This window comes from Tamandua tetradactyla, chromosome 1 (assembly GCF_023851605.1).
Source record: "Tamandua tetradactyla isolate mTamTet1 chromosome 1, mTamTet1.pri, whole genome shotgun sequence".
NCBI classification, from domain to species: domain Eukaryota; kingdom Metazoa; phylum Chordata; class Mammalia; order Pilosa; family Myrmecophagidae; genus Tamandua; species Tamandua tetradactyla.
The window spans coordinates 66,678,351-66,750,439 of NC_135327.1; the positions used below are offsets into that span (position 1 = coordinate 66,678,351).

Below are 72,089 nucleotides of genomic sequence, written 5' to 3' on the forward strand. Positions count from 1 at the left end.
TTTCTTTTGTTTCTGGCTAATCTCACTCAGCATAATGTCCTCAAGGTCCATCCACGCTGTTACATACTTCATGACTTTATTCTGTCTTACAGCTGTATAATATTCCATCATATGTATATACCACACCTTGTTTAGCCAGTCATCTGTTGATGGACATTTGAGCTGTTTTCATCTCTTGGTAATTGTAAACAATGCTGCTAAAACATTGGTGTGCAAATGTCCATTCGTGTCCTTGTCCTCATGTCCTCTGAGTAGATACCTAGCAATGGTATTGCTGGGTCGTATGGCAATTCTATACTTAGCTTCCTGAGGAAGCACCAAACTGTCTTCAACAGCGGTTATACCATTTTACATTCCTATTAACAGTGGATAAGTGTGCCTCTTTCTCCACATCCTCTCCAGTACTTGTCGTTTTCTGTTTTATTGATAATGGCCATTCTGGTGGGTGTGAGATGATATCTTATTGTGGTTTTGATTTGCATTTTCCTATTAGCCAGGGAAGTTGAACATCTTTTCATGTGCTTTTTAGCCATTTACATTTTCTCTTCTGAGAAGTATCTGTTCATGTTTTTTGCCCATTTTTAAATTGGGTTGTTTGGCTTTTTGTTGTTGAGTTAAACAGTCTCTTTCTATATTCTGGATACTAGACCCTTATTTAATATGTCATTTCTAAATGTTGTCTCCCATTGTGTAGGCTGCCTTTTCACTTTCTTGACAAAGTCTTTGATGCACAGAAGTGTTTAATTTTGAGGAGATTCCATTTATCAATTTTTCTTCAATGCTCGTGCTTTGGGTATAAGATCTAGGAAACCATCTTTTACCACAAGTTTTATAAGATATTTCCCTACATTTTCTTCTAAAAGTTTTATGGCCTTAGATCTAATGTTTAGGTCTTTGAGCCATTTTGAGTTAATTTTTATATAGATTGTGAGATATGGATCCTCTTTCATTCTTTTGCATGTGGATATCCAGTTCTCTAGGCACCATTTATTGAAGAGACTATTCTATCCCAGGTGAGTTGGCTTGACTGCCTTATCAACGATCAATTGTCCATAGATGAGAGAGTCAATATCTGAACAATCTATTCAATCCCATTGGTCAGTATATCTATCTTTATGCCAATACCATGCTGTTTTGACCACTGTAGCTTTGTAATATTCCTTAAAGTCAGGTAGTGTGAGACCTCTGACTTCATTTTTCTTTTCAAGATATTTTTTAGCTGTTTGGGGCACCCTGTCCTTCCACATAAATTTGGTTACTGGTTTTTCTATTTTTACAAAATAAGCTTTTGGGATTTTAATTGGTATTGCATTGAATCTATAAATCAATTTAGGTAGAATTGACATCTTAACTATATTTAGTCTTCCAATCCATGAACACAGTATGCCCTTCCATTTATTTAGGTCTTCTGTGATTTCTCTTAGCAATTTCTTGTAATTTCCTTTGTATAGGTCTTTTGTATCCTTAGTTAAATTTACTCCTAAATGTTTTATTCTTTTGGTCGCAATTGTAAATGGAATTTTTTTCTTGATTTCCCCCTCTGATTGCTCATTACAAGTATATAGAAGCACTACAGATTTTTGAGTGTTGATCTTGTAACCTGCCACTTGGATGTACTCATTTATTAGCTCTAGTAGTTTTGCTGTGGATTTTTCAGGGTTTTCGACATACAGTATCATATCATCTGCAAACAGTGATAGTTCTACTTCTTCTTTTCCAATTTTGATGCCTTATATTTCTTTTTCTTGTCAAATTGCTCTGGCTAGAACTTCCAACACAATGTTGAATAACAATGGTGACAGTGGACGTCCTTGTCTTGTTCCTGATCTTTGGGGGAAAGCTTTCAGTTTTTCCCCATTGAGGATGATGGTAGCTGTGGGTTTTTCATATATATTCCCTTTATCATGTTCAGGAAGTTCCCTTCTTTTCCTATCCTTTGAAGTGTTTTCAAAAAGAAAGGATGTTGAATTTTGTCAGATGTCTTTTCTGCATTAATCAAGATGATCATGTGGTTTTTCTGCTTTGATTTGTTGATATGATGTATTGCATTAATTGATTTTCTTATGTTGAACCAATCTTGCATGCCTTCGATGAATCCAACTTGGTCATGGTGTATAAGTCTTTTAATGTGCTGCTGGATTTGATTTGCAAGAATTTTGTTGGGGATTTTTGCATCTATATTGACTGGAGAGGTTAGTCTGTAATTTTCTTTTCTGATAGTATCTTTATCTGGCTTTGATATGAGGTTGATGTTGGCTTCATAGAATAAGTTAGGTAGCCTTCCCTCCTCTTCAATTTTTTTGAAGAGTTTGATCAGGATTGGTACTAATTCTTTCTTGAATGCTTGGTAGAATTCATATGTGAAGCCATCTGGTCTTGGGCTTTTCTCTTTTGGGAGCTTCTTAATGACTGATTCAATTTCTTTACTTGTGAAGTCACCTATTTCTTTTGACTCATTTTGCGTTGTTCATGCCTTTCTTGGAAATTTTTCATTTCATCTACATTGTCTAGTTTATTAGCATAAAGTTGTTCATAGTATCCTCTCATTACCTCTTTTATATCTGCGGGGTCAGTGGTTATGTCTCCTCTTCCATTCTGATTTTATTTATTTGCATGCTTTCTCTTGTTTTTGTCAACCTTGCTAAGGGTCCAATCAATTTTATTGATTTTCTCCAGAACCAACTTCTGTTTTTGTTAATTTTCTCAATTTCATTTATTTCTGCTCTAATCTTCGTTATTTCTTTCTTTTTGCTTGCTTTGGGGTTAGTTTGATGTTGTTTCTCTAGCTCTTCCAAGTGGACAGGTAATTCCTCAATTTTTGCTCTTTCCTTTTTTTTGACATAGGCATTTAGGGCAATAAATTTCCCTCTTAGCACTGTCTTTGCTACGTTCCAGAAATTTTGATATGTCGTGTTTTCATTTTCATTTGCCTTGAGTTATTTACTGATTTCTCTTTTAATTTCTTCCTTGACCCACTGGTTGTTTAGGGGTGTGTTGTTGAACTTCCATATATTTGCGAATTTTCTGGCTCTCTGCCTGTTATTGATTTCCAACTTCATTCCTTTGTGATCCGAGAAAGTGTTTTGTATAACTTCAATCTTTTTAAATTTATTGAGACTTGCTTTGTGACCCAGCATATGGTCTATCCTTGAAAATGATCCATGAGCACTTGAGAAAAAGGTGTATCCTGCTGTTGTGGGGTGTAATATTCTATAAATGTTTGTTAAGCTTAGTTCATTTATTGTATTATTCAAATTTTCTGTTTCTTTATTGATCCTCTGTCTAGATGTTCTGTCCATTGATGAGAGCAGGGAATTGAAATCTCCAACTATTATGGCAGATGTATCTATTTCTATTTTCAGTGTTTGCCACATGTATTTTGGAGCACTATGGCTTGGTGCGTAAGTATGTATGGCTGTTATGTCTTCTTGTTGAATTGTTCCGTTTATTAATACATAGTATCCTTCTTTTTCTCTTTTAGTTGTTTTACATTTTAAGTCTAATTTGTTGGATATTAGTATAGCTACTGTTGCTCTTTTCTGATTGCTGTTTGCATGAAATATCTTTTCCCAACCTTTCAGTTTCCAGCTATTTTTGTCCTTGGGTCTAAATGCATCTCCTGTAGACAGCATATAGATGGGTCCTACTCCTTAATCCATTCTGCCAGTCTATGTCTTTTGATTGGGGGGTTTAATCCATTAACATTTATTAACATTTATAGTTATTATTGTAAGGGCAGTACTTTCTTCTACCATTTTGCTTTTTGGATTTTATATGTCATATCTATTTTTTTCCTCTTTTTACCTTTCCTGCTAGTCTTCATTTCTACACTTACCTCTCTCTCCTGTCTTTTCCTATCTGTCTCTAGTGCTCCCTTTAATATTTCTTGCAGATCTGGTCTCTTGGTCACAAATTCTCTCAGTGATTTTTTGTCTGAAAATATTTTAATTTCCCCCTCATTTTTGAAGGACAATTTTGCTGGATATAGAATTATTGGTTGGCAGTTTTTCTCTTTTAGAATCTTAAATATGTCATATGACTGTCTTCCTGCCTCCACAATTTCTGCTGAGAAATCTACACATAGTCTTATTGGGCTTCCCTTGTATGTGATGGATTGCTTTTCTCTTGCTGCTTTCAAAATTCTCTCTTTCTCTTCGACATGTGACATTCTGATTAGTAAGTGTCTTGGAGTATGTCTATTTGGATTTACTCTGTTTGGGGTATGCTGCACTTCTTGGATCTGTAATTTTAAGTCTTTCATAAGAGTTGGGAAACTTTCAGTGATAATTCCCTCCATTAGTCTTTCTCCTCCTTTTCCCTTCTCTTCTCATTCTAGGACACCCTCAACATGTAAATTCATGCACTTCATGTTGTCATTCAGTTCCCTGAGTCCCTGCTCATATTTTCCCATTATTTCCCTATATTTTCTTTTGCTTGTCAGATTTCGGATGTCCCATCCTCCAGTACACTAATCCTTACTTCTACCTCTTGAAATCTAACATTGTAAGTTTCCATTGTTTTTTATGTCTCTTCTACTATGCCTTTCATTCCCATAAGTTCTGTGATTTGTTTTTTCAATTTCTTCTTTTTGTTCTCCCATTGCCTTCTTTATATCTCCCCTCAATTCATTGATTTGATTTTTGATGAGGTTTTCCATGTCTGTTTGTATATTCTGAATTAATTGTTTCAATTCCTGTATCTCATTTGAATTGTTGGTTTATCCCTTTGACTGGGCCATATCTTCAATTCTCTTAGTATAAGCCATTATTTTTTGCTGGCATCTAGACATTTAATTTCCTTAATTAGTTTATTCCGGAGATTGTTCTCACTCTTTTACTTAGGATTTTCTTGCTGGATGATTTTGTTGTCTATCTATCCTTTGACATTCAGTTCAGCTTATTCTAGACCTCTAGCATAGGTTTTGTTTAATTGATCAGAATTTTTCAGTTCTTGTTTTCTTGTTTCTTGCCCTGCCTGTAAGGAATCTCTCTCTCTCTCTCTCTTTTTTTTTCCTTAGGAGGTGTGTTAGTTAGATTCAGTTGTCAACTTGGCCAGGTGAGCATACCTAATCTTGTTGCTGCAGACATAAGCCAATGGTAGTGAACCTCATCTGTTGCCAATTACATCTGCAGTCAGCTAGGAGGTGTGTCTGCTGCAATGAGTGACGTTTGACTTAATTGGCTGGTGCTTAAATGAGAGATTGCAATGTAGCACTGCTAAGCAGCTTGGCATTCCTCATCTCAGCACTTGCAGCTCAGTCCAGGCCTTTGGAGATGTGGAAAGAAGTCACCCCAGGGAAAGTTGTTGGAACCCAGGGGCCTGGAGAGAAGACCAGCAGAGACCATCCTGTGCCTTCCACGTAAGAAAGAACCTCAGTGGAAAGTTAGCTGCCTTTCCTCTGAAGAACCAACAAAATAAATCCCCTTTTATTAAAAGCCAATCCGTCTCTGGTGTGTTGCATTCCAGCAGCTAGCAAACTAGAACAGATTTGGTACCAGGAGTGGGGTGCTGCTCTGGTTTGCAAATACCAGATATGTTGGAATACTTTTTGGATGGCTAAAGGGAAGATTTTGGAGGAACCGTGAAGAGAATGATGGAGAAGTCCTGGAGGGCTTGAAGAGACTGTTGGTGTAAATGGAACCACTGCCAATCTTGGCAAAGGAGGACACAAAAGGGAAAAATTGGAGTTTGCAGAGTAAGAACCATGGAAGCTTGGGTCTGAAGCCAAGAAACCTCGGCCAGGAGAGTGGACCCACCCATATACACGGAGAGGGTGAGTTTACCCTGAAGGGTGAGGATGAGTCTCCCCTCTCATTGCAGTGGAAGAGTTGTGTAGCCTCAGACCTTGGAAAAGGTGTAGCATGCTCCTTGGGGGACTGGGAGAGCCTGGCTGCCACCACATGGAGGGGTTGAGCGTGTGCCCCAGAAATGGCAGAGAGTCCAGAGGTGGCCCTGATGCCTGGAGATAGTGGAGCCCAGAGGTGGTCTCCGCAATGTTCCCCAAGGTTGATTTGAAAAGAGGCGGGCCACTGCATAGGCCCTTGGAAGGGGTGGGACTGCCACTTTCTAAAGCCGAAGGATAAATGACTTTCAGACTTTGAGATCCCACGGCGCTTGCCCTGCAGGTTTTACATCTGTGTTCCAATTTATCCCTATGGAAATGACAATCTATATCCTGTGAATATCCTCCTTTGCATCTTGGCACCAGACAACTTGTTTTGAGAGTCACAGGTCCACAGTAAGAGAATTTTTTACATCTGTGTAAGGTGATGCTTGAAGTTGCCAAGTTGACAAGGGGTGGACATGTGTTAGTTAGATTCAGTTGTCAACTTGGCCAGGTGAGCATACCTAGTCTTGTTGCTGCGGACATAAGCCAATGGTAGTGAACCTCATCTGTTGCCAATTACATCTGCAGTCAGCTAGGAGGTGTGTCTGCTGCAATGAGTGACGTTTGACTTAATTGGCTGGTGCTTAAATGAGAGATTGCAATGTAGCACTGCTAAGCAGCTTGGCATTCCTCATCTCAGCACTTGCAGCTCAGTCCAGGCCTTTGGAGATGTGGAAAGAAGTCACCCCAGGGAAAGTTGTTGGAACCCAGGGGCCTGGAGAGAAGACCAGCAGAGACCATCCTGTGCCTTCCACGTAAGAAAGAACCTCAGTGGAAAGTTAGCTGCCTTTCCTCTGAAGAACCAACAAAATAAATCCCCTTTTATTAAAAGCCAATCCGTCTCTGGTGTGTTGCATTCTGGCAGCTAGCAAACTAGAACAGGAGGGTCTACTGATACTATAAGCCCTCGTTAGATTTTCCCAGACCAGACTGGCCTCTTCTCAGGAGGGAAGAGTCATCTGCATCAATTTTTCCTGGGGGTGAGACCCAGTAGGTTGACAGACTTTCCTATGAAGCCTCTAGACTCTGTGTTTTTCCTATCCTGCCCAGTATGTGGCACTTGTCTGCCTGCAGGTCCCACTAGCATAGAGTGATGCAGTACATTTAACTTCAGCAGACTCTCCCTACTGGGGGTGTGGTTGAAACAGAGGAGAGGTTGTAGATTGGCTTTAGTTGCTTTGTTTTACACTCCCTGGGGTCCGAATTCCTTAAGGGAGGGATTCCATGTGAGCTGGGCCCCACCCATCTACTGGGGAAGGTACAGCCTACAGGGAATTACCTCCTTTCACCTGACCAGCATCTTTATCTCTCAGACAAACTTAATTCTGCCCTTGCCTGGGGCAGTTGGAACCTGAGGAGGTATCTATCGGGCAGTTAAGCAGTAGAAACAAAGCGGAAAAAAAGAATCCTTTTCAAAGCAGTGCTCCCAATACTTGGGTTTGTTAATCAAGACTTAAGTTGGTACATGGGTCTATGTATCTCCAGGTCCTATGTGCCCTGTCTTATTTTTTAGGGTCTGGACCTTTTCAAGTATTTTCTTCTATCTAATCCAAACCGCCCCCTGCCCCCTTGTTTTTATTCCTGTCAGCCCTGCTCCCTCTGTGCCAGGGCAAAAACTAGTACCTTTAGCCTTTATTTGAGGTTTATCTGTGCTAGGGGCCTATTTTTAGTAGTTAAAATTTGTTAATTAATTCCATAATTGGAGCTTGGTTGAGCTCAGCCCCCTGCTGTTGGTAAAGTCTCTTTTCTTTCTCCTCTGGGAACCAGCCTATGGGAGAGGGGCGCTTGCCTCCGTGGCTTGGGGGACTCACACTTCTGGGTGGACTGCAGCTGGTCCAGTTTGTCCAGACTGGTGTACACTGTGTGTCCAGTCACTGATGTGGCCCCTGCAGTAGTTCTGTACTGTTCCTGGTTATTTACTAGCTGCTCTGGAGGAGGAACTAAATTCCACACCTCACTAAGCCACCATCTTGGAACCTACTAGAATCTTATATATTGCCCTAGGTGTTCTTTAGGATTGGTTGAAATTGTTTTGGTTGGGGTTTGACAAGTTATGTAGGTAGCAATGTCTAACTGAAGTTTGCAAAAGAGTGACCTCCAGAGTATCTTCTTGACTCTATTTGTACTCTTTCTGCCACTGATACTTTTTTAGTTACACTTCTTTCCCCCCTTTCCGTCAGGCTGGAATTGCTGATCCCCTGGTGCCAGGGCTGGGCTCATCCCTGAGAGTCATTTCCTACACTACCAGGGTGACTTTCACCCCCGGATGCCCTGTCCCACGTTGTGGGGAGGGCAATGATTTCACTTAGATGGTCCTCCTGAGAGTTTTAAGTCCAGTGAAATGACAGAACAATCAAGAGGGCTCTGCCCTCTCCCAGCCCCCCAGGGAGAGTTTTAAACCCAGTAAGTTTTAGGGTCCTGGGCCTGGCAGAGACAGCCCTCCCCTAGAAAGAGTGCCAGAAAAGAGGAACCATTTTTCCTTAGCCTGGGATGATTTGCTGGTGTTAGTGCTGAAGTAGGCAAGTGGGTTTTGTCCCCTTCTATGGAGGTTTCATCTCTGTTCTTGTTCCTGGATTTCAGCACCAAAATGATAGTTTCTCAACCAAGAAGGAGGAGAGGAGACCGAAACTTGATTAAAGGAGCTTTATTGTGAGGTTGTGCACAAGTGGGCTAATGGTTCAGATGGTGACAGCCCTGAGCAGGGGAAGGAGCACAGCTTATATGGAGTGGTTGGTGGAGGCAGGGAAAGGAAAGTGGATTTTCACTGTTTAGCTTGAGAGTGAGAAATTGGCAGGCTAAGTGGAGAGTTATTGCAAGCTTGTAACTGCTGGAGCTGGAGCTGCCAAATTGGGGATGCTGAATATGGAGAGCTGTTGCAAAATTGTAGTTTCCAGGACTGTAACTGCTGGAGGGAGGAGGTTTGGTAGGGGGAACTATCACAGGAATGCAGTTGCCAGAGGGTGGATGCAAGGATAATCATGGAACTGCCACATGAACGGGGGTAAGTTTGGTTTTGGAAGGGGTTTTCTGAAAGTTATGGGTAGAGGATTTGGCTAACATACACTTTGGATGATTATATGGTTTGTGAATATACATCAATAAGATTGCATAAAAAAAAGGCATTTCTTTGGGGTCTTAGAATTGCAATTCAAGGAGCATTGATTCAGGCATTAACCCAAATTGTGTCCCATCTTGATCTTCAGACAAGTTTTTTTTTTTTTAAGAAAAAGATAAATTGCTTGTGGTTGTTGGATATTTGGGGTACTCTAATTATCCTTCAGGGTAGATAGTTTACTGAGTTATTTATCTTTTGGTTTGCTTATGGTGTCCAGATATCTTAGGGGTTTTGAGGAATATTGTTGCTTGAGGTTTTCCATATTTTGGAAGTTTGTGATATCTGGCTGAGACCTGCATGAAAATCACCTTCAGAATGACCTCTCAACTCCATTTTTAAACTCTTGGCCATAGGAACTCTATTTTAGTTCTCCTTATGTTTCTCTCTTTTAGTCAAGATCTTTGTTCAAAAACATCACTGACCAACATTTGGTGTTAATCCCCTGATGCCAGGGAGGCATATCCCTGCAAGTCATGCCCCATGAAGGGTGGAAGATAGTGAGTTTATTTGCAGAGTTTGACTTGGGGGGGTGAGGGGGGGCACATTTGAGCAATAAGGAGGTTTTCAGAGGTGACTCAGGTATTAATTATAATTAGGCTTGATTTCATCATTACAGAAATGTTTCATAAGTGCAAGCTTCAAGAACAAGGATTTGGGAGATCAGTAGTAATGACCCCACAAAAATTTAAAAGGTAATAAGAGGAGGATACTATGAACATTTATATGCCAACAAATTTGACAACTTAAATGAAATGGACAACTTTTAGAAACATACAAACAATCTACACTGTCTATAGAAGAAATAGAAGACCTCAACAGCCAATTACAAGTAAAGAGATTGAATTAGACATCAAAACCTCCGAAGAAAGAAAAGCCCAGGACCAGATGACTTTATAGGTGGATGATACCAATAATTCCAGGAAGAATTAATACTATTCCTGTTCAAACTCTTCCAAAAAATTGATGAGAAGAGGATACTACCTAATTCATTCTAGGAAGCTAACATCATCTTAATACCAAAGCCAGATAAAGATACTACAAGAAAAGAAAATTACAGACCAATCTTGCTGTGCTGGTTCGAAACTGTTGTGTACCACAGAAAAACCATTTTCTTTAATCCTGATTCAGTGCTGTTGGGTGGGATTTTTTTGATTAAGCTGTTTCCATGAAGATATGACCCACCCTATTGTGAGTGGGACCTTTTGATTAGGTGGTTGCCATGGAGATGTGTCTCCACTTATTCAGGGTGGGGTTGCTTACTGGATTCCTTTAAGAAGGAAGCATTTTGGAAAAAGCTTCAGAGCCCACACAGCCAGAGATCTTTGAAGATACAGAAGGAAAACACCCCTGGGAAAGCTTTATGAAGTGAGAATCCAGGAGAGAAAGCTAACAGACATCACCATGTGCTTTCCCAGCTGACAGAAGTATATAGAAGCCATAGACCCCAGCAGATGCCAGACACATGCTTTCCAGCTGACAGAGGTGTTCCAGATGGCATCATCCTTTCTTGATGAAGGTAACCTCTTGTTGATGCCTTAATTAGGATGTTTTCATGGTCTCAGAACTTTAAATTTGTAATGCAATACATTTCCTTTTTAAAAGCTGTTTCATTTCTGGTATTTTGCATTCCAGTGGCTTTAGCAAACCAGAACACTCAGTAATGAATATAAATGCAAAGATTCTCAACAAAATACTTACAAAATGAATCCAACAGCATATTAAAAGAATGATCAAGTGGGTTTTATTCCAGGTATGCAAAAGTGCTTCAACATAAGAAATCAATTAATTTAATACACCACATTAAAAAACATTAAAAAAGAGAAAAAAATCTCATGATCATATCTGTTGACACAGAAAAAGCATTTGACAAAATCCAGCAACCTTTATTAATAAAAACATGCAGTACACTAGGACTAGAAGGAAATTTTCTCAACACAACAAAGGGCATATATGAGAAATCCACAGCTAACATTGTACTCCATGGTAAAAGACGGAAAGATTTCCCTCTAAATCAGGAGCAAGACAATGATGCCCACTGTCACCAATCTTATCCATAATGGTGCTAAAGGTTCTAGCTAGAGCAATTAGGCAAGAAAAAGAAATAAAAGACATCAAAATAGGAAAGGAAGACATAAAACTTTCATTATTTGTAGATGACATGATCCTATATTTAGAAATTCCTGAAAAATCCACAACAAAGCTACTAGAGCTAATAAATGAGTTCAGCAAAGTGTCAGAATAGAAGATCAACATGCAAAAATCCATAGTGTTTCTATACACTGGTAATGAGTGAATTGAGGAGGAAATCAAGAAAAAAATTCCATTTACAATAGCGAGTAAAAGACTCCAGCATCTAGGAATAAATTTAACAAGGGATATAGAGGAATGTGTTCAAAAAATTACAAAATATTGCTAAAAGAAATCAAAGAAGACCTAAATAAAGAGAAGGATATTCCATGTTTGTGGAGTGGAAGATTAAATATAGTTAAGATGCCAAATCTATGCAAACTGATTTACAGATTCAATGCATTCCCAATCAAAATTCCAATGGCCTACTTTAAAGAAATGGAAAAACCAATCATGAAATTTATTTGGAAGGACAAGAGGCATGTCATGGTCAGGTTCATGTGCCAACTTGGCCAAGTGGTGATACCTGTTTGTCTGGTTGGGCAAGTGCTGGCCTGGCTGGTGTGATGAGGAGATTTTATAGAATTAAATCATGATCATGTCAGCTGCATCCACAGCTGACTCCATTTGTAATCAGCCAAGGGGAGTGTCTTCTGCAATGAGTGATGCTTAATCTAATCACTGGAAACATTTTATGGAGGATTCAAAATAGACAGGCTCTCTTCCTGCTTCAGCCGCCGAGCCTTTCCTGTGGAGTTTGTCCAGACCATCCATCGGAATTGTCAACTTCACAGCCTGCCCTGTGGATTTTGGGCTCTGCATTCCCATGGTTATGTGAGACACTTTTATAAATTTTGTAATTGTGAGTGTTTCCTGTTGATTTTGTTTCTCTAGAGAACCCTAACTAATACAACTTGGTAACAGAAGTGGTTCTTAAGAGACAGAATGTTAAAAATGGGTTTTTATGAATGGTTTTCTACTCTGACTGGATTCAAAAGCACTAAGGACTGTAATTCCCATAATCAGAGTGACACTCCCAATCCATGGAGTGAGTTGGCAAAAGATATAGTCAAAATATCACCATTCAATTCTTCTCATAATGCTTTGCTTGTATGAAGCCAAGCTCTGGGGGATAATGTTTTTGACGCCTTTAAGGAGTTTTGTGGAAATAGAAAGTATAGAGATGTTGGCTGGTTGTTGTTAAATACACTAGATACATTAAGGAGTGAAAGGGATAGGCTTAAGGCTTCAAACAAGAAGTGTAAGTGCCATCTGACAGATGTAGAAGTTTCTATGCATATCCTGAAGAAAAATCTTATTTCCTGTAGCCATTGACTTGAGATCTCTGAAAATCAGATTCAGAATCTTATTGTTAGAGTGTCAACTTTACAACATAAACTGAAATCTCAATCTTGCCTGGTGTCTGCCATAAAAGTGGGGGCATTGATTGGAGCAGAGTGGGACCCTGAAAAATGGGATGATGACATATGGATTGATAATGATGTTGGGGGTTAGGTTGAAACCATAGGTCATGCTGAGTTTTCTCTATATAACCCTGTAATAGTCTGCCCTGAGGACATAGCCACCCCACCTCCGGCCTGCCTTGAAGAGTTGGCCACCCAACCTCCTCCTGAAGGGATTAGCCCTAAAGTGATTAATTCTGTTTCATCAGGTGAAGCTGCAAATGAATACCATGAAGCAAATAGCTTGGAAGGTATTTCCAATTCTTTTCATGACTCACCCTCACCACCCCTCATTTCTTCCAGACCTATAACTAGACTAAAGTCCCAACAGATCCTGAAAGGGGAAGTACAAAGTGTCACACATGAGGAGGTACATTATACTCCAAAAGAACTGTGTTAGTTTTCCAATTTATATAGACAGAAATCCGGGAAATATGTGTGGCAATGGATTTTAAAGGTGTGGGATTATGGTGGGTGGAATATAAGGCTGCATCAGGCTGAATTTATTGATATGGGCCCACTAAGCAGAGATTCTGCATTCAATGTTATAGCTCGAGAGATTAGAAGAGGTATTAACAGTTTGTTTAGATGGTTGGTTGAAATATGGATCAAGAGGTGGCTGACATTACCTGAGGTTGAAATGCCAAAACCACCCCGATATAATGTAGATGAGGGTAACCACAGGCTTAGAGAGACTGGAATGTTAGAGTGGATTTATCATGCAAAACCTGGAAGGTGCACCTTTTCCCAGAACAGTGGGGAATAAATTTGTGAGACTAGCGCCATCATCCCTGAAGAGCTCTGTAGTTGCACTTCTCTGTAGGTCAGATATTACTGCGGAAACTGCTGTCACTGAGCTGGAATCCTTAAACACAATGGGGATGACCAGATCCCGAGTTGGCAGAAGCCAGGTGGCAGCAATTAATTGCCAAAGACAGGGTAGACATGGCTATTATAATAGACAGCAAACTCAAAGCAGGAGTTAAAATTATATGACTCGCAGAGATTTGTGGCATTGGCTAGTAAATCGTGGGGGCACCTAGAAGTACAATAGAAGGGCAGTCTACTAAATTCTTTTTTGAGCTATATAAACAAAAGAGTTCTAGGTCAAATGTACAGAAGTCTAACCTGAATTACAAAAACACAGAGTCACGGCCCCTTCATCAATTTCCAGACTTGAGACAGTTTACAGATCCAGAGCCTCTTGAATGAAGGGGAGGCCAGGTCCTTTGGGGGAGAACCCTGTTACACTGACACAAATTTATACTGTTAATCTTCCTCCAAGCCTTTCCCAAGGAGACCAATGGCCTTTTTCTAGGCCATGCATTGAGCAAAAGGAAATGATCAGATATTTTGGGCATTATTAGATATTGGTTCAGAAGTGACATTAATTCCAGGGGACCCAAAATGTCACTCTAGTCCACCAGTCAGAGTGGGGGCTTATGAAGGCCAGGTCATCAATGGAGTTTTAGCTCAGGTCCGTCTCACAGTGGGTCTAGTGGTCCAGCGGCCCACTGTTGTTATGTCCCCAGTTCCAGAATGTATAATTGGAATAGACATACTGAACAACTGGCAGAATCCCCACATTGGCTCTCTAACTCATACAATGAGGGCTATTATGGTGGGAAAGGTCAAGCAGAAGCCATTAGAACTGCCCCTACCTAACAAAATAGTAAATGAGAAGCAATACCGAATTCCTGGAGGGGTTGCAGAGATTACTGCCACTCTTAAGGACTTGAAGGAGGCAGGGGTGGTGATTCCCACCACATCCCCATTCAGCTCTCCTATTTGGCCTGTGCAGAAAACAGATGGGTCTCAGAGGATGACAGTGGATTATCATAAGCTCAACCAGGTGGTAACTCCAATTGCAGCTGCTGTTCCAGATGTGGTATCATTGCTTGAGCAAATTAATACAACCCCGGTACCTGGTATGCAGCTATTGATCTAGCAAATGCTTTTTTTTCTCAATAGTTGTTAATAAAGACCACCAGAAACAGTTTGATTTCAGCTGGCTAGGTCAGAAATATACTTTCACTGTCCTACGTCAGGGCTATATCAGCTCTCCAGCCCTATGTCATAATCTTGTCTGCAGAAACATTGATCGTTTCTGCCTCCCACAAGACATCACACTGGTCCATTATATTGCTGATATCATGTTGATTGGACCTAGTGAGCAAGAAGTAGCAACTACTCTAGACTTACTGATAGGCATTTGCGTGTCAGAGGATGGGAGATAAATCCAACAAAAATACAGGGGCCTTCCACCTCAGTGAAATTTCTAGGTGTCCAGTGGTGTGGGGCATGTCAAGATATCCCTTCTAAGGTGAAAGATAAGTTGCTGCGTCTGGCCCCTCCTACAACCAAAAAAGAGTCACAATGCCTAGTTAGTCTCTGGATTTTGGCAACAAAATATTCCTCATGGCCCATTTATCAAGTGGCCACAAAAGCTGCTAATTTTGAATGGGGACCTGATCAAGAGAAGGCTCTGTGACAGGTCCAGGCTGCTACAAGCTACTCTGCCATTTGGGCTATATGATCCAGCAGATCCAATGCTGCTGGAGGTGTCAGTGGCAAATAGAGATGCTGTCTGGAGCCTTTGGCAGGCCCCTATAGGAGAATCACAACACAGATCCTTAGGATTTTGGATCAAAGCCTTACCATCTGCTGCAGATAACTACTCTCCTTTTGAGAAGCAGATTTTGGCCTGTTACTGGGCCTTAGTAGAGACTGAACACTTAACTGTGGGCCACCAAGTTACCATGAGACCTGAATTACCTATCATGAGCTGGGTGTTGTCTGACCCACTAAGCCATAAAGTTGGGTGTGTGCAGCAGCATTCTATTCTAAAATGGAAATGGTATATATGAGATAGGGCCAGAGCAAGTCCTGAAGGCACAAGTAAGTTACATGAGGAAGTGGCCCAAATGCCCATGGTCTCCACTCCTGCCACATTACCTTCTCTTTCCCAGACCAAAGCTATGGCCTCTTGGGGAGTTCCTTACAGTGAATTGACTGAGGAAGAGAAAACTCAGGGCTGGTTTACAGATGGTTCTGCACGATATGCAGGTACCACCCAAAAGTGGACAGCTGCAGAACTACAACCCCTTTCTAGGGTGTCCTTGAAAGACAGTGGTGAGGGGAAGTCCTCTCAGTGGGCAGAACTTAGAGCAATGCACCCGGTTGTTCATTTTGCTTGGAAGGAGAACTGGTCAGAGGTGCATTTGTATACTGATTCATGGGCTGTTGCTAATGATTTGGCTGGATGGTCAGGGACTTTGAAAGACTGTAATTGGAAAATTGGTGACAAAGAGGTCTGGGGAAGAAGTATGTGGATAGAACTTTCTGAGTAGTCTAAAAACATGAACATGTTTGTGTCTCATTGAATGTGCACCAGAGGGTGACTTCAGTAGAGGAAGGTTTCAATAATCAAGTGGATAAGATGACCCATTCTGTGGATACCAGTCAGCCTCTTTCCCCAGCAACTCCTGTCATTGCCCAATGGACTCATGAACAAAGTGGTTATGGTGGTAGGGATGGAGGTTATGCATGGGCGCAGCAACATGGACTTCCACTTACCAGGCTGACTTGGCTACAGCCACTGCTGAGTGCCCAATCTGCCAGCAGCAGAGACCCACACTCAGCCCCCGATATGGCACCATTCTCCAAGGTGACCAGCCAGCTATATGGTGGCAGGTTGATTACATTGAACCACTCCCTTCATGGAAGGGGCAGAGATTTGTTCTAACTGGAATAGACACATACTCTGGATATGGGTTTGCTTTCCCTGTATGCAATGCTTCTGGCAAAACTACCATCCGTGGGCTTACAGAATGCCTTATCCATCATCATGTCTTCCACACAGCATTGCTTCTGATCAAGGAACACACTTCACAGCAAATGAAGTGTGGGAATGGGCACATGCTCATGGAATTCTCTGTTCTTACCATGTCCCCCATCATCCAGAAGTAGCTGGATTGATAGAAAGGTGAAATCATCTTTTGAAAACTCAATTATGGTGCCAACTTGATCGCAATACCTTGAAGGGCTGGGGTAGTGTTCTCCAGAAAGCTGTATATGCTCTGAATCAGCGTCTGCTGTATGGTGCTGTTTCTCCCATAACCAGGATCCATGGGTCCAGGAACCAAGGAATGGAAATGGGAGTGGTACCACTCACTATTACCCCTAGTGATCCACCAGGAAAAATTTTTGCTTCCTGTCCCTGTGACCTTGAGCTCTGCTGGTCTACAGGTTTTAGTTCCTAAAGGAGAGTGCTTCCACCAGGAGAAACAACAATGATTCCATTGAACTGGAATCTAAGACAGCCACCTGGTCACTTTGGGCTACTCATTCCCCTGGATCAACAAGCCAAGAAGGGGATTACATTATTGTCTGGAGTGATTGACTCTGACTATCAGGGAGAAATAGAACTGTAGCTACACAATGGAGGTAAAGAAGAGTTTTCTTGAAATATAGTAGATCCCCTAGAGCATCTTTTAGTACTACCATGCCCTATGATTAAAATCAATGAAAACTGGAACAACCCAATCCAGGCAGGACTACCAGTGGCTCTGAAGGTTCAGGAATGAAGGTTTGGGTCACCCCACCAGGCAAAGAACCATGGCCAGCTGAAGTGCTTGCTGAGGGTAAAGGGAACATGGAATGGGTAGTGGAAGAAGGTAGTGATAAATATGAACTATGACCACGTGATCAGTTACAGAAATGAGGACTGTAATGCTGTTACATTCCTGTTATAATATTAAAGTTGTAAGATATCAAATTGAAGAATGAATATTACCCAAGGACTTGCACCCTATTATGGAGAGATTTAATGGTTTTCCAGTTATATGCAGGACAGTTGAGTATTGTTAGGTGAAAGAAAAAATGTGTGTTTTATTGTTTTTAATTTAGAAATTAGGTATCGTTTAAGGTGCTATGTATAGCTGCCAACTTGACAAGGGGTGGACCGTCATGGTCAGGTTATGGTCAGGTTCATGATTCCACTTGGCCAAGTGGTGGTACCAGTTTGTCTGGCTGGGCAAATGCTGGCCTGTCTGTTGCTATGAGGACATTTCATAGAATTAAATCACGATCACATCAGCTGTACCCACAGCTGATTCCATTTGTAATCAGCCAAGGGAGTGTCTTCTGCAATGAGTGATGCTTAATCTAATCACTAGAAACCTTTTAAGGAGGATTCAGAAGAGATAGGCTCTCTTCCCTCTTTGGCTGGTGAGCCTTTCCTGAGGAATTTGTCCAGACCCTTCATTGGAATCGTCGGCTTCACAGCCTGCCGTGCAGATTTTGGACTCTGCATTCCCATGGTTACATGAGACACTTTTATAAATTTTATATTTGTGAGTATTTCCTGTTGACTTTGTTTTTCTAGAGAACCCTAACTAATACAGGGCACCAAATAGACAAAAACATCTTGAAAAAGAACAAAGTTGGAGGATTCACACTGCCTGACTTTAAAGCCTATTAAAAAATGACAGTAACCAAAACAGCATAAAGATAGATATATTGATCAATAGAATTGAATTGAGAGTTCAGAAATGGACTTACACATTTATGGCCAATTGATTTTTTAATCTTTAATCATTAAGGTGATGCTTTCTTCCCAAAGGAAATTATAGAGCTAACTACCAGTAATCCTGGCTCCTGTGTCACATGGCAAGGCATGTGGCATCATCTGCTGATCTCTCCCTTCTCTACAAGGTTTCACAGATTTCAGCTTCTTTTTTTTTCCCCCCTAATTTTTTTAAAAATTTTTTTTATTAATCAAAAAAAAGAAAAGAAATTAACATAACATTTAGAAATCATTCCATTCTACAAATGCACTCAGTAATTCTTAGTATCATCACATAGATGTATGATCATCATTTCTTAGTACATTTGCATCGATTTAGGAAAAGAACTAGCAAAACAGCAGAAAAAGATATAGAATGTTAATATAGAGAAGAGAATTAAAATAATAATACTAATAATATATATATATATATAAAGGAAAAAGAAAAAAACAAAAACAAAAGATACAAACACACAAACAAACAAACAAAAAACCATATTTCAGGTGCAGCTTCATTCAGTGTTCCAACCTAGTTACATTACACTTAGGTATTATTGTGCTGTCCAATTTTTGAATCTAGTCCTGTTGCACAGTCTGTATCCCTTCAGCTCCAATTACCCATTATCTTACCCTGTTTCTAACTCCTGCTGGTCTCTGTTACCAATGATATATTCCAAGCTGATTCTCGAATGTCGGTTCACATCAGTGGGACCTTACAGTATTTGTCCTTTAGTTTTGGGCTAGACTCACTCAGCATAATGTTCTCTAGGTCCATCCATGTTATTACATGCTTCATAAGTTTAGTCTGTCTTAAAGCTGCATAATATTCCATCGTAGGTATACGCCACAGTTTGTTTAGCCACTCGTCTGTTGATGAACATTTTGGCTGTTTCCATCTCTTTGCGATTGTAGATAATGCTGCTATAAACACTGGTGTGCAAATGTCCGTCTGTGTCTTTGCCCTTAAGTCCTTTGAGTAGATACCTAGCAGTGGTATTGCTGGGTCGTAATCCATTCTGCCATTCTATGTCTTTTGATTGGGAAATTCAGTCCATTAACTTTTAGTATTATTACTGTTTGGATAATATTTTCCTCTACCATTTTGGCTTTTGTATTATATATATCATATCTGATTTTCCTTCTTTCTACACTTTACTCCATACCTCTCTCTTCTGTCTTTTCGTATCTGACTCTAGTGCTCCCTTTAGTATTTCTTGCAGAGCTGGTCTCTTGGTCACAAATTCTCTCAGTGACTTTTTGTCTATAAATGTTTTAATTTCTCCTTCATTTTTGAAGGACAATTTTGCTGGATATAGGAGTCTTGGTTGGCAGTTTTTCTCTTTTAGTAATTTAAATATGTCATCCCACTGTCTTCTAGCTTCCATGGTTTCTGCTGAGAAATCTACACATAGTCTTATTGGGTTTCCCTTGTATGTGACAGATTGTTTTTCTCTTGCTGCTTTCAAGATCCTCTCTTTCTCTTTGACCTCTGACATTCTAACTAGTAAGTGTCTTGGAGAACGCCTATTTGGGTCTATTCTCTTTGGGGTGCGCTGCACTTCTTGGATCTGCAAATTTAGGTCTTTCATAAGAGTTGGGAAATTTTCAGTGATAATTTCTTCCATTAGTTTTTCTCCTCCTTTTCCCTTCTCTTCTCCTTCTGGGACACCCACAACACGTATATTTGTGCGCTTCATATTGTCATTCAGTTCCCTGATCCCCTGCTCAAGTTTTTCCATTCTTTTCCCTATAGTTTCTGTTTCTTTTTGGAATTCAGATGTTCCATCCTCCAGTTCACTAATTGTAGCTTCTGTCTCTTTAGATCTACCATTGTAGGTATCCATTGTTTTTTCCATTTTTTCTTCTTTGTCCTTCACTCCCATAAGTTCTGTGATTTGTTTTTTCAGATTTTCTATTTCTTCTTTTTGTTCAGCCCATGTCTTCTTCATGTCCTCCTTCAATTTATTGATTTGGTTTTTGAAGAGTTTTTCCATTTCTGTTCGTATATTCAGCATTAGTTGTCTCAGCTCCTGTATCTCATTTGAACTATTGCTTTGTTCCTTTGACTGGGCCATATCTTCAATTTTCCGAGCGTCATCCATTATTTTCTGCTGATGTCTGGGCATTTGATCAGATTTCCCTGGGTGTGGGACCCAGCTGGTTGAAAGCTTTTTCTGTGAAATCTCCGGGCTCTGTTTTTCTTTTCCTGCCCAGTAGGTGGCGCTCGTGGTGCTTGTCTGTCTGCACGGCAGTCGCCCGGGAAACCGCGCGTGGAGGCGGGGGTCGCTGGCCGCCGCGGCTTGGGAGAGTGCCGGTCCTAATTGCCCAGCTGGCCCAAAACGCCAAGCATGATGGGAGGGCCCCGCTATCCAACGTTCCCAGTCAGACCGGGGAGCCACGTGCGTGGAGGGGACCCCAGTTGCCAGCCGCCCCGGCCGGGAAAACACGCACCCCTCGGGTATCTCACCGCAGCAGATTCTCCCTGCCCGTTCAGCTGTTCCAGAATGGGGTTCGCTGTCTTTTTGGTCTCTGTCATGACTCCGGGAGCTGTTTCGTATTGTTTCTGTTTCTTTAGTTGCTTTTCTGGAGGAGGAACTAAGACCCGCGTGTCTTACTAAGTCGCCATCTTCTCCGGAAGTCCTCAGATTTCAGCTTCTTGCTTCCATGGCTTTCTCTCTCTCTGAATTTTGTTTTCTTATAAAGGACTTCAGTAATAGGATTAAGTACCATCCTGAATGAGGTGGGTCACACTTTAACAGAAATAACCTCATCAAAAGAGCCTTTTGTTAAATAGGTTTACACACACAGGAATGGATTCAATTTATGAACAGATTTTTCTGGGGTTCCAAATAGTTTTAAACCATCACACTCCACCTTCTGGACCCCCCCAAAGAAAGGTTCATTCTACTTGCAAACTACATTCATTCCATCACAATATCCCAAAAGCCTTAAGTCGTTTCAGCAACAATGCTAAGTACAAAGTCTCACTGAAATTGGTTATAAGGGTGGTCTGTCCTGGGGCACAATTCCCCTCCTTCTGTGGACCTGTGAAACCTAGAGAACAAGTTATGTACTTCGAATATACAAAGGAAGAAGAGATATAGAGTAAACATTTTCGCTCCATAGGGAGAAATTGTAAGGAAAACAGGAGTCATTGGTCCCAAACAGTTCCAAAACCCTGTGGGGCATATTCCATTAGATTTCAAGGTCTGAGAGTTATCTATGGAATGATATTTTGTCCTCTAGGTCTGATGGAGCAGCATCCCCAATGCTTCCAAGTACTTGCACAGGAACCATGCTTTCCTGAACCCTGGAGTGAAGGTTCACCCTCTGAGAACACTGGGGTGATGGCCAGACTCTCCAAAACCCTCAAGAAAGAGTCTCCAACCACTGAGAACATTGGGCTGGTAGCACTTTTCCTGAACAATGGGGTGGAAAGCCCGCCCTCTCTAAGCTCCTGGGCAGATTCACCCTTTTCACACACATAGGTGGGCCCATTCTCTACAGTCCAGTCTTAAGCTTCCATGGTTTTGTATTTGCAGTTATTTTCCCTTCAATGTTTTCTTTTACTGTCTTTTTCAGTCTAGACTGGCAGTGATTCAGACAGATTCATATAGATCTTGCAAAAACTTGTCAGTTTTATATACAGTACCCAGGGGATCCAAACCATTAGACAGTAGGACCTTTTATAGATCCTTCCTGGATAACTTCGCCTCCAATCCTAACTTGTGCTGAAATGGCTGACTGGGTCTAGGTTTGGTTAAGCCCTCATATGGAGCAGTATTCTCTGGTGTGCCAGTTTGAAACTCTATGTATCCCAGAAAAGTCATGTTCTTTCGATCCTGATCCAATCTTATGGGGCCAGACCTGCTGTTTAGGGTGAAACCTTTGATTAGATTGTTTCCATGGAACTGACCCACCAATCATGAGTGTGCCCTTTGATTAGATTATTTCTGTGGAAATGTGACCCAGAAATGGATGTGACCTTTTGATTGGCTAGAGATGTGAATATGCCCATTCATGGTGGGTCTTGATTAGTTTACTGGAGTCCTTTAAAAAAGGAGACATTTTGGAAAAACATATTTGCTTCAGAGCTGGCTCAAATGCAGGTGTAGAAAGAAAATACCCCTGGAGAAGCTGTTTGAAATCAGAAGTGACATAGATGCAGACATTTGGAGATGCTTGGAGTGCAGACACAGATTTTTGGAGATTGAGACAGAAATAGCCTGGTTGCTAAGCAAGAACTCCCCCAAATAGCCAGAATCTGAAGAGAAGAATCTCTGGCCCTGGGAGATGCTAAGCTAAGAAATGAAAACCAGAATTTTGCCCTAGAGTGGTTAAGTGTGGACCCACAGATGCTTAGAGAGGAAACCATTGGCATCAGAAGCTGGAAGCAATGAAACTGGAAACAAGGACCAGAAGATGCCAGCCACATGCCTTCTCATGTGACAGACATCAGCCTTTCTTTGGACTCAAGGTATCTTTCTCTGGCTGCTGAAGTTTGGACAGTTTATGGCCTTATAACTGTAAACTTGTAACTTAATAAATCCCCTTTATAAAAGCCATTCCATTTCTGATATTTCACGTTCTGGCAGCATTAACAATCTAAAATATCTGGGGACTGGTTTTCCAGAAGCTCAGAATTTTTCAGACCATCAATTTCTGGTTTCTTTAGCCCAGGAGTTCAGTTCTCACTTTATTCCTTTCCTCTCACATTTTGCTATAAGCTGCAAGGAGAGACCAGGCTGCACTTTCCAAAATTAGCCTGAAAGTCTCCTCAGCTAAATATCCAGCTTCAACACTTTCAAATTCTGCCTTCCATCAGACATCAGAAATCAATTTCACCAAGTTCTCTGCCACTTTGAAACAAAGATCATCTTTCTTCCATTTCCAGTAATACATCCACCATTGCTGTCTAAGTCCCCATTGGAAGTATGTCTTTAACATCCATATTTCTCCACCAGACTTTTCAAAGCAATCTAAGCCTTTTTTATTAAACAGCTCAAAATTCTTCAAGCTTCTACCCATTAAGCAATTCCAAGGCCATTTCCACATTTTTGGGTATTGGCAATAGCAGCACTTCACTCTCCTGTTACCAAAATCTATTTTAATTTCTTAGGCAGGTCAAAGAAAATTCCCTGAAATGGTTTGGCTTAAATAATGGGAATCTATTTGTTTATGGTAAGAGGCTGGAAAAAAGTCCAAATCAAGGTATCATCAAGGTGATGCTTTCTTCCCGAACACCAGTATTCTGGGGCTGTCTGCCAATGATCCTTGGCTCCCCTGTCACATAGCAAGGCACATGGCAGTATCTGCTGGTCTCTCCGTTCTCTTCTAGGTTTCGTTGATTTCAGTTTCTTACTTCCATCACATTCTCTCTCTGAGTTTCACTCTTTTATAAAGGATCCCAGTAATAGGATTAAGTCTCATCTTCAATGAAGTGGGTCACACCTTAACTGAAGTAGCCACATCAAAAGAGCCTAATTATAATGGGTTCATGACCACCCGCTGTGGATTTGTTGATTTAAGAACATGTTTTTCTGGGGTACATACAGCTTCAAACCACCATTGGCTTTCATAAGAAAAAAGATTAGCAAGGTTTAAATTATGCTATGAATTCAGTCTCCCAACATTTGATATTTATCCAACTAGATAAGTGCCTGTGGGTGTGGCCAATAACTGGCTTTTCTGTGTAGTCTAAATTAGCACAGATCCAGAAATTTGATAGATTGCCTAGGTAATAATCCTTTGTGTGACTGGAAAAAAAAAAGGTGGTGGCTGGCAAGACTCCAGAAAGAGAAGATTTATATGCTGGTTTGAAAGTGTGTGTACCCCAGAAAAGCCATGTCCTTTAATCCTGATTCAATATTGTAGGGTCGAAACTTTGATTGGATTGTTTCCATGGAAATGTGGTACACTCGATTGTGGGCAGGACCTTTTGATTACGTGGATTCCATGGAGATGTGTCACCACCCATTCAAGGTGGTTGCTTACTAGAGTCCTTTAAGAGGAAAAAGCTTCAGACCTGACACTGACAGAGACATTTGGAGATGCAGAAAGAAAAACACTGCCAGGGAAGCTGTTTGAAACTAAGAGCTAAAGGACCAGCAGGCATAAGCCACCTCCCTTCCTAGATCTGCCATTCTTTTTTTTTTTTTTTATAAATATGTATATATATTTATTGAGAAATCTTCACACACATGCATTCCATACATGGTGTACAATCAGTGGCTCATAATATCATCACATGGTTGTGCATTCATCACTATGATCATTTTTTATAACATTTGTATCATTCTAGAAAAAGAAATAAAAAGAAAAAACTCATACATATCATATCCCTTACCCCTCCCTCTCATTGACCATTAGTATTTCCATCTATCCAATTTATTTTACCCTTTGTTGCCCCTATTATTTATTTATTTTCATCCATATTTTTTACTCATTTGTCTACACTCTGGATATAAGGAGCATCAGACACAAGGTTTTCACAATCACACCATCACACTGTAAAAGTTTTATCTTTATACAGTTGTCTTCAAGAATCAAGGCTACTGGAATATAGCTCAATAGTTTTAGGTACTTCCCTCCAGCCACTCCAATACATCATAAATTAAAAAGGGATATCTATATAATGCATAAGAATAACCTCCAGGATAACCTCCCAGCTCTGTCTGAAAACTCTCAGCCACTGAAACTTTATTTTGTTTCATTCTCTCTTTCCTCTTTTGTCAAGAAGGTTTCTCAATCCCTTGATGCAGGGTCCTGAAACATCCCAGGATTTCTGTCTCACATTGCCAGGGAAGTTTACACCCCTGGGAGTCATGGCCCATTTAGGAGGGAGGACAGTGAGTTCACCTGCCGAGTTGGCTTAGAGAGTGGCCACATCTGAGCAACAAGAGAGGTTCTCTGGGGGGTGACTCTTAGGCCTAATTTTAAGTAGGTTTAGCCTATCCTTTGCAGGAATAAACTTAATTGAGATGAACCCCAAGATAGACGGCTCAGTCCTTGGTTGTTTCTACTGCTTGCAAGAATGTCAGAAATTCTCCAAAAGGGGAAGTTGAATATTTCCTCCTTTCTCCCCAGTCCCCCAAGGGGACTTTGCAAATACTTTTTTATTCCCTACCCAAATTACTCTGGGATATATTGGGACATCTCACTAACATGAACAAACCAACAAAATCTCACACCCTATTCAAGATTCCATGTACTTAGAGTGTTTAATTAAACTGATCATATGAGTTAACTTAGGAAATGCACTACCCAAAATATAAATTTTGAACCCAATAAACATCTTTTCCTTTAGTCTCATATAGAAGTTGAAGTTTTAAAATATGGAAGATATCATCCTTTACTCTGTATTCTGATATACCTTAGTCCTATCCACATCAGCTTCTTCACATCTCTACTCTAAGTCTGATCACTATTTCAACTTTTGAAACAGTTCCTGTATGGGGTACTGCTGACTTTTGTAGCTTCAGAACTCTAATTCTGAGTCCCACGTATTACATAAATACCTAAAGTTCCAGATTGGCCTTTCTTGAGTTAAGGTATCTTTTTCTGGATGCCTTAATTTGGACATTTTTATGGCCTTAGAACTATAAACTTGTAGCTTAATATATTCCCTTTATAAAAGCCAGCCCATTTCTGGTATTTGCATTTCCAGCATCATTAACAAAGTAAAATAATATGGGTGAGAATGAGGAGTTTTAAAAAGGGTAGGATTCATTTTGGAGGGAACAGAGATGGACTGGGGTACAAAAGAAGGGATGAGGGAGGAATAAAAAATGCAAATAAGAGAGCTATTAGGAAAAATAATGAATATTATAGCAAGTGCTACTGAGTTCATTCAACTTGATGAAAATCAGGTGTGGTCCTGGTTCTTGTGTAGCCACCTACATAAGATGTTATTTACTTCTGGGTGACTTAAGCCTAAATTCAGCAGTAAGTACATAGGCCTGCTCCCGGGTCTTGGGATAGCTATATGAATCAGATGCTATTTACTTATGGTCCTTGGTATTTTTGAGCTCTATGTCCCCAGTAGGAATAGATTTCCAGGCAGGGTTGGGAATTTTCTTTAAATGAGAAACATGAATTTGAGAATCAATACCTTGTAATTTAGCTGTGCATGGGTTAGTTAAAAGTACCTGGTAGCATCCTTTCTAGTGAGGCTGGAGGTGTCTTTTCCAATATATAAAATTGCTAAGCTGAATGTTGTGGTTCTGAATACCTTCATCTCCTGAGTAAAGGATTGTTCTACTAAGGTTTCTGTAAGACTGTTACCACTAAGGTGGGTCTATTGCCTGATGCACACAGAAGTCAATGCTGTGACTCCAGGATTTCAAGAAAAGAAAGAATTTATTGTGAGTAGCTCAGCAAGGAGACAGGAGATAAAGGAGGCAAGCCTCAGATCTGTCTCCTGGAACTGAAAAGTTTTAAGACATTTATGCATTTTCGGATAGATGGGTCGAAGGGTATGGTTTAGGATAAGATGAGATGACGTGGGTGAAGGGGTGGGCTAAAGTGGAGCATGTGCAGTCCTGAATCATCCTATTTCATGTATCACATGTTCAAAATGGCAGCTTAGCATGATCAGTGGGTGTGATTTTTTACTATTAAAATTACTCAAAGATAACTTTAGGTTAGGGTGTCTCCTGATTTCTAGTGGCTAGGACTGGCTAGAACTCACTTTACCAGGTGCTGCAAAGGGAGAGGAAACAGTAACTTTTCTTGCAGTGGACCCAGCTTCTTCTGAATAAGCATGGAACAGTGGGGGCTTAAACAGAGGAAATAGAAACTTCTGCAAACCAGTAAAGGAAGGGCTATCTCAGTGTATAAGTGTGTTAGCAGGTGGCAGTTTCAAGGTCATTAACCAGAGAAACCATAAATTCCTAGACAAGGAAAAAACAAACCATCCAACCCTCTCTAAGTGCATGATAAAAGGCACATACACATTCCTAAGCATGATAGCCATCTGTACTAAAATATCCTGCTATGTATCAGTAACTTGAAAGAGACATGCTTATTTATGGTCTTGCAAATCCCCCACCTGGCTCTGTGCCTTCTTTGCTCTTGTCCTATATAGCAACCTATAACCTGCAGGGTGGCATGGAGCACTACTTGGAACATCATGCAGCTTCCCAGGACCAGCTTCTTGGTCCATAAGTTCCCTGGTAAACTGGTACTACTTTGCTATATGGAGGGGCCTGCTTCGTTTTTCAGTCTTAAGTCCCCATGAAACTTTGGTGGGACCTATTCTGTAAGATCATGGCCAGAAAGTTTTATTTATTTTTAAAGTTTTGATTAGTTTCTGACAATAGGCTAACATAATTCCTTTTATGAGGTAGGGATTGTATATTCCAGACTTTATTTTAATAGGTCTCCTTGTTGTAATTTTAAATGGGGTAACAGGTTTCCAAAAGAATGGATCTTAGATTAGTATGACTATAGGTAAGGCTTTTGGCAACAATAGATTGAGGGATTCCTTGAATTTAGCCAACTCAATTATTATTACAGCATTTGTTCTTTCTATTAAGCTTGAAGATTTGGGGTGAGAGACACAATGAAAATGTAGCAAAATAGGCCATATATGATGATTTGAACTGTTTTGTAGTCCAGAAAAGGCCATGCTCTTTTGATGTTTCTGTTTCTGAGGGTATAGACCTATTATAGGAGTAACCTTTGATTACTCCTATAGGTTACTTTAACTGAGATGTGACCTGCCTCATTCAGGGTGGGACATAATCCTCTGACCGGAGTTCATTAGAATAAGACAGAACACACACAAAAACAAGAGATGGAATTCAGAGAGCTCAGGGAAGCCCCAGTGAGGCCGAAAGACAAGGACACACCCACAGAAGCTGAAAGAGGACACCACTGAGGCCAGAAGCTGAGAGCAATGAAGCCTGGGAGAGAAGGACTTGATGTCACCTTCCCATGTGACAGAGCATTTTCCAGATGCTGGTACTCTTTCTTCAGAGAAGGTATCATCCTGTTGATGCCTTAATTTAGACTTTTTTATGGGCTTAGGACTATCAATTTGTAGGCCAATAAATCCCCATTGTAAAAGCCAACCTATTTTTGATATATTGCATTCCAGCAGCTTCAGCAAGCTGAAACACTGTAGTTTATATATTGTTTTCATAATTTGTCCTGTAAAGTGGGTTCTCAGTCACTGTGAAATTCTGAGGAAATTTCCTAATTTGGAATTTGTTTTTCTTATAATACCCTTATAATGGTAGCAACAGTAGTTTGTCTATAGGGGAAGATTACAGCCCAATAGGAGTACACAAATTATTATTAAAATATATTTATAGCCTTGGGATTGGAGTAATTGAATAAAGTCCAATTGCCAAATATCAAAAAGTCTAGTAGGTAAGGGAAAATGTCTTTGAAGAGCTATGGAAAAGTTTTTCTGGTTTATGTTTAGAACAAATTAAACAATTGTAATATATTTTCATAGTTATTTTAGAGGATGATTTCCAGAAATATTGCTTTCCTCAGCTTACTTTTTTTCCCCCAATCTATATGCCTTTTATTTATTTATTTTTAAATTTTTTATTAATTAAAAAAATTACAAGAAACAAATACTCCCAACACATACACTCAGCAATTCACAATATCATCACATAGTTGCATATTCATCATCGTGATCATTTCCCAGAACATTAGCATCAATTCAGAAAAAGAAATAAAAAGACAACAGAAAAATATAACAAACAGAAAAAAAAAATTTTACAGGCCATACCCCTTACTGACCCCTTTCATTGATCACTAGCATTTCAAACTAAATCTATTTTAACATTTGTTCCCCCTATTATTTATTTATTTATTTATTTATTTAATTTTTTTTTCACAGAACAATAAACACTTTTATTACGTGAGCTAGGATGGGAGGGAGGAATTATTTGCCTTTCCGGGCCTTGATTTTTCTCATATAAAACTCCAGCTCCTTGCCTTCTAGCACATAGCCATCTGCTCGGCCACACTGGCCTGGCCTCGAAGCAATGCAGGCAAGAAGCTTGCCCTGCTGGAACTGCTCCTCAAGAAGACTGCCGATCTTGGCATTCTTTTTCCTTTCATCATATTTCTTCTGAATCTTCTTGGATCGTTTTTTGTTTAAAATTTCTTCTTCCTCAGGAGTCAGCTTGGCCCCCTTCTTGCGGCCCAGGGGCAGTGCATAGTGGGACTCGTACCACTGCCGGTATGGTGTGCTGTCAATGAGCACAATACAGTTCTTCACCAGGGTCTTGGTGCGGACCAGCTCATTATTGGATGCATTGTAGACAACATTGATGATCCTTGTTTTGCGAGTACAACACTCAGACCCCCAGGAGAAGTTCCCCACATCCAGCCTCAGGGCATGGTACTTCTTGTTGCCTCCTCGAACCCGAGCTGTGTGTATGCGGCGGGGGCCAATCTTTGTGTTGGCAGCCGGGCGTCCTAGCTCATACTTCCGCTTCTTGTGGTAGGGCTTTCTCTTGCCCCTGGTCTTGCGGCGCTTGTGCCAGTTGTCCCGGGAGATGCCCATTGCACCGCGCTGTCTGGAAAGAGGAGGCCCTATTATTTATTTTTATTCCATGTGTTCCTCTCATCTGTTGACAAGGTAGATAAAAGGAGCATCAGACACAAGGTTTTCACAATCACACAGTCACAATGTGAAAGCTATATCATTATACAATCATCCTCAAGAAACATGGCTACTGAAACACAGCTCTACATTTTCAGGCAGTTCCCTCCAGCCTCTCCACTACATCTTGGATGACAAGGTGATATGTACTTAATGCATAAGAATAACCTCCAGGATAACCTTTCAGCTCTGTTTGGAATCTTTCAGCCATTGACACTTAGTCTCATTTCACTCTTCCCCCTTTTGGTCGAGAAGGTTTTCTTAATCCCTTGATGCTGGGTCTCAGCTCATTCTAGAGTTTTTCTCAACCCTTTGATGCTGAATCTCAGCTCATTCTGGGATTTCTGTCCCACGCTGCCAGGAAGATCCACACCCCTGGGTGTCATGTCCCACGTAGACGGGGAGGGTGGTGAGTTTGCTTGCTGTGTAGGCTGGAGAGAGAGGCCACATCTGAGCAACAAAAGAGGTTCTCTTGGGGGTGACTATTAGGCCTAATTTTAAGTAGGTTTGACCTATCCCTTGTGGGGTTAAGTTTCATACAAACAACCCCCAAGACTGGGGGCTCAGCCTATAGCTTTGGTTGTCCACACTGCTTGTGAGAATATCAAGAATTCAACTTGGGGAAGTTGAGTTTTCCCCCATTCTCACCATTCCCCAAAGGGGACTTTGCAAATACTTTCCACTCACTGATCAAATCACTCTGGGATTCATCAGGGAATCACCTGGACAAACCAACAAAATCTCATGTCCTATACAAAGTTCCATGTACTTATGGTGTTCAATCAACTATCTACATAAGTTATATTAGGAGATGCACTAGTCAAAGTATAGATTTGTATCAAATAAACATTTTTTGCTCTAGTCTCACACATTAGTTGAAATTTTAAAATATTAAGTACCATCTATTTTCAGCACACTGCAGTAATGACATTCTTTTGTTCTTCCTCATGCAAAAATATTTTTTAAATTTGTACATTTAGTCACTATCATTATACACTCAAGGCATTCCTAGATTACACCATCTCAATCTTTATCATCTATCTTTCATTGTGATTTCATTTATGCCCCAGCCCTCCTCCCTCTATCATTCTTGTATGCAGCTTCATTCAGTGTTTTAATGTAATTGTATTACAGTTAGGTAATATTGTGCTGTCCATTTCTGAGTTTTTATATTCAGTCTTGTTGCACAATCTGTATCCCTTCAGCTCCAATCACCCAATATCTTACCCTATTTCTATCTCCTGATGGTCTCTGTTACCAAAGAAATATTCCAAGTTTATTCACTAATGTCAGTTCATATCAGTGAGACCATACAGTATTTGTCCTTTTGTTTCTGGCTAATAGCACTCAGCATAATGTCCTTAAGGTCCATTCATGTTGTTACATACTTTATTCTGTCTTACAGCTGCATAATATTCCATCTTATGTAAATGTCACAGTTTGTTTAGCCAACTGTCTGTTGATGGACATTTTGACTGTTTCCGTCTTTTGGTAATTGTTAATAATGCTGCTATAAACATTGGTGTGTAAATGTCCATTTGTGTCCTTGGCCTTGTCCTCATGTCCTTTGAGTAGAGACAGCATATATATGGGTCCTGTTTTTTAATCCATTCTGCCAGACTATGTCTTTTGATTGGAGAATTTAATCCATTAACATTCAGTGTTATTACTGCATGGGTAGTACTTTCTTCTACTATTTTGCCTTCTGGATTTTATATGTCATATCTAATTTTCCTTCTTTTTACCTTTACTCATAGTCTTCCTTTTTACACTCTTCTCCACACCTCTCTCTTCTGTCTTCATATCTGTCTCTAGTACTCCCTTTAGTATTTCTTGCAGAGCTGGTCTCTTGGTCACAAATTCTCTCAGTGATTTTTTGTCTGAAAATGTTTAAATTTCTCCCTCATTTTTGAAGGACAATTTTGCTGGATATAGAATTCTTGGTTGGCAGTTTTTCTCTTTTAATAATTTAAATATATTATCCCACTGTCTTCTCACCTCCGTGGTTTCTGCTGAGAGATCTGCACATAGTCTTATTGGGTTTCCCTTGTATGTGATGGATTGCTTTTCTCTTGCTGCTTTCAAGATCCTCTCTTTCTCTTTGACCTCTGACATTCTGATTATTAAATGTCTTGGAGTATGTCTATTTGGATCTATTCTCTTTGGGGTACGCTGCACTTCTTGGATCTGTAATTTTAAGTCTTTCATAAGAGTTGAGAAATTTTCAGTGATAATTTCCTCCATTGTTTATCTCCTCCTTTTCCCTTCTCTTCTCCTTCTGGAACACCCACAACACATATATTCATGTGCTTCATATTGTCTTTCAATTCCCTGAGTCCCTGCTCTTATTTTTCCCTATAGTTTCTGTTTCTTGTTGGATTTCAGATGTTCCATCCTCCAGTTCAGAAATCCTATGTTCTGTCTCTCGAAATCTACCATTGTAGGCTTCCATTGTTTTTTTCATCTCTTCTACTGTTTCTTTCATTCCCGTAAGTTCTGTGATTTGTTTTTTCAGACTTTCAGTTTCTTCTTTTTGTTCTTTCCTTGCCTTCTTTATATCCTCCCTCAATTCATTGATTTGGTTTTTGATGAGGTTTTCCATGTCTGTTCGTACATTCTGAATTAATTGTTTCAGCTCCTGTATGTCATTTGAATTGTTGGTTTGTTCCTTTGACTGGGCCATATCTTCAATTTTCCTAGTGTGATTTGTTATTTTTTGCTGGCGTCTAGGCATTTGATTACCTTAATTAGTTTATTCTGGAGATTGCTTTCACTTCTTTTATCTAGGGTTTTCTTGCTGGATGAATTTGTTGTCTATCTGTTCTTTGACATTCCATTCAGCTTTATCTGGACCTTTAGCTTAAGTTTTGTTTAACAGAGGAGAATTTTTCAGTTCTTGTTTTCTTGTTTCTTGCCCTGCTTGTGTGGTGCCTTTCCCCCACACACACTTAGGAGGGTCTACTTAGATATTATAGACCCCAGCCAGATTTTCCCAGACCAAACTGGTCTCCTATCAGGAGGAAAGAGTCACCTGTGTCAGTTTTCCCTGAGAGTGAGACCCAGCAGGTTGAAAGACTTTCCTGTGAAGTCTCTGGACTCTGTTTTTCTTATCCTGCCCACTATGTGGTGCTGTCTGACTGCAGGTCCCACCAGCATAAGATGATGTGGTACCTTTAACTTTGGCAGACTCTCCCTGCTGGGGGCGTGGTGGAGACAGAGGACAGGTTGTAGGCTGGTTTTAATGGCTTCAAATTACCAAGCCCTGGTGTCTGAATTCCTTGATTGAGGGATTCCACCTGGGTGGGGCTTCACCCCTTCCCTGGGGAAGGCACAAGCTCCAGATAAGCCCCCAGAAGAGCTCACTTCTGGCTATGCCTGGGGCAGTTGCAGCCTGAAAAGTCCTGCTGCTGTATCCAGAGGCAGTCAAGCCTTTGTAGATACACAGCCACAATAACCTCTGTTTCCTTCTTTTATTCCCCCCTTTTTCTGTCAGTCCTGCCCCCTTGGTGCCGGGGCAAAAATGAGCAACCTCCGCTTTGATCAGGTTCACCTAAGCTGGGGGCCTATTTTTAGTAGTCAGAATTTGTTAATTAGTTCCACAATTGGCGTTTGATTGTGCCCAGTCCCTGCTGCTGGTAAAATCCTTTCCTTTCCCCTCTGGGAAGCAGCCTGTGGGGGAGAGGGGCGCTGGCCGCCTCAGCTTTGGGAACTCATGGTTCTGGGGGGTGCTCGCAGCTGGTCCAGCTGGTCCAGACTGGGGTACGCTGTGTGTTTAGTCACTATCGTGGCTCCGGGAGCTGTTCTGTACTGTTTCTGGTTATTTAGTAGTTGTTCTGGAGGACGAACTAAAATGTGCATGTTGTTAAGCCGCCATCTTGACCCGGAAGTTCAGCTTACCTTTTTAATCAGTGTTTCAGTGAGACATATTGTGTTAGTTAGATTCAGTTGTCAACTTGGCCAGGTGAGCATACCTAATCTTGTTGCTGCGGACATAAGTCAACGGTAAGTGAACCTCATCTGTTGCCAATTACATTGTAGTCGGCTAGGAGGCGGGTCTGCTGCAATGAGTGACAATTGGCTGGTGCTTAAATGAGAGAATGCAATGTAGCACAGCCTAAGCAGCTAGGCATTCCTCATCTTAGCACTTGCAACTCAACCCAGGCCTTTGGAGATGCAGAAAGAAGTCACCCCAGGGAACGTTGTTGGAACCCAGGGGCCTGGAGACAAGACCAGCAGAGACCATCCTGTGCCTTCCACGTAAGAAAGAACCTCAGTGGGAAGTTAGCTGCCTTTCCTCTGAAGAACCAACAAAATAAATCCCCTTTTATTAAAAGCCAATCTGTCTCTGGTGTGTTGCATTCCGGCAGCTAGCAAACTAGAACATATATTATGAATAATTTCCAAAACAGTTTTCTTATCGTAAATAGGGAGGATTGGTTTACCATAAGGGCTAAACCATAACTTACTTGCAGGTTTATAAAAACATATTTAAAAAAGCTCTCCTGAGAAGGAACATATTGCTGAACCTCAAGGAGTAACTTTGTTTATGTTTCCAACAGAGTTGTTTGGGTCAAAAGTCATTATAGAAACAGAAATAAGATAAATTATCACTGTGCTCTTTGCAGCTGTATCTTCTACATGGTTGCCATCCATACTTACCCAAGAATGACCAGGAATTTTAATGATAGCCAAAGCCTTTGTTGACAGTATAGCATCTAGCAACTCTGTAACATAAGAGCTGATTTTTTAAAATTTCCCTCCATTGGGTTCTAAAAATTTGCACTCCTTGAGATGAGTATACACTGATTGCCTAGGCCCATACCGGGCCCTCACTCTAAAAACTTTTATCCTCTGTCTGGGATTTTTTGTCATGGTTGTTTATTTTGTTAAACAATTCCTTTCTTCATCCACATTTAGACAGCTGGAAGGCGGGATGTGGGGAGGGGGAGGTCTCACACTTGAGCATGCGTATGTTCCCTTAATCACCGTTACTATGTCTGTGTAACAAATGATCCCAGAAGGTAGGGGCTTAAAACAACTGTTATCATATGCATGGCTTTTGTGGGTCTGGAATTCAGAGATGGCTTGTCTCTGCTCTACAATGTCTGGGGATTCAACTGCAGTGACTGAGCAGCTGACAGGAGTGCTGCTACCTGACCATTGTCTGTGGCTTGGCTTCTGCAAAAGTATGGCAGCCTTGCAGTGCTGGAACTTCTTTCAAGTTAGTTCAGGTGTTCAAGAATGAGTATTCCAGCAGACACGAAGGAAGATACATTGCCTTTAGGACCTGCTGTAGAAGGCACAGAGCATCTGCCATCCACTGTTAATTAAAGCAGTGACATGCTACCCAGATTTGAGAGGTGGGGTCATATACCTCACTTGTGATGGCAGAAGTGCCCAAGAATTGTGGTGCCATGTTCTAGCGCTGCCACAATCCCTTGATGTTTAGCAAAGTCACCGCACTTCCCAAAATGCCTGATGCAATCCCTTCCAGAGGCCTTTCACCACCCCCTCTGGAGAATAAGCATTTGGTCTTTTGTGTGTGTGTGTGTGGGGGGGGGAGTTTGGAAAAAGTCAGATCCTCTCCCTTTCTAACAGATTTTCAAACCATGTTCCTGGAATGTGAAGAGTAAAACCCTATTGGCATCAGAGATAGTGGAGTGGGACCTGGTGCATGTATGTTGGGGATGGGGTAGAGAGGTACTATTTAATTTATTTTTATTTTCTCCCTGATTCTATTCTTCTTACCCTTCTACTCTCTTATTTTTTTATGCCCCTGCCCAGTGATGCTGTCCTTAGACTAGGTCCAGGCCCAGCCTTCATCATGTAGCTTCTGACATCTTTCCTGACCTAATGCCTGTTAGAGACTTGAACTTGGAAGAGTGGAGTGGCCTGGAGTGGAGATCAGGACCAAGTGCCTCCTTAGGTAGAAAGGTACCTGGCAAGAAATGGGAAAGGAGGCCCAGACATTTGGATCTGGCCATTGGGACCTTTTGGCAAAGGGCATTATCTTGATAGGACAGCTCCAATGAAGCAAGAGTGTCTCCATTCTGGTGGATGTGTGGGAGGGAGGGCTGGGCAGATGGAAAGACTGAGACCTAAGGCAAGGCAGGGACTTGCCAAGGCTTGTTTCAGCTCTGTAGTCCTCTAGTTCTAGGACTGAAATTAGAACTAGACCAGTTGTCAGACCAGCAGTGAGGGGATTCGAGTTCCAATCTCAGTTCTGCCACTCACCTTTCTTGGACAAGGTGCTGAACCTCCCTGAGCCTTCCAAGTAAAGATTGCACAACCAATTACTCTCCCCTTCTCTCCTCTACCCGTTACTTTGTCTACTTCCAGGTTGACGGTCCTATTCCCCATTCTTTCTTTCCTCCCTCTACTAAGAGCATCTTCTCTCCTTAAGCTGTTTCTCAGCTAGTGTGACCAACCACCCTGTTTTGGCCAGTACCGTCCTAGCTCTAGAACAGGAGTTCCTGGGAAACTCCCCAGTTCCAGGCAAATCATGATGGTTGGTCACCCTGTCCTGCACCCACCCACTCACCTTCCACCCAAGTGGAATCAAACCACAGCTTGCCCTGGTGTGCAGAAAAAAGTTAGTATAGTAAGCCAGAGTTGGCTCAACCTTAGAAAGGCCTGCTTGCAAAACTGGCCCTTGGCTGGTGTCTGGTGACTTCTATAGAAAAGAATTCCCTACCCTGATATAAAACTTTCCCTACATGCTTCAACTCTTTGTACAAACAATGTGGCTTATGCTGAATACTGGCTTTCCTTCAGGGAGTTGGGAAAATTGGTCAGTAGTAGGCAGAGGGTGCCTTTGTAATCAGCTCCCAGTATAAACCTGGGTGCAGGATGCATGGGTGGTTCAGTGGTAGAATGCTTGCCTACCATCCAGGAGACCCAGGTTCGATTCCTGGCCCATGCACCAAAAGAAAACTTGGGCTCTGAGTCTCTAATGAGCTTTCCTGGTTGATGGCATTTACATGAGATTTCCCATCTCATAACTGGATGAACTAAGCATGTCCTGTGTGACTCCCCAGGGAGAGGACTCTGGAAGCTCCAGACTTCACCCCTAGTACCTTTACCCTTGGTAGATTTTTCTTTGTATCCTTTCTCTGTAATACATTAAGCCATGAGTACAACTATATGCTGAGTCCTGTGAGTCTTAGAAAATCACAGGAGCCAAGGGTGGACTTGGGAACCCTCAACCAACGTGGTGAGGGGCTTTCCTCTCTCCAAGTTGCATGTGTATGTACATCTGTGGGTGTATAAATATATATATATATCTGCTTTTATATTTCTGAATCATTTTGAAAGTAAGTTGCAGACATTGAAACTTCTCCCCCAAGTATACTTCAGCCACACAAGTCTCCACATGACCTTAATATCATCATCACACAAAGATAATCAACATGGATTCAGTAAGGTCTATGCCTGCATTGCCTCAACTAACCCTTGTCTCCTTAGTCTCTTTACTCACCCACTTCTTTTGTTTTTTATAGAATTGAATTTTTTGAAGCATCTGGGTCACTGGACTGCTAGCAATTCTGCATTTATTTGATGTTGTCTTACTAATTACTCGGGATAAATATCTTTGGCAAGAACAAACATTGATAATGTGTATCTCTCCTTGGATCACACTGGGGAGCACAAAACTTTCTGTCCCACTTTGGGTAGAACTAGTTTTGATCCTATGATTCAAATGGAGGACCCCCAGCTCTCTGAATTGCAAAGGAACCTTGTTCTCCTTGGCAAATAATAAGCAATCTGTGGGTGATACCCTGACATCATGTGAATATCTTGCTCTCCAACTTTTTTTTTCTTTGTTTGATGATGCTTGCCTGGATTAATTATTACTTTTGGCATTGCAAAATGTTGATTTTTCTGATTCTGTCATTTTTTTCCTACACATATTAACCAGCATTTTCTATGAAGAAGAGCTTTCCCTTTTTATCTGTTTTCTTAATATCATTATCAACTCATGTATATATTGTTACTCAATACATTATAATTAATCACTATCTGTATCTTTATAATGTTCAAATTTGGCCAATGGGAACATCAGGCTGGCTCCTGGTCCTTTTTGTATGTTGTCATTGGTCTGTGATAGCTTTCTTGCTTTTTGACTTAAGACTTCCCTCACTCACCTGTACTTTCTTTGCTCAGCTATTTCTCTAAGCCTTCCTGACTCCTTTTAGTGGAGAATGGCTTAGGTATCAAATTCAGGCACCATTTGAAGCCCTTTTCCTTTGAGACTACTCTCTTTAGCTCCTGACAGTTGCTGGCTGCAAAGGTTGAACCTTTCCATGATTTGACACTTCTTCCTCTACAAAACATCAAGAGTAACATGTTAAACAAACCCAGTTGTTTCTAGCACCTCTCTTTTTATATGGTGAAAGAATAAATCTTTGTGATTTTCTAGGGGCTGCCTGGGAAATCTCAAATACAGTTTCAGGTGCAAAAAATAGGCTGAAAGCTTTATTTTATTTTATTCCATTTTACATTTAGGATTCACTTTTGGAGAAGCAAAAATAAAAAAATTGTCAGGAAATTTGACCTTTTAAGATCAGGGCTGCCTGTGAACATGAGTGGTTGGAGTTTGCCTACCTATTAAAGTGATAATATGATGCTTTCAATAAACGTACAATAAACATTCAATAAAAAATAAAAGAACACAATTTTCAGGAGCCGTAATACTTTCAGCAACACTATTGTTGTCTCTTTTATTTTAAAAAATTAATCAAGGGCATGATAAAGAAAGAGTAAAGTATAGAAAGCTCCTCTGAGATGTGGCATTTCTGCTATTTGGGAAGATAATATAGATGATAAAGAATATTTCTTTTTTTTTACAACCTCTTATTAAATGCAGACCAATATTGTAATAAAAATATTGTCATGTTAGCAGAGAGAAAACCAATTCTATTTGACTCTAAAGGAACCATATGCTCTTTAAAAATCTTATGAATAAACTCATCAAAACAGAGCCAGCTTTGGCAAAATTTTAACACATATATTGTTTCTTTTCAGATTCCCTCTCCATAAGCTTCTACAATTTTCTATATACATCCAGGTTTTGTCCTTCACCATCTGCTCTCCCCTTCTGTAACAACCAGACATTTAACTTCAAGGCAAAAATATTCTCTTGTTTTCTCTTAATGAACAAAAATATATCTCTATCTTGCATGCAAAGCTGTGCCTTCTGCCACTCTTGCTTGTAGTAGACTCTCATTCATGTATATTAATTAAAGCTTTTCACCCAAACAAAGTATTTCACAGAGAAAACAAGGGGTGGATAATTGTGAGCTGTCTGTCACATAACAGCATTTTAGCAGACAAGTACAGCTCATGAATATACATAACAGCTTTTTCAGCAACTCATGTCCCTTATATACCTTCTTAAAGTGGCAAAAATGAACACATTCAGTAACAGACCCCAAAATATAGCTTATTTGCAGCATATATAAAGAAGAAGCAAAAGCATATAAACTTAAAATTATGCTTAATAACCAGTGCTTCAATATTTATCTTAGATATTCTCACAAGCATTGTGGACAACCAAAGCTATAGGCTGAGCCCCCAGTCTTGGGGTTTGTTCATATGAAACTTAACCCCAGAGGGGATAGGTCAAGCTTACTTAAAATTAAGCCTAACAGTCACCCCCAAGAGAACCTCTTTTGTTGCTCAGATGTGGCCTCTCTCTCCAGCCTACACAGCAAGCAAACTCACCACCCTCCCCCTGTCTACGTGGGACATGACACTCAGGGGTGTGGATCTTCCTGGCAGCGTGGGACAGAAATTCCAGAATGAGCTGAGATTCAGCATCAAGGGGTTGAAAAAAACTCTAGAATGAGCTGAGACCCAGCATCAAGGGATTGAGAAAACCTTCTCGACCAAAAGGGGGAAGAGTGAAATGAGACTATAAGTGTCAATGGCTGAGAGATTCCAAACAGAGCTGAAAGGTTATCCTGGAGGTTATTCTTATGCATTAAGTACATATCACCTTGTTATCCAAGATGTAATGGAGAGACTGGAGGGAACTGCCTGAAAATGTAGAGCTGTGTTCCAGTAGCCATGTTTCTTGAGGATGATTGTATAATGATAAAGCTTTCCCAATGTGACTGTGTGATTGTGAAAACCTTGTGTCTGATGCTCCTTTTATCTACCTTGTCAACAGATGAGAGGAACATATGGAATAAAAATAAATAATAGGGGGAACAAATGTTAAAATAGATTTAGTTTGAAATGCTAGTGATCAATGAAAGGGGTCAGTAAGGGGTATGGCCTGTAAAAATTTTTTTTTTCTGTTTGTTATATTTTTCTGTTGTCTTTTTATTTCTTTTTCTGAATTGATGCTAATGTTCTGGGAAATGATCATGATGATGAATATGCAACTATGCGATGATATTGTGAATTGCTGAGTGTATGTGTTGGGAGTGTTTGTTTCTTGTAATTTTTTTTAATTAATAAAAAATTAAAAAAAATATTTATCTTAGAAATGATTGAGATATCCAATGAACGTTCATGAATGAGTCCAATTTAATATCAGTCCAAAGGTTTTAAGTTATCTAAATATCTTGAAAATTATCTTCAAGCTGACATACCATAAAATACCATTGAAACCTGTTAGAACAATGATTCAATTTGGGTATACGTAAATTCACGTTTTTCAAAATCTTAAAACATTAAATGATAGTAATGCTTGGACATTTGGTTGGTTAACCAGTATACATTTTGGAAAAACATACCCAAGCAGAATAAAAATGCATGCCTGTATTATACTTAATACTGATAAATATTATTCTTAAAACTGATAGTTGTTTTTATTAGAACAAAAGTATTAACCTAGTCTCGTTTGCCAAAAGATGAGCCTAAATTATGTGAACTTGAATTCTTAAAATGTTTCTGAGCTTGTTCCTACCCCATACTAGTGACAGACCCTTCCAATATCAAAAATTTAGAATTGCCATAGCCCAAACACCCCTAAAGAGAGGGATGGAAAGATCAAGGGTGATGGTGGAGTTATACAGAGAAGACAGGATTTAACAAATGAGTATGAATGCTGAATCGTTAAATTGATAACTCTTTCAGTGTCCAGTATTTTAGAGCAGCTAGAAGTAAAAACCTGAAATTGTGGAATTGTAACCCATGCCAAACTCTGAAATATGTTCTACAACTAATTGTGGTGCTGTGCTTTGAAATTTGTAGCTTTTTTTTTTTTTTGCATGGGTAGGCACCGGGAATCGAACCCGGGTCTATGGCATGGCAGGCGAGAACTCTGCCACTGAGCCACCGTCGCACCACCCTATAGCTTTTTTGTATATATGTTATTTTTCACAAAAAAAGAAGGAAAAAAAGTCAATTGTGATGATAAAAAAATATTCAAGCCCTCTAGTCTCCTATATTCTGGTGCATCTAGAAGGAAAAATATGAGAGGATCGTATGGTAGCCCATGACACACTCTGGGATCTGTCCTGTAACTACTTGTTGAAGAGTGCTTTGAAAACTATTGCTTTTTTATTTCTTTGCTTTGTATATATGTTATAATATACAATAAAAAAGTTTTAAAAACTTAGAGCTCAGATTGTAAGTCTTAACTGCTATCTTTAAATTCCGAAATGCTTGCTGTTTATAGAATCTAGTAGCTCCTTGAAACTTTAAGTATCTTTGTGACACCTGAGATTCAGATATAGTTCTCCAGCTCTGAGAGTCAGCATAAGTGCATACAATAACTGTGAAAAACAACAGAACGAGATCAAGCTCCAATTAAAGATGTGATGAAACTGATCTGGTTAAAATTAAGGTAAATCAATACACAAGGTAAAGAAAATATCATCTGTATTTTAAAGCTTTAACTTTTGTGTGAGACAAAAAAAATGTCTATTTTGTCCAAAATTTATACTAACTTAATCTCTTTAGTCAGTTAAATAACTCAATTCAGCTTTATTTGATATAGAACCTGGAATAAAGATCAAAATCTTAAAACAAAACAAAACAAAATGTTTTTGAGTTTGTTTCTGTAAGAATGTATATTTTTAAATTTAGCTCATTTAAAATTTCATATTTGGGGGATTCAAGGGTAGTTCAGTGGTAGAATTCTCGCAGGAGACCTGGGTTCGATTCCTGGTCCATGCACTTCCCCTAAAACAAACAAACAAGCAAAACAAAAACAAAAAAACAAAGGAACAAACCAAAGTCAACAAATGGCGCTGCAATAACTGGATACTTACATGGAAAAAGAATGAAATGTGATCCTGCTATACAGCATATTAAAAAAATCATATTTAATTTCCTTATTTTCAGTGAATTTTAGGAATATTCAAATTTATATAAGCTCTAATTTATCTATCTCTGCCAATCAGAACAGAGCTCCTTTAACAGACTTAAAAATCTAATTTGTTAATACCATCCAGAGGTAGGAAAACATTAAACACAATCAGAGATAAAGGTCCCAGTGCCCTGAGCTGTAACCAGGGCAGCTGTTGGTAGGAGCAGCCGTGTCGTGTCTGAGGACAGGCCACAGTGACAGAGGGCAGTCAACCCAAAGGCCTGCTGGGTCACGGGGTGACCATCAGCCTGTGCTTGCTGACGCTTTGGGATGTGATCCCGGGACACCCATCCAGTGGCAGGCCTGACCCCTCCAGCCTCCAGGCCCCCCAGACCTCCTTTGGGAACCTGCATTTTAACAGGATCTCCAGGTGATTCCCATGCACAATAAAGTATAAGAAGGTGGCAGTTTGATCCTGTGGTGCTTAAACGTTAGCAAGCGGAAGATTGCTGGGTCCCCCTTCCAGAGTTTCTGAATCAGCAGGTCTGAGACCAGCCCGACAATCTGCATTCCCAAGAACTCCCAGGGGAAGACGTCAGAGTGGGAGCCAAACTCTCCCTAATCATGTCAAGACTCTTGCCAAACCCTCCAGTGTCCAGAGCTACTTATGAGCTCCAAGACCTCCCTAGGAGCCATCTCCTGCTCTGTCCCACAGCTACTGGGCATTATCTAATGCCTCCGAAAAGGGGTAGACTCCGGAGGGCCAGGGATGGCCTCAAGAGCCGAGTGGAGGAGGCTGTCACTGGCTTGGAGATGGCCACCAGGCTTTTCCGCTATAGCCGGCGCTGACTTCCAAATATGCCAGGCTGGCTGTCCATCCCCAGGCCCTGGGAGCCCACCTTGCCACACAGACAATTGCCTGTTTTCTTCATTTGCCTCCCTGACCAGACTGGGGGCTCCTTGAGGGCAAGACCTCTCACAGTAGGTGCCCAGGACAGACCCATAGACAGACGTAGACAGGAAGCAAACTGGATTTTTTTTATTAGCAACCAGAAGGGGGCATAATGAGCCCTCTGGATCCAGGAGAGAAAGTTCTTGCTGGGTAGGCGTGGGGTCTGAATGGTGCTGGGAGGCTCCCTGCAGAAGGCTCCTCTCACTGAAGAGGATTTTCTGTATAGGGAAAGTAGAGACCCCTCAGACCCCCACAGGAAGGCTCGGCCAAGGTGTGGAGGAGGGGGCAGGCAGGGGGGAGAGGAAAGGGCCTCTTCCTGCCTCTGACCTCTGATACATGCTAATATGTATGCACCCATCTTTCTAGACCCCCTGATATGAAAGTTAGACTGTGCAAGTATTATTTATTCTCTCTGTACAGGCAAACAGACTGAGCCCTTCACATGACTGCCACACCTGTCTTCACAACCACCTGTAGGCAGGTGACTGGGTTCATGCATCCTTATCTTTGTGGACAGTGCCAACCCTGGAGCCCATCTCTCTGGGCTCCTAACCTAGAGCTCCTTCTCATAATTGGGGCCGAAGCTGTCTCTCTTTCTTTACAATGGCAAAGGCACAGGTTCTGTTCACAGGTAACAGTTGGGCCCAAGTTGCAGTTCCACAATCACTCATGTGGAGCCCATGGTTGGTCTCTTTGCTTTTCGGAGCTCCCCTTGAATCATCTGGCAGAAGCTAATGACACCCACTCTCCAGGCAAACCTGGAGGATGGCTTGAGGAGCCAAACCGAGCACCTGCAGGTGCAGACTGAGCCACCTCCGATATCCTGATGCTGGGTCCCCTCAGGGCAGCCCAAGTCCATAACCCATTCCCCCTGGGGCTTCCTGCATTGACCCACCCTCAGGACACTGGCAAGCAGAAGCAAAGGGAGAGCTGGTGTCCATGGCTCCTGGGGACTGTGCTCTGTGAGAGGGACTCCTGGACCTCATACCTGGGGCTGGGACCATACACCTCATGGCACAGCGGCTGAAACAACACTTCTTGTTGTCCTGACACTGGTCATCACTGGTGCACTCACTCTTCTCTAAGCAGAGCTGTGGACTCAGTGGGACCTGCCTCTGAGGGCAGCCGCCAGCCTTTGGGACAGGTACTAGGGGAGAGAAGTGAAGCCATTTGATTCTCAAAGCTCTTTATACTCCCTGGACCTTGCTGTGCCCACCTCCCCTCTGACCTGAAGATCCCTCTTTCATAAATGAGAAGATGGAGCCACCGTGAGATCCTGAGACCACACAGAGGGACCAGTCAGTGAGATGCCTCCCTTGGGCTCCTTTCTACTTGCCCTAAGTCCCTTAGGGACAAGTTGGGAGGGAGGATCAGGGAGCCTGCCCCAGTGGAAGGCCACAGTCAAGGCTGCTGAGGGGTGGCTCTGATGTAACAACCCGGGCAACCAGCCTTGGGCGATGCTGGGACAGAGGTGGGTGAGTTTGGTCTTGCCCCAGGCCCTTTCCAGGGAGGTGAAACTAGTTCATAGGGCTCTTGCGCTCATTCCCTAAGAGAATGGTCTGAAGTGCCCAGCTCCAACCAACCCTTGACAAAGCTGGTCCCACCCTCCTCCTGACCTGAGAGCTCGGTCTGAGGGATTCTAGTGAACCCCCGAGACCCTGTGCCCATAGGCTGAGTGCCGATCCTGAGGAGCACCGAGAGCGGAGCCTTACCCATGACAGGGCGCACGCAAGCGCGGCCACAGGCGTTGGCGCAGCACTTGGTGTCAGCCGCGCAGTCCTGGTCGGTGAGGCAGGTGCTGGCGCAGAGGCCCTCGTCGGATGAGCTGGCCGCGGGGCAAATGGCTATCCGCTCTGCACACAGGAGGGGCAGTGGGAGGGGGCCCAGGCCCAGGCCCCACTCCCTGCCTCTTCTGAGAGTCTTGCGCAGAAAGCACAGGGTGGAGGCATGGATGGAAATAGAGGGTTCTTTCCCTCCCACACCCCTGCACTCCATTTCCATTTCTTAGAAGGTGAGAAAAACTATACCAGCAGGGTAACACAACTGCCAAAAGCTATGAACATTATAAATCATGGGTCACAGACCCTTTCTAGGAGATGGAGATCGCCTACCCCCTTCCCCACTGTTTTCTTCTGGCTGTCTTGCCCACCCTACCAGACACTTCCGATTGGGGGACCACCAGCACCAGCGCGGCAGCCCGGACGGCAGATGCCAGCCCCCACCCGTGCCGGGGGTCCCGGGGGTCCTGTGGGTCCCGTCAGTCCCGTGGGGCTGGGCTCCTGCTTTTCTGTCATTGCTGGACCCCCTTTGGCGAGGGGTGAGCCTGTGCCACTCCTTTCTGACCCCATCATCAAACCACCAGGTTTGCCCCAAGAGGGCATCTTGTGGGGCACAGCAGGCTGGGTGGGGCCCTGGGTGGCCGGGCCTACCTGGCGAGATGAAGTCCAGGGCTAGGACCGCTTCCAGGGAGAGCATGGCCAGGGCCAGAATGGTGAGAGAGCGCATGGTGTCAGTGAAGGAGTGCGGGCGGCTGCTGCAGGAGATGCAGAAGAGGCTGTGGCTGGCCGACCACGCGCCCCCGCGCCTTTAAAGGGCGCGAGCTCTGGGAGGGTTGGTGGGAAGGAAGAGGGATGTGTGTGGCCAGAGAGTGGGGAAGGGCGCACCCGAGCACCACAGACAGTCCGGGAGGGGCGGGTCTGGCGCTGCCCCAGCTGGGCCAAGTCGCTTCCTCCTTGGAGCGGTAGAGAGGCCCATCCCCTCCTGGAGGGCTGTGAGGACAAACACTGCCGTTGGAAAACAGCCCGAGGGGAGAGACAGCCTTGTCGATGGGGGTCGCGTTTGCAAATTGAAATAAAGTTCCTAATAAAGCCAAACACTTCCAATTTGAAAGTAATACAAGTTTATGATGAGAATTAGGAAAATTCAGGGCAGAAGAAGGAAGAAATAGGACCTATCACGGAAATAATACGGCCGTCATTTAAAATGAATATGGAGAGGACTATTGAAGCATAAAGGTCCAATAAACAGCATGTACACTACAACGCTAAATTTTTCCAAAGTCACAGAGAAAACACGATGTGATATAGAAACCAAGGGCCTGGGCCATTTTACTTTGGAGGGTTTTCTGTTTTCCTTGATTTTTTTTTCTTCAAATTTTAAAATTTGGGTTGTTTTGTTTTGAGGCACCAACTGTGCTCATCACAGAAAATGCAGGGTTTTCAGAGAAATGAAGGGAACATGCTCTGAGTTGAGGTGGACTGGGGGCATGGTAGGAGATGCCTGGAAGCTGTCTTCCCAGAAATCTCCCATCCTGTGCCAAGCAGGTGGCCTAGCCTCAGGGCAGGGGCAGATGCTCAGCTTCTGACAATGTCCCCGACCTCCTGGTGGGATTACTTCCTTGATCCTCCTGCCTTGAGGGCATGAACAGGGAAGAGAGGCCCAGGACTGTCCTCTGGAGTCCTGTAGTCCACCACCACTGCTTCCTGACGTACAGCTCCCTAGCCCTCCTCTGAGGGCTCCTCTGCCCCACGTGAGATCATGGCTGCTTGGCCCTATTGCCTCTGGATTTTGGAACGGAGCTCCTTATAGCTTACCCCCGGGGGCTGGGGCTGGATGCCTTCATGCTTTGCTACAAGGATATTTTCTGCTCTAGCCCACAGTGCTCTCCCAGAGTTTGGGTCTTTCTGCTTTCCTGTCCTGGGACAAAGTGTGCCTTCTCTACTGGTCCCATGGCACCCTGTGAGCATACCACCGCAGATTTCAAGGGCTCAGTAAGTGGCATCTGGAGACACTGGCCAAGAGTAACCTCTCAGCGCCTCTCACTTGTGGCTCTAAAAGGTCAGAGTTCCCAAATGTTTCCACATCTACTGTTTGACTCCATCTTCCCTGCAGTGCAGGTGGGTTCTACAACCTGAGCAGGAGAAAGCAGGGCTCAGAGAAGCACAGTGATGGTCTAAGGCCACAACCACCCACTGGCCGGGTCCTGGTGGCCTTCCCTTTCAAGGTTCTCAGTCCTTTCCTGCCTACGTGATGAATGGGTTGCGCTAGGAGACTTCAGAATCCTTTTGTTCAGATGGTGGGTCCAAGTCCAGAGGTGACCCAGGCCAGGACCACAGATGTCCAGCACCTCTAGGACTTGGCCTTCAGCCATCCCGGCCAGCCATCAAGCACAGTGCAGACCTGCAGGGGTCCATCCTTTCTAGCCTGTCCTTCCCTATTGCTCAGAGCCTGATGGTAGACCCAGCGTCATGGCAGGGTGTCCCCAGGGCCAGCTGCATAAGGTATGTGGTCCAGCACAAAATACACACAGGAAAAGCATGCCATTAGAGGCACACTACAATAAAAAGCTGTTTCTTTTCTTCTGCAATTTCTTTCTCATCTTGTAATGGTGTTTTAAAATTTTACTGTATATTTTAATGGTGGTTTGGAGCTGTATGTAAAACTTAATCGATTCCTGTGAGTGTGAACCCGTCTGAAGTAGGATGTTTTGATGAGGTTGTTTCAGTCAAGGTGTGGCCCACCTCAGTCGAAATGGGTCTTGACCCTGTTACTGGAGTTCTTACATGTAGAATAAAATCCAGACAGATAGAGTCAAGGCCATGGGAAGGAAGAAGCTGAAATTCAGTGGAACCCAGAAGAGAACAGAGAGGCCAGGAGAGGCCACCATGTGCTTTGCCATGTGACAAACTAAGAATCAAGGATCACCAGTAGGCAGCCCCAGAAGCCACTCTTAGGAAGAAAACATTGCCTTGATTATGCCTTGATTTGGATTTTTTCCCAGCCTCAAAATTGTGAGCCAATAAATTACCATTGTTTAACCTAGCCCATTGAAGGTATTTGCTTGTGCAGCCTAAAGAAACTAAAACAGAGTCATTCTAAGTAAATACAAATTAAAATGCATTTTATCATTCATCTTTATATTGTGCAATGCCAGTTTAAATGCAAATATAAGTATGAAACTATATTTGATACTATTATATTTGATAAAATTATATTTTATAAGTATAAATTATAATTAAATTTGGAAATCAACCAAATTGCACAGTTTGTATATGCTTGTGGATGCATAAAACTCAACTTTTTTTTTCCTGCTTCTTTTTTCTTCTCTTCTTTTAATTTTAAAATTCATCTCTTTTTCCAAGGATTCAGTTTCCTCTTAATCACTTTTGTAATTTTCTAACATAATGAACTGTTTAACTGCACTTCTCAGACTGGATTTTCCTACCATTGCATTAAAACCACTGTAATAAACCATCATGTTTCACCATTCTCAGAAGCAGATGAATCCAGACAGTATACAGAAATCTGGGTTGCTTCTTATAGTCAGTCATTTCTGTAATTTTCCAATATAATTGAGGATAAAAAGCTGGGTTCTTTACTTTAATTTTTTTATTGAAATCAAATTCGTATACCATAAAATGTACCCTTTAAATATGTATAATTCAGTGGTTTTTAGTATACTCACAAGTTTGCACAACCATCACCACTATCTAATTCCAGAACATTTTCATCGCCCCAAATAGAAACACTGTACCCATTAGCAGCCACTCCCCATTCCCTCCCCTTCCACCACTAATTTACTTTCAATACATTTTCTGAACACTTGCGTGTGGTTGTAATACATCATACTCCTTGAACACTTAACACTTCCATGTACATTTTCTAAGAGTAAGAATATTCACTCATGTAATCATCTAAAGCACCCAGTTTCAAGTTCAAGAAATATGGTATTTATATAAAGTTTATAGTCTGTATTCCTATTTTTTCATATGTCCCACTTGTATCATTTTGTGCCTTTTCTCCTCCCTTGTGATATCCCACCTAAGGATCATGGATTGCATTTAATTGCATCATCTCTTCAATTTTTCTTTTTTTAAGTTGTGGGAACATACAATGTAAACTTTCTTCCCATCTCAACCACTCCTAAGCATACCATTCAATGGGATTAATCACATCCACAATATTGTGTTACCCTCACCACCTTCCATTATTAAAACTTTCCCATCTCTCCAAATGGAAAACCTACACCCATTTGGCATTAATTTCCATTTTCTTCTGCCCCCTACCCCTGGAAACCTGTACTTTAATTTCTCACTCTATGAGCTTGCCTATTCTTTGATATTTTCTTAATAGTTATCATAAGGTTGAAATTTAACATCAAAATGTGTAACAATCTCATTATCTTTGATGCTAACTAAATCCAATAGTATACACAAACTGTACTTATGCTCCTCTGTTCCTTCCACCTTTACGTAGTTCACAAGTTTGTGAACTTGTTTACCTTGTCACAAATTATATGTTTATATGAGTCTAAATTCACTAATTCTTCATTACATTTTATGCATTTATCTTTTAGATCCTATAGGAAATAAACATGGAATTACAAACCAAAGATACAATAGAACTGGTATTTATATTTACCTATGTCTTTATCTCTAGCAGAGATCTCTATTTCTTTATGTGGTGTGATAGTTTGGAGGCTTTATGGACCCCAGAAAATCATGTTCTTAAAGCTAATCTATTCCTGTGGGTGTAGATCTAGGTTATTTCAGTTGAAGCATGGCCCTGGTGGATCTTAACCCTCTTACTGGAGTCCTTTATAAGGGGATGAAAACAGAGAAAGACACAGAAGGCAGAGAGAAAGACATAGAAACTCAGAGAGAAAGCCTTGGAAGCAAGGAGCTGAAAGTAGTGAAGCCTAAAAGAGAAGGGAGAGACAAGCAGATACTGTCATGTGTCTGGCCATGTGACTGAGGAGCCCAGGATGTCTGGTAGCTGGTCTTCAGGGAGAAAGCATTGCCTGTTGATGACTTGATTTGGTCATTTTCATGACCTCAGAACTGTAAACTTGTAAATTCATAAATCCTCATTGTGAAAACCAACCTAATCCTGGTATATTGTGTTTCTGAAGCTTTAGCAAACTAAAACATGTGGCTTCAGTCAATTGTCTAGTGTTCTTTCCTTTCAACCTGCAGAACTGTTTTTAGCATCTCTTGTAGATGACGAATTACCTCAGCTTGTTTTTATCTGATAATGTTTTAATCTCTCCCTCACTTTGAAAGACAATTTTTGCTGGGTATAGAATTCTTGGTTGGCAGTTATTTGCTTCCTGTAGTTAAAATATGTCATCCCACTGCCGTCTTGCCTTCATGGTTTCTGTGAGAAATCAGCACTTAATCTTGTTGAGGTTCCTTTGTGCATGATACAATGCTTCTCTAGTGCCACTTTCAGAATTCTCTCTTTATCTTTGGCATTTTACAGTTTGGTCATAACACAGTGTGGTGTGAGTTTTTGTGTTTATCCTGTTTAGAGTGTCTTGGATGTGTATTTTCATGTCTTTTATTAAATCTGGGGAGTCTTCAGCCATTATTTCTTTGAATATTCTCTCTGTCCATTTCTTTCTCCTCCTTCTGGGACTCCCACAATGCATATATTGGTACACTTCATGGTATCACACATATTTTTCAGGCTCTGTTCACTTTTCTTCATTCTTTCTTCCTTCTGCTCCTCAGACTAGATGACTTAAATAGCCTTATCTTCAAGTGCATGGATACTTCTGCCAGCCATTCAATCTACTGTTGAACCCCTCTAGCGAATTTTTAATTTCTGTTACTTTAGGCTTCAGTTTTGTTTGGTTGCTTTTCATGATTTCTATCTCTTTATTGATATTTTCTTTGTGTTCATTGAACATTTTACTGGTTTCTTTGAACTTTTCGAGCATATTTAGAACATTAAAAAAAAGTCTTTGCTATGTTGAAGCTCTGGTCCTCCTCATTAATGGTTTCTAATGATTTAATCTCCTTTGCTTAAGTTATTCCTTCCTGTTTCTTTGTATGTTTTGTAGTCTTTTGTTGAAACCTGGAAATTTTCATATTTTAATGTCTTATCTCTGAAATTTAGACTTCTGGGGCATCTGTTCCTTAAGTTTATATCAAACCAGTGTTATGACACAGCTTTCCTTGGGTTCAGGAGCTAACAAAAAGAAGAAGAAGGAAAAAAGGAGAAGAAGAGGAGGAGGAGGAAAAACACCTCTCTCAGTCTTTGCAGATTAAACTGTGTGTATTCTCTCCCTCAGGGCTTATCCATACAATGGGTTTAGAGAATATCTCCTGGCCAAAGCATAGGAGCCTCCCTAATCCTTTCTGTCCATATGTTTTGTCTTGGATATGTACATTTGTCTCTAGGAAGTCCCCCATTTGCACAGATACAAATGTGTCCTCTTCCCCAGGGAACAGTTTCCCTTCAGTCTAGGCATTGCACTGTGTGTCCTACAACCAACAATCCCTTACTCAGGCTGCCTTCTATACTCAGTGAGTCCTTCAAGCCACTGCCAGACAGATTGGGCCAGACATATATGTTCCCAGTATGTACACGAGGGTTACTCTGCTCCCTTCTGAACTGAGACCAGGAACCCACACACTAGAGCATGAGCTGGCTCAGCCCCAAGCCAATGAGGGATGGGGGAGGAGCCAGCCAGGGCACCATGAAAGCCTATCATTTTAAGGGAACTTTTTCTTGATTTTAGGCTCTCCCTGTTGCTGCAGCCCTTTAACTGTTTTCTGGAGCTTTGAGAGAGATGTTTCTTCCAGTTCTTGATGGTTGTTCAAGGCTTCTGAGGGGGAACAATACCTGAAGTGTCTCACTGTGCCAGATATGGGTATATGTCTGCTCTTTATAAAAATACAATATATATATATATATATATACAGTGTTTCCCCATTTCTTTTTTTTTTTTTTATAAATATCATCTTGGAAATTGTTGCATATAATTATACACAAACCTGATTTTTAGTGGCTGCCTAGCCCCCACTGTATGGATACGTCAGTGTATTTGTTGTTCTCCTACTGATGGACACTTAGGGTGCTTCCAATTCTTTGCTACTACAGACATTGTCCACGGACAACCCAGGACTCAAGTTTTGGGCACATAGGCAAGTACATCTGCAGGGTATAGGTCTATAAGGGAATGCTGGGTCAAAGGGTCCATGTACTGTATACTTTAATGACCCTGTCCAAGTGTCATTCCAAGAAGCTACATCAATTAATTCTAGGAAAGAGGGTGAGAGCCACTCCTCACCCCCCCCCAAATAACAACACTGTACTATCAAACACTCTTAGCTTGGCAACTGGATAGATAGAGCCATGATTAATGGTAGAGGTTTTCATTTTCACATGTTATAATGAAGATTTAAACATGTTGCTAAGTAGAAATGATAGCACAATAAGCACCTACATACCAATTGTCTAGATTAACAATTGGAAACATTTTGCCTTATTTGCATCATGATTTTTTTGTCTGCTAAAGTTTTAACATTTTCAAACATGATGTCATTTAATTTCCCAATAGTCAGAAGTTCTGAAACTTAGGGACATTTTCTTACATGTAAAATTATCCCCATTATACACTGGCTGTTAATTCTATTGTCACCTCCTTTATGAGTGAAGCTGGTGAGTGACACTGGTTTGAGAGCCTTTGTGTTTCTTCCTTCTCGATCTGGAGTCGTTGCTCTTCCTTTTCCACTGTCATCCAGGCAAAGATATCTTGATTCAAGAAAGGCGGATGGGTCCAGAACACTTCTGTCAGCTGGAAAGGCACATGGCAACATCTGTTAGCTTTCTCTTTTCGTTTCCTAAGGAATCCCTGGGGTGTTTTCCTTCTGCATCGCCAAAGATCTCTGGCTGTGTGGGCTCTGTTGGCCCTAGAGCCTTTTCCAAAATCATTCCCTCTTAAAGGTGTATAGTAAACAACTTCACCTGGAATGGGTGGAGACACATCTCCATGGAAACCATCTGTGCTGGTTTGAAAGGATTTATGTACCCTAGAAAAGCCATATTTTAATCCTAATCAATCTTGTGGGAGCAAAGGTTTATTCTAATCTCTACTCAGCATTATAGTTTGGAAACGATTATCTCCTCAGAGATGTGACTCAATCAATTGTGGGTATTAAACTTGATTAGATGGAGATGTGTCTCCACCCATTCTATGTAGGTCTCGATTAGTTTACAGGGATCCTATAAAAGAGGAAGCATTTTGGAAAAGGCTGGAGAGTCTGAGAGAGCAGAGAATGCCATAGAATGATGAAGCAGAGGGTCCAATCTTTTGAGAATGAGAAGAGAGCTTCAGAACCACGACAGAAGGATGAGAGAACCACAGAGTCCACCAATCTAATGACCTTTGGAGATGAAGAAGGAAACGCCTCCCAGGGAGCTTCATGAAGCAAAAGGCCTGGAAAGAAAGCTAACAGACAATGCTATGTTCACCATGTGCCCTTCTGGTTGAGAGAGAGAAATGCTGAACATCATCAGCCTTCTTGAACCAAGGTATCTTTCGTTGGATGCCTTAGATTGGACATTTCTATAGACTTGTTTTAATTTGGAAAATTTCACAGCCATAGACCTGTAAACAAGCAACTTATTAAATTTGCCCCGTAAAAAAGCCATTCCATTTCTGGTATACCACATTCTGGCAGCTAGCAAACTAGAATGCCATCTAATTAAAAGGTACTACCCACAATTGGGTGGGTCACATCTCCATGGAAGCTATCAAAGAGATCTCACGCAGCCATATTGAATGAAGATTAATGAATATGGCTTTTCTGGGGTATACAACAGATTCAAACTCGCACACTATATGACATAAGTTGAATTAGCTTCAAGTCATAGTATTTAAGCTACAGGATATCTAGTTTAAGAGTGAATATTAGCCAAGGACTTGCACTCTATTGTGGGGAGAGTTAGTGCATTTCTGGTTGGGCACAGGACAGTTGAATGTTATTAGACAAAGATATGACTGTTATTGTTTCTATTAAGAAATTAAATATGGTTTAAGGAGTTGTGTATGGCTGTCAAGTTGACAAGGGATGGATTATGATGGTTAAGTTCAACTGGCAAAGTTGCTGTCCATTTGTTTGGCCAAGCAAGCCCTGGCCTAATTGTTACTGTGAGGATTATCCATGGACTTAAATCATCAGTCTGTTGATTGTATCTCTGGCAATCAACAATGAGAGAAGTCTCATCCAATCAGCTGAAGACTTTAAAAGTAGAAGTGATGATTTCAGTAGCCAGAAGAAAGAATTTCCAACCTTACTTTAGCCAACCAGCTTCTCCTGGGGAATTCATCAAAAACCTTAATCGGAGTTCCTAACTTGTGACCAGTGCCATGGAATTTGGACTTGCCCATCTCCTCAGTCACCTGAGACAATTCTTATAAAAATCTCTTCATATCTTCATATACATCTCTTATTAGTTCTTTTTCCCTATAGAACCCAGACTAATATACCCCCTCCATATATAGACAGATTCCATGTAATTGGAGGCATGCTGTATTAATGTTTTATAGTCCCATGCCATCAATACATCTTGGAAGCATCATTAGTGGTTGCAGACTATCCTGTCATTTGCAGGACTCCATCATTTCAATCCATTTCTCAGTCTTTCAAAAAAATTATTTATATACTATGACAATGTGTCCTGGACAAATAACTTCTTTCTGGGTTCAGTTTCTTTATATAGAAGGATGGGAGAGTATGAGAACTGTTCTGCTTTAACTCTCAAGAGAAGTGGTAAGGCCAAAGGGGGACTTGGGGTGGAGGTAGAGGAAAAAATGGGGAGGAACTGGAGGTGCTGACACGACAGGGTGTTCAGGCAGGTGCTATATCTGCTGTCAGAGCCCTGTGAGCTTCATAGAGAAGCCAGGAAGGTTCCAGGAATGATGATGTACTGCCAAGCTGGCCACCCCCAGGGGCAAGGGACATGGGGTTCTTCTTGGGCCCTAGGGTGATATCCGTTGGCACTGGCTGGCTTGACTTCACCAATCTCCCTTTTCATGTTCCCAGCCTCAGAGTGCCCAGGGATGTATGGGGAAACCAAGACCCTGAGCTGAAATGTGGAGCCACTGGGGCATGTGTGAAGGAGAGCACATACTCTCTCCCCAGTTGTCCACCAGGTTCTGGGCTTCCTCCAAAGTTTTTGAAATGTAGATGGGGACTGGGAGGTCACCTTCCAAGACACATGCCCCTCTCTTATGGGCAATGGCATGGCCTCTAAAGTGGGATTCCTGCTTTTGACTCTTGTCCAGTGAGTCTGTCACTCCATTCCACAAATTTCATCATAGCCTGTCCCCGCACATGGGTGTTCTGCACTTCTCAATGGTGGAGAAACACAGCACAAGTTGATCAAGATTAATATCAAGCAGTAAAAAACACATAGTAACCAAAATAAAGCTGTCATAACCATATTAATATAAGAACTTTCCATTCTCCCCTTACCTTGGTGATCTTTGACTTCTATCCCTTCTGTTCAAGGAGGCAGCCAGAAGCAAAACTCACCTTCACAGCCAAGTCCCTGGAATGGAAAATGTCCCTGGGGCAAACACAGCTTTGAATAACTAGGCTTCTTGTTTTGGTTCAAGAATGTCTCTAGCTTCTTGTAGTTTTCTTCCCCATCTTTCAAACTTTCAGTGCTTTCAATGGACTTATTGACTCATTTATCAGTTATTACTGTTTTCAGCTTCTTGCATTAGCCTCAGGTCAGGGGTAATCTGAATTACTATATATCATTACTAGAAGCAAAAGCACTGTTTTCTGATTTATCAAGTGAAGCCAGAAAGCTAGATTTCTTAGAAAGAATCTCCCAATTCTTTTCCTGTCGGCAATGAAAATAAAATTTTAAAAATATCATGGGAGTTTCCTTTGGCTTCACGATTGCCATGTCTTTTAAGTATACGGAAGTCATTGAAATAATTTTAGCAGATCTGAATACTCCCAGTTTAGCTTCTGTTGGGATGATGTAATCCAAGGGGATTTTTCCCAGATGCCTATAAATGTCTACTCCATTCTTCTTGAGATCTTAAATTTGGGCTTCTGTTGTTCTGCCCCTGACATCCAAAAGCTAGCCTGGCACTCCCAGTTAAGACTTCAGGTTCTCCTGTTAAACACTGACAAATTCATAGAATATCAATATTAGACAAAGCCAGCCCATGACCCTGACATATCAAGACAAAACAAGACTACTTCATAATTGTGTCAGAACACAGACAAAATAGGAACCAAGCTATACAATGATCATATATTCACCTTCCTTTGGCTAATACGTGTGACTTCAGCTTCTTTATCAATTATAGCTTTAGCCTTTGCTCTAGTCTTCCATCTTCTTAGATAATATTTATTGGCACACAATCATAGAATTACTCTCTTCCTGACTGCATCCAATACATAACAAAGCTGTGCTTTCTTAAGCCCTCCCCCAGATTACCTAATAAAAGTCCAAATCTTATAAATCCTTTCTAACATCCTCTTACTCCTAGTTCATTCTCCCTAATTACAATGAGCAATAGACTCAACTTGTTCAACTGCAGGTATTGGTTTTGTTTGGAGGGCATTAACAATATAAAATTATTGTATGTTTACCTTTTGTGCTGTTTTGAAAGGATGTATGTACCCTAGAAAAGCCATGTTTTAATCCTAATCCCATTTTGTAAAGAGAGCTGTTTCTTCTAATCCCTATTTGGTACTGTATGTTTGAAATTTTAGATTATCTCCCTGGAGAGGTGACTCAATAAAGAGTGGTGTTTAACTGGATTATGTGGAGATGTGTTTCCACCCATTCCAGGAGGGTCTTGATGAGTTCACTGAAATCCTATAAAAGTGGAAACATTTTGGAGAAAGCGGGAGATTCAGGGAGGGCAGAGAATGATGACAGAATGCCACAGAACCACAAAGCAGAGAGTCCACTGGCCAGCGACTTTTGGAGATGAAAAAGGAAAACACCTCCCAGGGAGCAGGAGAGGAAGCTAACTGATGATACCATATTTGCCATGTGCCCTTCCAGCTGAGAGAGGAACCCTGACCGTGTTCTCCATATGCCTTTTCACTTCAGAGAGAAGCCCTGAACTTCATCGACCTTCTTGAATCAAGGTATCTTTCCCTGGATGTCATAGGTTGGCTATTTCTATAGACTTGCTTTCTTTGGGACATTTTCTCAGCCTTAGAACTGTAAACTAGCAAGTTATTAAATTCCCCCTTTAAAAAGCCATTCTGTTCCTGGTATACTGCATTCTGGCAGCTAGCAAACTAGGACACACTGGTAGTTAAAAAATATCCTGGAGGTTGTATTTGAGATTACAAAAATATTCTTCCCCCCCTCAAATTTTGGCCCACTAATTTAATTTTTTTGGAGGTCATTTTCACTTTTACCTAGGGTTTTCTTGTTGATTGGCCTAGTTCTCTATCTGTTCTTTGGTATTCAATTCAACTTATTCTAGACCTCTAACATAGCCTTTGTTTAACTGATCAGAATTTTTCAACTCTGGTTTTTCTGGTTCTTGCCCTGCCTATGTGGAACCTATCTTTTTGAGGAGGGTCTCCTTAGATACGATTCACCCCACTCAGATTTTCCCAGACAAGACAGACCCTCATCTCAGGAGGAGGGTGTTCTAGTTTGCCAGCAGCCAGAATGCTATATATCAGAACTGGGATGTCTTTTAAAAAGCAGAATTAAATACGTTGCTAGCTTACAGTTCTAAAGCCATGGAAATGTCCAAAATCAAGTCTATAGAAATGTCCAATCTAAGGCATCCAGGGAAAGATACCTTGGTTCAAGAAGGCCGATGAAATTCAGCGTTTCTCTCTCCACTGGGAAAGCACATGGTGAACAGGACAACATCTACCAGCGTCCTCTCCAGGCCTCTTGGTTCATGAAGCTCCCTGGTGGCCGTCTCTTTTTCACCTCCAAAGGTCACTGGCTAGTGGACTCTGTGGCTCTCTCATCATTCTGTTGTGATTCTATGGCTCTCTCTTCATTCTTAAAAAGGGAATGCTCTCCAAACTGTCTTCTCTATTACAGGATTCCAGTAAACTAATCAAGACCTACACAGAATAGAGTGGAGACATGCCTCCATCTAATCAAGTTTAATAGTCACAATTGATTGAGTCACATCTCTGTGGAGATAACCTAATCAAGCTTCTAACCTATAGTGTTAGTTGGGATTAGAAGAAACCATTGCCCTCACAAGATTGATTAGAATTCAAACATGGCTTTTCTAGGGTACATAAATCCTTTCCAACTGGCACAGAGGGTGTAACCAGTATCAAATTTTCCTGCGGTCGAGTCCCAGCAGGTTGTCAGACATTCCTATGAAATCTCTAGACTCTGTGCATTTCCTGTTCTACCCCTCACGTGGCGCTTGTCTGCCTGCAGCTTCCCACCAGCATAAAGTTATGCAGTGCCTTGAATTTCAGCACACTCTCTCTACCTGTGGTGTGGTTGAGACAGAGACTGAGGTAGAAGGTGGGCTTAAGTTGCTTCTGTTTTCTAGCCCCTGGGGCCTGAATTCCCTGGAGGAGGGCTGCCACTTGAGCTGGCCCCCCTTTCTTGGGGAAGAGTCATCCTTTAAGGAATTGTCTCCATCTACCTGACTGTTTTACTTTGTCTCTCAGACATGTCTTAATTACGTCTTTGCTTGGGGCAATGATGAAGCCTGAGGATGCCTGCAAAGCTGTTAAGAAAGAAAATAAAAGGGAAAAAAAGCCTTTTCAGAGCTGGACCCAAGCTCTCTGGCTCTGTGTTCCCAGGTTCTCTGTGTCTCTTTTTTCTTGGGACCCAGCCCTTTCCCAGTATTTTGTGCTGTTCAACTCAAAAAGTTGCTTCCCCCCCCCATTAGCCCTGCCCCTTTTCTGCTGGGATGAAAACTCCTGATTCCTTTAGTGCTTATCTGTTTATTGGTTTATCTATGCTGGGCCTATTTTCAGCAGTATGAATTTGTTAATTAATTCTTCAATTGGAGCTTGGTTTAGCTAACTCCTGGCTACTAGGAGTTTGTTTCCTTTTCCCTCAGGGAATCAGTCTGCCGTGCCTGTGGAGGAGGGGCACCAGCCTCCATGGCTTGGGAGATTTACAGTGCAGTGTGGCATCCCAGCCAATCTACCCACTCCAGAGTGGTGTACGCTGTGTGTCAGGTCATTGAAGTCCCCCAAACAGTTGTTCCATACAATTACTGGCTATTTACTAGCTGCCTTGGAGGATGAACTAAATTCCACACCTCACTACACTGCCATTTTGCCTAATAACCTGGCCCACTAATTTTAGAATCCATTGGCTGATCTTGTCTGCAATATTTATTACTGTGATATTTGCCTGATAGTGGTTTTCCTATTTCTCTTTTCTTCTACACATATTAACTGGAATTCTTCTTTAAGGAAGAGCTGTTCATTCTGCCTATTTACTTATTTATTAGATTATTCAAATTGTTCCAGCTTTGGCTATTAGGAACTCCTCTAGGCTGGCTCCTATGTCCTTTGACAAGCCCTCTTTCTTTTTTGAGCCCTTCCTTATCTGGTCCAGGGACCCATCTGGAGGTTAGTTTCTGGAAAGTTACCCTAGTGCATGGAACCTTTGTAGAATCTTATTTATTGCCCTAGGCATACTTTAGGATTGGAAGGAATGGTTTTGGTTAGGGTTTGGCAGGTTATGATAGGCAGCAATGTCTAACTGAAGCTTGCCTAAGAGTGACCTCCAGAGTAGCCTCTCGACTCTATTTGAACTCTCTCAGCAGCTGATACCTTATTTGTTCCACTTCTTTCCCCCCTTTTGGTCAGGATGGAATTGTTGATCCCAAGGTTGCAGGACCAGACTCATCCCTGAAAATTATCTCCCATGCAGCCAGGAGGCTTTCACTCCTGGATATCATGTCCTACATAGTGGGGAAGACAATGATTTCACTTGCAGAGTTGAGCTTAGAGAGAGTGAAGCCACACCTGAGCAACAAAAGAGGTCCTCCAGAGGTGACTCATAGGCATGCTTATAGATAGGCTAAGCTTCTCCACTATATACTTTGGTTTCACAAGAGTAAGCCTCAAGATTAAGGGCTTGGCCTATAGATCTGGGTGTCCCTAACATTTGACACAGTATAAGGGGTTTCCTCCATAGTAAAGTTTGATAGTTCCATATTTTTTCTCCCATCCTTCAGTGGACTTTGCTAATGCCTTTTGGTTATCTGCTTAATATATTCTAGGATGTCTCCAGGCATTACATTAAGCTATACAGTATTAAAGGCCCTATGCATACTTCTTTTTGCCTTCCATCTTATAGTACCCAGTCAAGGTACTGCTTCCCGAAATTACTCAGGTTCATTCTTTTCTACTTCCTTCAGAGTGGCTATATCATTCACTTATAATACACTTAAGTTCATTTATTACTGCCTGTAGTCCATGTTGGGTGTTTATTTTTGGGATATGTGAAATGTCACTACAGTCCATAGTGGTACACTCAGTGAAGTGTCACTTCTGCCTCACCCCTGCTATCCAAGTTCCAGGTTCTTCTCTTTCCACCCCTTTTCCACCTTCCATCTCAGGTAACCAAATCTCTTTAATTTCTGGTTTGCCTTTCTCTGTAGTTCTTTTGCACAAATGAGCAGATACACATATATTTTCTTACATTTTCTCCTTTTTTTAATCTGTAGGATAGTGTTTTATAGACACTCTTTTGTGTTTTGCTTTTCTCATTTAGCTGTGTATCCTGGAAATGATTCCATCTCAGTTATGGAGCTGTCCCTCATTCTTTTTAACATCTAAAGAAATACACTTTGAATAAACCATGTATTCTAGTTTGCTAGCTGCCAGGATGCAATATACCAGAAATGGAATGAGTTTTAAAAAGGGGAATTTAATAAGTTGCTAGTTTACAGTCCTAAGGCCAAGAAAATGTCCCAATTAAAACAAGTCTATAGAAATGTCCAATCTCAGGCATCCAGGGAAAGATAACTTGGTTCAAGAAGGCTGATGAAGTTCAGGGTTTCTCTCTCATCTGAGAAGGCACATGGTGAACACAGTCATGGTTTCCCTCTCATCTGGAAGGGCACATGGCAAACACAGCGTCATCTGCTAGCTTCTTCTCCTGGCTTCTTGTTTCATGAAGCTCCCCAGGAGGCATTTTCCTTCTTCATCTCCAAAGGTCATTGGTTGGTGTACTCTGCTTCTTGTGGCTATGTCATTCTGCTCTGCTCTCTCTGAATCTCTTTTTTATACTCCAAAATCTTTCCTCTTTTATAGGACTCCAGAAACTTATCAAGATCCACCCAAATGGGTGGAGACACGTTGTCACCTAATCCAGATTAACAACCACTCTTGATTAAATCACATCTCCAGGGAGATGATCTGATTACAGTTTCAAATTTACAATATTGAATAGGGATTATTCTGCCTTTATGAAGTAGGATTTAGATTAAAACATGGCTTTTCTAGGGGACATACATCCTTTCAAATCATCACACCATGGGCAAAAAAGAGAAATCAAAATGGAAATTATAAAATATTTTGAAATGAAAAACAATAAAACAACCCCATATCAAACTTGTGTGTTATAGTTAAAGCAGGAACTAGGGGTTGTGAGGATAGGGGTACTGGAGGCTCTGACCCACAGCTCTGTCCTGACCCACACCATCTCCACAGAGTCCTGGGAGTGACCTTGTCACCTTTGGGGATCCTGATGTCAGGCACCTGATGGTCAGCAGCACAGATTCTTTGGAACACTTCCAGGCACAATGCCCATTATGAAGTGGAAATTCTTACTCCCATTTTTCTGACAAGGAAGCTGAGTCTCAGAAAGGTGGTATGTCACTTAATGCTGGCTTTGGGATGCTGGGATGGATGGATATGTTTGCTCTCCAGGAAGTGGGCACATCTCCTGGGTCCAGCATTTGCATCTTTGCTTCCCCCAAGTTGGTGCCCCAATGCCATCTCTCCACTCATTATGGGCCTTGGTCAGCTCAGTGTGGGAATCCACCCCCAGGATTAGTGGCAGACCCTAGAGAAGGCACTGTTGGAAAGCTTTAGTGCTACCCTTCAGCCTTCCAGGTAAACTGGGTATAATGATAATTGCTGCCCATGAGTTCACAACAGGAAAAGTGAAGTCTACAAGGCCCACCCATCCAGTGAAGAAAAACCATAACAAAAAAATGGTGCAAGTTTTGGTCAGCCCAAAGCTATTGCAGGAAATGAGGGAAGCAAACTCAATTGGCATCAAACTCCCAAATGTACAACCAAGTTGGCTGGATTTTCTGGTTCCAGAAGTCATTGTGGAGTTTTCAAAGTAATGGATCTGTAGATTGTGAGAATAAATTCCATCTGAAGAAAGCAGCATTAGGAAAGCTACAGAGTGATGTGAAATTCAAACTGTACTAAAAATTTAGTATAAAGATGCAAAGTCTCCTTAAATACTCCTCTTAAGAAAACAAAACAGTAGTTTAAAAACTCATTAACAAATAAAAAAAATAGCTCATTAACATACATGGTACAAGATGGATGAACTCTGAAGACATTATGTTGAGTAAAATAAACCAGACACAGAAGGACAAATAGTGTGTGATCTCACTGAGATGAAATAATTAGAATAAGCAAATTCATAGTTTTATATGAACAGTTTACTAAGGGCCAGGGTGGGGTAGGGAATGAAGAGTTAATGCTTAATCAGTACAAATTTCTGTTTGGGGTGTTGGAAAAGTTTGGGTCATCAATGGTGTTCTAGTTTGCTAGCTGCCAGAATGCGATATACCAGAACAGAACGGCTTTTAAAAGGGAGAATTTGTTAAGTTGCAAGTTTATAGTTATAAGCCCATGAAAATGTCCCAGTTAAAGCATGTCTATAAAAATGTCTAAATTAAGGCACCAACAAGATGTTACATTTACTCAAGAAAGTCCAATGAAGTTCAGGGTTTCTCTCTCAGCTAGAAAGGCACATGGTGAACATGGCAATATCTGCTAGCTTTCTCTCCAGGCTTCTTGTTTTTATGAAGCTCCCCCTGGGGAAGCTTTCCTTCTTCATCTCCATAGATCTCTAGCAGCACAGGCTCTGTAGCTCTTTCCAAAATGGTTCTCTCTTAAAGGGCTCCAGTATGCAACCCCACCTTGAATGGGTGGAGATATGTCTCCATGGAAATCATCTAATCAAAGTTACCACCGACAGTTGGGTGGGTCACATTTCCATGGATAATTTAGAAACTCCCAGTCAGCAATACTGAATGAGGATTAAAAGACATGGCTTTTTTGGGGTACACAAATTCAAATCAGCACAAATGGTGATGATGGTAGCACAAATTGTGAATGTAATTAACACCACTGAGCTGTATACTTGAAAATGATTAAAATGGGAAATGTTATGTTGTATATATGTTATGATAATAAAAATTAGAAAACAAATAAAAATATATTAACAAGGCTTACCTGGCTTTTGGTGACAAATCCCTCTGGTAGCTTTATTATTTTTTTCTTTTTTAATTAATTAATTTATTTTTATCATTGCAGCCTACTTTTTTTTTCTTTTTTGTGAAAAATAACATATTTACAAAAAAGCAATAAATTTCAAAGCACAGCACCACAATTAGTTGTAGAACATCTTTCAGAGCTTGGCATGAGTTACAATTCCACAATTTTAAGCTTTTACTTCTAGCTACTCTCAGATATGGGAAACTAAGATATCAATTTAATGATTCAGCAATCATATTCATTTGTTAAATCCTATCTTCTCTATGTAACTGCACCATCACCTTTGCTCTTTCTATCCCTCTCTTTAAGTTTTCTATCTCTCTCTTTAGGGGTGTTTGGGATTTGGCCATTCTAACTTTTTCATGTCGATAGGGTCTGTGACTAATGTGGGGTAGGGAGATGGAACTATTTGATCTTCTAGAGAGGCTGGGCTAGGTTTCAGGACTTATCTCATCCAGGGACCCATCTGGAGGTTGTAGGTTTCTGGAAAGTTACACTAGTGCATGGAACCCTTGTGGAATCTTATAAATTGCCCTAAGTGTTCTTTAGGGTTGGCTGGAATGGTCCTGGTTGGGATTTGGCAGGTTATGATAGGTAGCAATGTCTAAATGAAGCTTGTGTAAGAGCAACCTCCAGAGTAGCCTCTCGATTCTATTTGAACTCTTTCTGCCACTGATACTTTATTACTTTATTAGTTACACTTCTTTTCCCCCTTTTGGTCAGGATGGAATTGTTGAGCCCATGGTGCCAGGGCCAGATTCATGCCTGGGAGTCATCTCCTACATCACCAAGGCAACTTTCACCCCTGGATATCATGTCCCGTCTAGTGGGAAGGGCAATGATTTCACTTGCAGAGTTGGGCTTAGAGAGACCGAGGCCACATTTGAGCAACAAAAGAGGTCCTCCAGAAGTAGCTCCTAGGCATACCTATAGGTAGGCTAAGCTTCTGCACTACCTACATAAGCTTCACAAGAGCAAGCCTCAAGATCTAGGGCATGGCCTATTGATTTGGGTGTCCTTGAAGTTTGAATAGTGCTGCTGTGAACATCGTTGTGCAAATATCTGTTTATGTCATTGCACTCAACTCTTCTGGGTATATACCGAGTATTGGTATTGCCAGGTCATAGGGCAACTCAATATTTTGTTTTCTGAGGAATTTTCACAGCTGCTGAACCATTTTCCATTCCCAACAACAGTGAATAAGTGTTCCAATTTCCCTGCATTCTCTCCAACATTTAGTTTCCTATTTGCTTAATAGTAGCCATTCTTACAGGTGTGAGTTGATATTTCATTGTTGTCTTAATTTGCATTTCCCTTATAGCCAATGAAGATGAGTAGCTCTTCACGTGCTTTTTAGCCATCTGAATTTGCTTTTCAGAAAAGTGTCTATTAATTTCCTCTGTCCATTTTATAATTGGGTTTTTTGTTCTTTTGTTGGTGAGCTGTATAATTTCTTTATGTATATAGGATATCAAGCCTTTATTAGATATGTGGTTTCCAAATATTTTCTCCCATTGATTTGACTGTTTCTTCACCTTTTTAACAAAGTCCTTTGAGGCAGAGAAGCTCTTGATCTTAAGGAGTCCCCATTTGTCTCTTTTTTCTTTCATAGCTTGTACTTTAGGTGTAAAGTTTAAGAAGGTATACCCTATTACTAGATCGTGAAGATGTTTCCCTACTTTTTTTTTTTCAAGAAGTTTTATGATACTGGCTCTTTCATTTAGGTCTTTGATCCATTTTTTTTTTTAAATATGGAATGCTCCACGAATTTGCATGCCAACCTTGTGCAGGGGCCATGCTAATCTTCTCTGCATCGTTCCAATTTTAGTATATGTGCTGCTGAAGTGAGCACTCTTTGATCCATTTTGAATTAATTTTGTATAGGGTGTAAGGTAGGGGTCCTCTTTCATTATTTTGGCTATTGAAATCCAGTTCTCTCATGCCCATTTACTGAAAAGACTATTCTGTCCCAATTCAGTGGATTTGGGGGCCTTATCAAATCAAATGTCCATAAATTTGATGTTGAATCTCTACACTCTTGATTCTATTCCACTGGCCTGTCCTTCTATCTTTGTACCAGTACCATGCTGTTTTGACCACTGAGGATTTGTAATAAGTGTTAAAGTCAGGAATGTTAGACTTCCCAGTTCATTCGTCTTTTTAAGGATATATTTAGCTATTTGATATCTCTTTCCCTTCCATATAAATTTGGTAACCAGTTTTTCCAAGTCTTCAAAGTAGATTGTTGTGATTTTTATTGGTATCGCACTGAACCTGTAGACTGGTTTGGTAGAATTGACATCATGATGATATTCAACCTTCCTATCCATGAGTGTTGAATATCTTTCCATCTATTTTGGCCATTTTAAATTTCTTTTTGTAATTTTCTATGTATAAGTCCTTGACCTCTCTGGTTAGACTTATTCCTAGATATGTAATTCTTCTGGTCACTATTCTGAATGGAATTTTTTCCTTAGTTGTCACCTCAGATAGGTCATTGCTTGTGCATAGTAACAATACTGGTTTTTGTATATTAATTTTGTATCTTGCCACTTTGCTGAATTTGTTTATCAGTTCAAGTAGTTTCCATGTAGATTTCTCAGGGTTTTCTAAGTATAGGATCATTTATCTGCAAATAATGAAAGTTTTACTTCTTCTTTTCTTATTTGGATGCCTTTTATTTCTTTCTCCTGTCTAATTGCTCCAGCTAGTACTTTTAATACAATATTGAATAATAGTGATGATAATGGGCATCCTTGTATTGTCCTCGATCTCAAGGGAAATGCTTTCAATTTCTTACAATTAAGTATGATGCTGGCTATGGGTTTTTCATATATGCCCTTTGATATTGAGAAATTTTCCTTTAATGCCTAACTTTTGAAGTGTTTTTATCAGGAAAGAATGCTGGATTTTGTTGAATGCTTTTTCAGCATCAGTGGATATGATCATGTGATTTTGTCCTTTCAATTTGTTAATGTGCTGTATTACATTGATTGATTTTATTATGTTGAACCATCATTGCATTCCTGATATGAATCCCACTTGATCTTGATGTATAAATCTTTTAATATGGTGTTGGATACGATTTGCCAGTATTTTGTTAAGAAATTTAGCATCTATGTTTGCTAGGAAGATTGGTCTGTAGTTTTCTCTTCCTGCATCATCTTTATTTGATTTGGTATTAGAGTGATGTTAGCTTCATAAAATGAGTTAGGTAGTATTCGCTTTTCTTCAGTTTTTTTTTTTTTTTGGAAGAGTTTGAGCAGGATTGGCATTAGTTCTTTTTCAAATGTTTGATAAAATTCTCCTGTGAAGCCATCAAGTCCTGGGCTTTTTTTGGTGGGAAGATTTTTGATGACTGATTGAATCTCTTTACTTGTAATTGGTTTGTTGAGATCTTCTATTTCTTCTTGAGTTAATATAGGTAATTTGCCTGTTTCTAGAAATTTGCCCATTTCATCTAAGTTGTCTAGTTTGTTGGCATATAGTTGTTCATAATATTCTATGATGATTTTTTAAATTTCTTCATGATCTGTGGTAACAAGCCCTCTTTCATTTCTGATTTTGCTTCTTTGTGCCCTCTCTCTTTTCTTCTTTGTTAGTCTAGCAAGGGGACCATCAATTTTATTAATTTTCTCAAAGAACCAATTTTTAGTTTTGTTGATTCTTTCTATTGTTTTATTTTTCTCCAGTTTCTTTATTTCTGCTTTAGTCTTTATTATTTCTCTTATTTGCTTTGGGGTTAGTGCACTGTTCTTTCTCTACATTCTCCAGGTGAGCAGTTAAATCCTCAAGTTTTGCTCATTCTTTTTTTTAATATAGGCATTAAGGCAATAAATTTCCCTCTCAGCACTGCCTTTGCCACATTCCATAAGTTTTGATATGTTGTATTCTCATCATTCATCTCCAGATATTTATTGATTTCTCTAGCAATTTCTTCCTTGACCCACTGATTATTTAAGAGTGTGCAGTTTAATCTCCATATACTTGTGAAAGCTCTGATTCTTTGGTGATTATTAACTTCCAACGTTATTCCATTGTGATCACAGAAAGTGCTTTGGGTAATCTCAATCTTTTTAAACTTATAGAGACTCAGTTTATGTCCCAGTATATGATCTGTCCTGGAGAAGATTTCTTGTGCACTAGAGAAGAATGTGTTATCCTGGCATTTTGGGATGTAATGATCTATATATGCCTATTTGATCTAATTCATTTAAATTATTATTTAGGTTCTCTATTTCCTTGTTGATCCTCTGTGTGGTTGTTCTATCTATAGTGGAGAGTGGTGTATTGAAGTCTCCCACTATTACTGCTGATATGTCCATAACTCTCTTCAGTTTTTTCCAATATGTGCCTCATGTACTTTGGAGTTCCTTGATTGGGAACATGATTGTTATTTCTTCTTGGTGTATTGTCCCTTTTATTAATATGTACTGTCCTTCCTTGTCTCTTATGACATCTTTACATTTAAAGTCTATTTTGTCTTCTATTAGTATAGCTACACCTGCTTTCTTCTGGTTATAGCTTGCATAGAATATCTTTCCCATCCTTTCACTTTCAATTTAACTGTGTTCTTGAACCTAAGGTACATTTCTTGTAAACAGCATATAGATGGATTATGGTTTTTGAGCCACTCTGTCAGTCTGTATCTTTTAATTGGTGAGTTTAGTCCATTAATATTCAAAGTAATTACTGTAAAAGCAGTTTTTGATTCTACCATCTTGTCCTATAGTTTTTATTTGCCAGATCTATTATTTTCCTTCTCTCTTTCTTTTCCTTTAATTTTTACACATATTCTTCAGTTCTTTGCCCTCCTCCAGACCTCCCTCTCTTGTTTTTTTTAATCAGCTGACAAGGCTTCCTCTAGTATTTCTTGTAGGGCTGGTCTCTTGTTGACTAGTTCTCTCAATCTGTTTGTCTTTGAAGATTTTAATGTCTTCCTCAATTTTGAAGGATAACTTATCAGGATAAAGAATTCTTGGTTGAAAGCCTTTCTCATTCAGGATCTTAAAAATATCATACCACTGCCTTCTTGCTTCCATGGTGCCTGTTGAGTAGTCTGAAGTCAGTCTTATGTGTTTTCCCTAGTATGTAGTAAATTGCTTTTCTCATGCTGTTTTCAGGGCTTTCTGTTTTTTTTTCAACACCTGACAGTCTGATTAGTATATGTCTTGGAATGGGCCTCTTCGGATTTATTCTACTTGGAGTTCACTGGGCCTCTTTGATTTGCGTATTCATGTCCTTTATAAGGGTTGGGAAGTTTTCTCTGATTGTATCTTCAACTAACTTTCCCAACCCTTTACTCTCCTCTTCTTCTTCTTCTTCTGGGACATCAACAATTCTTATATTTGTGTACCTTTTGCTGACCATCATTTCCCTAAGATTCAGTTGCATTTTTTTCTGTCTTTCTTGCTATTTGCTCTTTTGTGCACTCTAGTTCTATTTTCAATCTTCTAGATCACTTAATCTTCCTTTTACTTCTTTGAATCTGCTATTGTGCGTCTCCAGTATGTTTTTTATTTGGTCTACTATATCTTTCACTTCTGTAAGATCTGCCACTTTTCAATTTAACCTTCCAAATTCTTCTTTATGTTCTTCTACTGTTTTCCTGATATCCTTTATTTATTTTTAAATATCCTCGAGTAGTTGTTCCATATTCTGTGTCCCCTCTGGAATTTTGATTTGGTTGTTTGGCTGGGCCATTTCTGCTTGGATCTTCATATACTTTGTGATTTAGTGTTGTGTTCAGGGCCTTTGATTATCTTGATATGGTTATTTTGCAAGCTGGTTTCCTTCACTCTTATAAAGTTTTGTATTTACTTAGTTTTTGATGAGTGTTTCCTTTTGCACTGGGTTTGTCAGTTATTTTCTGCCAAATCAAGATCCAGATCTTGGGTGGGGGATATAATTCAACTTAAGGGTCTTTTATAAACTAGGCCAGGGTCATGGGTATTTCAGTGGCAGAATGGCTGACCACCATGCAGGAGACCCAGGCTGGACTCCCAGCCTATGGACAGGCGCACACACACACACACACACACACACACAAAGAATTAGAAAAGAAAAGAAAAAAAAGGAAAAAGAGATAATAAAGTAAAAAATGTACAATAAAAATATGAAACACAAGAACAAGAACCACAACAAAATACACCTCAATAGTAGTAGTAGTAGTAGCAGAATCAAAAGGAGATACCCCAGGATATACTGGAAGTGAAGTCAGGCTGGTGCCCACCAGAGGGAGAGAAAACTTAAGAGAAAAATAATAATAGTAATAATAAGAATAAATGAAATGGAATAATAAAAAATAATCTGTGAAATAAAAAGTAGAAAATAAGTCCTATTATAAAAATATAAAAACAAAGAATTAATGAAAAGGACAATTACATTACTAATAAAAATGTATAGAAATAATATGTTTTAAAGGGAGGAAATAAAAAAGAACATTAGGAAGAAAAAAGGAAATAAGAAAGTAAAATAAAAATAAAGATCTAGGCAGTGGTGGACCTGCCAGACACTGCAACAGAGGGCCGGCTTTTCCCGCACTTGATGGGGTGATCACTCCCCCCACCCCAAGGTTGGCCCCATGGTGGATGATCACCTGCCTCTGGACTCCTGTGGGCACTGCCCACCACAACCACGTGGGGAGGTTTCCCCACCCAGCAGCTGTGCAGGCTGGAGCCGAAGAGGGTCAGTTCCCTCCTATCGCACCAGTGGGGATCCCGGTCACCCGAACCACATGCTCCCCTCGATCCTCCTCCCCCAAATCGCTTAAAGACCCTCCTAGCTACTCACACCCCAGAAGCTGCAGTCCTGGGCATTTTCTCCCCATCCCCTGTCTTGTTTCCGGAAGCAGGCGTGAACTCACTCCACTCCAGTTCGCCATCTTTCAAGTAGTCCTCGACTTGGTTTTGAGGCCCTTTGCCATCAAACCCATCCAATCTCCTAATCCATTCTTTTCCACATGCCAAATTTCCTGGAATCCAAAAAGCCCTGGGGATTGTCTCTCCAATCCTTGTACACACTTACTCCTGCTTTGTGTTATACTGTGCCTGCTCTTTTTCTTAGGAAGCCCTTCAGTTTCTTCTTTCACATCCTTCAAAACTCAGCTCAAGCATTCCCACCTTCTGGAAAACCTTCCCAGATTATTGGTGCACCTGTGCTGGAGCTTGAAGTTTAAACAATTTGGCTTTTTCTAATGTCTTTTCATTCCTAATTATTTTTTGTACATCTTTCTTTTTCTTTTTTCAGTTGGTTCTCTGGATATGACTATAAAGTTAAGAGGCTAGTGATTGATTTTTAATCACACATGCCATGATAAAGAACATTGAAGGAGGCTATAGAGCACTCATTCCTGAAAGAGGGATGTCTTCTAGCACATTCTTCCTTGGCTGGGACATCCCAGAACTATACCTCAGATAGATCCATTGCTGCACACCTCAGAACATTGGAAGGTCCTTTGCCTAATGAATTGAAATCTAGGCTTCTTTTTAAAATTATTATTGTTGTGGTAACATATATACAACATGAAATTTCCAATTTAACCACTTTTAAGCATACTATTCAATGGCATTAATTACATTCACAACATTTTACTTCCATCCCAACATCCATTACCCAAATTTTCCCATTACCCTAAACAGAAATTTTGCATCCGTTAAACATTTATTTATCTTTTTCCCATCTCCTCCCTCCAACATGTAACTTAGTTTTTCTTTCTATGACCTTGCATATTCTACTTATTTCATATAAGTGAGATAATGCAATATCTTTCTTTAGGTGTCTGGCCTATGATGTCTTCAAGGTTCATCCATACTGTTGTATGTATCTTCATTCCATGTTTTCAGCTAAATAGTATTCCATTATATGTATATATCATATTTTGTTTATCCATTTATCTGTTGATGAACACTTGGGTTGCTTTTACCTTTTGGCTATTGTGAATAATGCTTCTATGAACATTGGTGTAAAAACATCTATTCAAGTTCCTCCATTAATTTATTTTGAGTATAATACTAGAAATGGGATTCCCAAGTCATATGATAATTCCATACATAACTTTTTAATTGACCACCAAACTATTTTCTACAGGGACTGCACTATTTTTTATTCCCACCAATAAAGAAGGAGGATTCCTATTTCTTCACATCCTCGTTAACACTTGTTATTTTCCACTTTTTAAGTAATAGTCATTCTAGTGTGTATGAAATGGTATCTCAGTGGGTTTTTAATGCAACTTTAGTGAGATATATTCCCATACTATGTAACATTCAAAGTGTACAATCAATGGTTCACAGTATCATCATATAGTTGAGCACTCATCACTCAAACAATTTTTGAATATTTTCATTACTCCAATAAATACAAATAAGAATAAAGATAAAAATGAAGAACACCCAAAACATCCCATACCCCTTATCCACCCCCATATTATTTTTTTTGTCCTTATTTTTTTACTCATCTGTCTATATATTGGATAAAAAGAGTATCAGCCACAAGGTTTTCACAATCACATTGTCACACTGTAAAATGTGATAGTTATACAATCATTTTCAAGAATCAAGGCTACTGGAATACAATTCAACAGTTTCAGGAATTTCCTTCTAGCTATTCAAATACACTAAAAACTAAAAAAAAAGATATCTATATAATGTGAAAGAATAATTCCCAGAATGACCTCTCAATTCTATTTGAAATCTCTTAGTCACCAAAACTTTATTTTATTTCACTTCTCTTCTCTTTTTTGGTCATGAAGTCTTTCTCAATCTCACAATGCTTGGTCAAGACTCATCTCTGAGAGTCATAGCCTATGTTTCCAGGGAGATTTACACCCTTG

General features: G+C 40.8%; 1 protein-coding gene, 2 non-coding genes and 1 pseudogene across 3 annotated transcripts; 1 reads left to right on the plus strand and 3 right to left on the minus strand.

Moving 5' to 3' along the window:
- Positions 1-29,015: 29,015 nt before the first annotated feature.
- On the minus strand, positions 29,016-29,723 carry LOC143684754 (small ribosomal subunit protein eS8 pseudogene; annotated as a pseudogene).
- A 6,915-nt stretch (positions 29,724-36,638) lies between these two features.
- On the plus strand, positions 36,639-36,709 carry TRNAG-ACC (transfer RNA glycine (anticodon ACC)). The gene has a single exon. It is a non-coding gene; the product is annotated as a tRNA-Gly (tRNA).
- A 6,412-nt stretch (positions 36,710-43,121) lies between these two features.
- Positions 43,122-45,592, minus strand: LOC143684760 (whey acidic protein-like). Its single transcript, XM_077162032.1, has 4 exons — positions 45,431-45,592; positions 44,714-44,854; positions 43,990-44,148; positions 43,122-43,219 (listed from the first exon to the last, which is right to left on the minus strand). The coding sequence occupies exons 1-4, from the start codon at positions 45,504-45,506 to the stop codon at positions 43,203-43,205; spliced, it is 393 nt and encodes a 130-aa protein (XP_077018147.1). The 5' UTR covers positions 45,507-45,592; the 3' UTR covers positions 43,122-43,202.
- Positions 45,593-65,001: 19,409 nt separating this feature from the next.
- On the minus strand, positions 65,002-65,108 carry LOC143652946 (U6 spliceosomal RNA). The gene has a single exon (XR_013160988.1). It is a non-coding gene; the product is annotated as a U6 spliceosomal RNA (small nuclear RNA).
- Positions 65,109-72,089: the final 6,981 nt, after the last annotated feature.

What these genes read in the sequence shown, in the direction of transcription:
- LOC143684760 (XM_077162032.1), bottom strand. Translation starts at nt 45,506, where the DNA reads ATGCGCTCTCTCACCATTCTGGCCCTGGCCATGCTCTCCCTGGAAGCG. An exon ending in CCTGGACTTCATCTCGCCAG is followed by an intron (nt 44,855 to 45,430) that starts GTAGGCCCGGCC and finishes TCCTGTGTGCAG; the next exon opens with AGCGGATAGCCATTTGCCCC. An exon ending in TTGCGTGCGCCCTGTCATGG is followed by an intron (nt 44,149 to 44,713) that starts GTAAGGCTCCGC and finishes TCTCTCCCCTAG; the next exon opens with TACCTGTCCCAAAGGCTGGC.